This window comes from Tyto alba, unplaced genomic scaffold (assembly GCF_018691265.1).
Source record: "Tyto alba isolate M040663 unplaced genomic scaffold, T.alba_DEE_v4.0 Super-Scaffold_20, whole genome shotgun sequence".
In the NCBI taxonomy this organism is placed as follows: Eukaryota; Metazoa; Chordata; class Aves; order Strigiformes; family Tytonidae; genus Tyto; species Tyto alba.
The window spans coordinates 426496-496784 of NW_024881283.1; the positions used below are offsets into that span (position 1 = coordinate 426496).

At 50.9% G+C, this 70289-nt stretch overlaps 4 protein-coding genes across 4 annotated transcripts in view; 1 reads left to right on the plus strand and 3 right to left on the minus strand.

The window, feature by feature from the left end:
- The window catches only part of LOC122153506 (olfactory receptor 14A16-like), a 4241-nt gene extending 2304 nt beyond the window's left edge, over window positions 1-1937 (minus strand). The window contains exon 1 of the mRNA XM_042793538.1: window positions 1850-1937. Coding sequence (XP_042649472.1) covers window positions 1850-1937 — 88 coding nt within the window. The remainder of the gene's footprint in view (window positions 1-1849) is intronic.
- Window positions 1938-14843: 12906 nt separating this feature from the next.
- Window positions 14844-28593, minus strand: LOC122153507 (olfactory receptor 14C36-like). The gene is made up of 2 exons (XM_042793539.1): window positions 28362-28593; window positions 14844-15784 (listed from the first exon to the last, which is right to left on the minus strand). Exons 1-2 carry the CDS (start codon window positions 28591-28593, stop codon window positions 14844-14846), a joined length of 1173 nt encoding a protein of 390 aa, XP_042649473.1.
- A 28515-nt stretch (window positions 28594-57108) lies between these two features.
- Window positions 57109-57597, plus strand: LOC122153532 (olfactory receptor 14J1-like; the record flags this gene model as incomplete). Its single annotated transcript, XM_042793838.1, has 1 exon — window positions 57109-57597. A coding segment is annotated over one exon (489 nt), but the record flags the coding sequence as incomplete, so codon positions are not given.
- Window positions 57598-69902: 12305 nt separating this feature from the next.
- Window positions 69903-70289, minus strand: part of LOC116961747 (mucin-1-like) — a 5880-nt gene continuing 5493 nt past the window's right edge. The window contains exon 4 of the mRNA XM_042793540.1: window positions 69903-69935. Within this exon, the coding sequence (XP_042649474.1) occupies window positions 69916-69935 (20 nt within the window). The 3' untranslated portion in view covers window positions 69903-69915. The remainder of the gene's footprint in view (window positions 69936-70289) is intronic.

Below are 70289 nucleotides of genomic sequence, written 5' to 3' on the forward strand. Positions count from 1 at the left end.
GTCTGCAGGGTCTCAGGAGCAGCTCAGAAAAGTGCTAATGAGAACTGGGATCTGAGTGCCTTCTCCACAATAAAGAAATAATCTAAGCATTCCACCCAGTCAAACAAGAAAAGAAATCTCAAAGAGTCGCTGCATTTCAAGTGCAGTCTTGACATCCTTCTTGAGAAGGACCATCTGCAAAAGCCCTCAGAGTGATCTGGATCTGTGAGCATCCCTGATCCACGCAGCAGCAGCTTCTGGAGAGCAGAAGGAGTCTGCTCTAGCGGGGGTCTCTCCTTCCCCCCACAGCTTCTCCCCACAGCGCTGTGGGGAGCTCCCCGGGCAGGCTGAGTGCTGACCCTGGCAGGCGGCAGAGTCCCTGCCCCAGCACACAGCCCCCTGGGGTGCAGGGACCCTGCTGGGAAGGACAGCCCTGGGCACCCCTGCCTGCACACCCGGCTGCACACCCCTGCAGCCGGCCCCGCCAGAAGGCAGCCCTCATGCCCTGGCCCTCGCAGGGGGTACCAGGGAAGCCCTGCTTGGGAGCAGCTACTCCTCCTCCTCCTCCTCCTCCTCCTCCTCCTCCTCTAGGCAGGAGGCAGATTCCTGGCGGCTCTGCCGCCTTCCCCAGATCCCTCCCCGAGCTGCAGCTGCATTGCCCTGCACCCCCAGACTTACTGTGGCCAGGGCCCTGACGCTTTCTCCTCCTCGGAGCTCTCAGCAGCCTCTCAGCCCAGGCTGCCTTGAAGCTGTGTGTGCCTCGCTGCTCTGCCCTGGGTGCCTGCAGGCAGTGCCCTCAGCCCTGCTGCGCTTTGCAGAGGAGCTGCTCCTGGGCAGAGCTGTCTCTCTGCAGCGCTGCCCACTTGCCAGGAGCTCCCTCCGGCCCAGGAGCCCGGCCCAGCTCAGCACCACAGCAACAGCCCAAGGCACTTTAATGACCCCTCAGGAGGGGTTGGTGCCAACTCCATGAACCTCAGGCACTGAGAAGAACCTGAAGAAACCTCTGAAGAAGTCAAAGTTATATTCAAACTCCAAAGTTTTCTGCACTGTTAATGGCTCCCACTGAGGACACTCTTGACAAAGCCTCCTCAGGGTCTTGTTAGAGCAGAAATCTGGAGGCAGTGATGACAAGTCGGAAACAAAAAGGGAAAGGTGGCTCTGATGCTGAGTAAACCTGGATGAGTTGCATTAAGCCAAAGGGCCAGGCCCTGTGCCCATTAAACAAATAGCCATGCCGTGATCCCCAGCCCCTGGGAAGGGAGATCCTGTCCCTCCCACATTCCTCAGGGCTCTTCCTGGGGTAGGGGCTATGGAGATGTGCACCTCCCAGGCTCCTGAGGATGCACAAGGAGTCCATGAGGCCCCTGTGCTGCAAGGGACTGTGCCTCCTCACAGGCATCAGTGGCAGAGACAACAGCCATAGCCAAAGTCGTGATGGGTTTGACTTTACTGGGGGCTTTCAGCTTTCCCACAGCCCTCTGTCATCTCCACCACAGGCTGTCCTATGGAGTTGCATCCCCTGTGCCTCTTTCCCTGCAGGCTGTCCTCATCCCCCCAGCTGTCTCACCTCGCTCCCACCTGAGCCTCTTCCTTCCTTTCCTGATCTCTCACCATCCTCCCTGGTTCTTTCTTGAAACACAAAGCCTTTGGCTGTTCCAGGATCCTTCTGAGCCATGCATTGCATTGCTCCTTGTGTCCACTCTGGCCTTCCCCAGCTGCACTTTGTGACATTATTTCTTTCTCATGCTGTTTTCCACGAAGAAGAAAAACTCCACCATCTCTGAATCCTCTCTTCAAGCACTGTCAGCCTACTCCTAGACTGTTCCAAGTCTCTGCTCCACTGATCCCAGTGTGTTCAACTTCTCTATACCTGTCATGTGCTTGAGGCCTCCAAACTCCATTTTGGGAGATGACTGGATTCTCTTAAAGGTGTTTGGAGATGAAAACATAGTGGTCATAGGCCAAGAAATTCCGAGTGAGACTTTTTACCATGACTTGCACTGACATGACTAGGGGCAATGTTTTTAGATTTATATTTGATATAAAGAAGAAATGGTGCATTATGAAGGAGTTGAGGCTGTGGAACAGGTTTCCTGGAGAAGTTCCTGGGAAGGGGCATCCACTACTTCTCTGGGCAACATGTTCCAGTGTCTCACCACACTCACAGTAAAGAACTTCTTCCTTATATCTAATCTAAATTTGGCCTCTGTCAGTTTAAAACCGTTACCCTCTTACCTATACCTACAGTCCCTGATAAAGAGCCCCTCCACATCGTTTCTGTAGGCCCCTTTGTACTGCAAGGCTTCTAGAAGGTATCCTTGGAACCGTCTCTCCTCTGCTCTGAAGAACCCCAACCCTCTAAGTCTGTCCTCACAAGGAAGGTGCTTCAGACCCCTGATGATCTTTGTGGCCTCCTCTGGATCTGCTCGAGAAGGTCCATGTCCTTCTCATATTGGGGGTCCCAGAGATGGACACAGCACTGCAGGTGGAGCCTCCCAAGAGCAGAGCAGAGAGGGAGAATCCCCTCCTGCCGAGCTGGGCGAGCCAAGGACCCAGGCCAAGGAGGAAGAACGCAGCCGACTCAGTATGAGTGATAAAGCATGCTTCAGTTTATTGATTTTTGTTACAGCTTTTTATAATCCTTCTACTAATTATGCCTACTAGTCACTAGCTGATTGGCTTAAGCTCTAAGGGTCGTACCCACACGGTCCACCTACTTGCAGTTAGCTTACAGCACAAGTTTCTCATAACACTAAGTTTCTCATGCTACTATTTCTAATTCCTCTTGACTTGTTTTCGATACACAGCAGTACCATAACACAATGTTTCTCAGACCACCGTTATCATAACACTAGGTTTCTCAGACCACTATTCCTAATTCCCCTTAACCTGTTTTCGACACACCACGGTACACAAGGCCGAAGCGTCCTTGACATTCCTCATGTATCAGCAGCTGCGAGCAGCTGCAGGCAAACCCTAGTGAGGCTCAGCATCAGCAGCTAGAGCAGGCTCTGATCATACAATTGCTCGGTGGGCTCAGGACCCTTGTCTTTGAGCCATTCTCCAACACCCTCCCTCAATATGCTGGCCTCACTTCTCCTGATGCAGCCCAGGACCCAGTTGGCTTTCCGGGCTGCAAGTGCACATTGCTGACTCACTGGCACTTTTCCACCCACCAAAACCCCCAAGTCCCTCTCCACAGGGCTGCTCTCCATCCACTGCTCGCCCAGCCTGGATTGGTCCTTGGGATTTCTCTGACCCATGGGTAGGACCTTGCACTTGGCTTTGTTGAACTTCAGGAGCTTTGCACAGGCCCACCTCCCCAGCCTGTCCAGATCCTTCTGGATGGCATCCCTTCCCTCCAGCGTGTCACTGCACCACACAGCTCGGTGTCATCGGTGAACTTGCTGAGGGTGCACTCGATCCCACTGTCCATGTCACTGACAAAGATATTGAGGAGCACTGTGTTCTACAATGAGCCCTGAAGAATGCCACTCATCACTGTTCTCCACTTGGACATCGAGACACTGACCGCAAATCTTAAGAGTGATAACATCCAGCCAATTCCTCACCCACCAAGTGGTCCATCCATGAAATCTCTGTCTCTCCAACTTAGAGACAAGAATGCTATGCGGGACAATGTCAAATGCTTTGCACAGGTCCAAGTAGATGACGTCACCTGCTCTTCCAACTGTTCTTTGGGACCCAGCAACTGACAAGAAAAGTGTGTGTGCATGTCACACTGGTGTGTATGTCAGTGGGTGTAACCATAAATGAACATCAAACCAGAGCAACCAGCAAGTAGAAGAGGCCTGGGGGCCTGATATTTTTGAGAGCCTAAGTCAGGACTGGAGAATAGAGAGCCCAGAGTGTCTGTAAGTAGCTACTGGAGGAGTAAGGTGGCCCAAACCACCTCCTGGAGTAACTGTGGGGTCTTGGGCATCTGGCACTGATAAGGCCATAGGTCTTGACCTGGAAGGAAAATTGTTCTTTCTGGAAGAGAGCCTCAGGAATGCATGGAGCTCTGTCTGGAGATGGACAAAGAGTCAGCTGAGAGCTGAGGAGTCGCCATAGGAGGGAAAACAACACGGGCACAACTGTGGTGGGTAGATGGATGGCTGCTGTGGACATCCTGATCAGGAAGAAGAAGTAGATGAGGCCTTCTTCTGACAACTGGAAGAAGCCTCATGTTTGCATGCCCTGGTCCTCATGGAGGACTTACACTATGACCACATATGCCGAAGGTGAAACAGACCAAGGTGTAAGGCCCACAGGCTGCTTCTGGAGCTTATTGAGTTATCCTGAGAAGGGTGACTGAGGAGGCAGAGAGGTGAGGTGCACTGTTGGGCTTCATAACTAGAAACAAGGAAGAGGTGGTCAGGGATGTAAAAGTCAGGGGTGAGAAGGTAGAGCTGAGGCTCCTGAAAGAAGGGAACAAGGCCAAGAGCAGGACTTGATGAAAGCAGGGTTTGTCCTGCTAAGGGATTTGATTGGAAGAATACCCTAGTATATGGCCCTACAGAGAAGAAGGGTGCAAGGAGCAACCCTTGAAGTTGAAGGGTTTCTTCCATTTCCATAACAGTCCACCCCAACATGCAGGAAGTTATGGAAAGGTGGAACTACTCTGGCACGGATGAGAAATGAGTTCCCGACTAAAATGAATCATGAAGAGGTAGCAAATGGAAGGTGGAATCTGGCTGCCTTCCAGCCTCAATGGTTGTGTAACTGTGCAGGAGAGAGGAATTTTTGTGTGTGTGTGTGTGTGTGTGTGAAGAGAGATGAGGGGATCCTGGGGCCAGGTTCTGGATGGAGAGAAGTTGTAAGACCAGCTCTTGGAGGTATGCATTATCTTTGCCTATATAGATATAGATCTTGCTGTAACAGAGTATAGCATACCAACAGCCCACCTTTTTTTCCATTTCTCCAGTGACCATGGTTTTGACTGGCCTAGACAGCTTGCACCACAGGTCTTCCATTGACGATAATGCATTTGTGCGGCAGAGAGTTTGCATCAGTACAGGGACAGGGCTGACTGACAGGGGCCATGAAGCAGCTGCCAGGAGGTGACAGCAAGGACAAGTTTCAAAGGCCAAATTTATATGTCTTAACTTTACTCTCCTTAGGAAGGAAGAGCTTGCCAGGAACCAGTGGTTGCAAGGAAATGCAAGAGCAAAAGGAAGAGCTTCAGATCCTCATTAGAGACCAAGGCTGAAAAAGGAACATGCAGGGCTTCCGCTGAATGGAAAGGCTGATTTAATAACAGCAGAGGCAGGTGGGGCTGGGGCACTCAAAGCCCTCTTTGCCTGAGTCTTTTCTGAAAAGTTCTCCAGGCCTCTGTGCTGAGGGAAAGGGCTCAACAAGCAGGAGAGCATGCATTGGCAGGAATCTCCTGATCTCCTGATCAAGTCTAAATATGAAGGGAAGTCAAGACCCTGTATGTCAGACACTCTCTGGACTGTGTTTGTCCCTACCTCCAGCCCCACATGTCTCTCACCAGCCCCCTGCGACTTATAGCACCTTTGTTCCAATCTGAGATTTTTCCAGGATGGTCTGTAGCTGCACATTTCAGCGCATTCACACCAACTCCTACCTGCCGTATTTGGGAAATGAGCTGCACACAGAGACAGAAAAATGTTTCTTACTTGCCAAAAAAAAAAACAAAAAAACAAAAAAAAAACAAAAAAAAAAAAAATAAAACCAAACAAACAAAAAAAAAAAACCAAGATGGTCCGGTTTAATAATTAAAAAAAAAAAAAAAAGAAACCCAGAACTCCTCTTCTGCATATGAAGTCCACCTAAACTGCTCTGAAGTCAAGTGTCTATAGTGGAGATGCCCTTACACCAAAGGAAAACATATTTTTTGTCAAGCAGGGATCCCAAGATCCCTCAGAGTACCCCCTACCCCAGACTCTGTCTGTAATCACTCATGGTCACTCACACCTGAAGTTATACACTCCCTAAATTCACAGAGGGATGCAAAGAGTCAAAAGAAAGGAAATACCTTCTTTTGAATAGCCATATCTGCACTCATCCCACTGTATGTGGGCTACAAGTACGTCTTCCAGTAGGCTCTGCAGCATCTGGACCCACTCATTTCTCATTTGCCTCCAACATGGGGCAGCTTGGGTGCAAGTGTCCAGGCTTCCTCATCTACTCAAGGGACAGAAATGAGCTGTCTCGACTGAGATGCTTTGGCTCACCCTGCCTGTCCACCAGCTCCTGCTCCAGAAAGTCTCCCACCAGCCTGGGGACACATTTCCCAGTCCCATGCCATGGCCTCATCTACCCTTGTGTATCTTGCGGGCAGTGGTCACCACTTTGTGGGCAACTGAATCAACCCTTGAATGAAGATATTTGGCACAAGTTGAACCATTTGCAGTGTTGACCTTGGTGTAATCCATATGAAAGAAGATTTCATTGCCAGAACTTTGACACTGTTCTGTACATTCTCATTCATTCTTTCACAGGCCATGGACAAAGACCAGTAAGCTGATAACGCTTTGTCTCTCCCTATGTAAAGAGAGTTGGATACATCTGGTTCCTTTTGACAGGTAACGTTCATATTTTTTCATATAGCCCCTGATTCGATTCTTCTCCACCATCGGCGGTTTTCCTCTGGAGTCCTGCCTTGAGGCACAATGGCTTAGGAGAACCTCTTGGTGAAATATGAGGCAAAGAGAACTTAAAGTATCTCTGCTCTATCGCCACCAATCTTAAAAAATTTAGTTGCGACCAAGCATTATTCCTGTTTCTTCTTGCTACTGTTCCTGAAGTAGTAAAATCTTATGATGCAGCCCTTGAATTCCCATTCAAGTTTCAATTGAGTTTTGATACAGAAGACTGCGGTGCTTGGAGGATGCTGTCTTTGAAAACTAGGTACACTTGGCTTTGCTGCCCATTGGTGCTGCTGACCATGAGATCCCGGCTAAAACTCCCCATAATCAGCCAGATCTGCTTCACTGAGGACCAACATTTGCAGTCCTCTATTCCCCTTCCTCACTGCCCTCAGGAGCTCAGACTCCGTTATCACTGTCCCAACAACCAGTCTTCACACCCCTGCTCAGCTCTTCCTTGCTTGCAGTTATCAGCTCCAGGTTTGCATTGCCCTTGTTGGCCCATCTGGTAGCTGTGAAAACAAGCTGTCCCCAAACTGCCTGGACTGTTTGCATGCTGCTGTGTTCCTCTTCCAGAAAATTCTGGGGCCATTAATGTCCCCAGTGAGGCCCAGGCTTCTCCAGCCAGAAACTTCCTTGGGGGACTTTGGAAAGATTATGGCAGTTTCTCCATTCATGTTAAAACCCAGAGGCCCCCTCTTGTCCCGGCTGAGGCCATCAGTGCACATTTGGGTCGTAGCACCTCAGGGGTAGCACCAGGCCAAGCTCTGACTTGTCTCAGGGAAACCTGGTACCAAGTGTCCAAGACCCCATGCGTGCAAAGGCTTTTCTTCAGAGCAGAGATGGGCCAGAGCGGACGGTAATGGAAACATAAAGCCAAAACTGGAAGCCAAGAGAGTGAGCAAACCCTCCTGTCCCCAAGGCCAGAGAGAAACTGGGCTGGGAAGCACAGGCCTGGATAGAAAACGGTTTAAGGATTTCCCCTGGTTACATCCGGTTCAGTATATGGCTGGGTTTTTTTCATCATGCTCTCTTATCTGCAGATCTTCAGGGCCGTGCTGAGGATCACCTCTGAGCAGGGACAGCACAAAGCCTTCTCCATGTGCCTCCTTCACCTGGCCATGTTCTCGCTGTTCATCCACACTGCCATGTTTGCCTACCTGAAGGCCTCCTCTATGTTCTCCCCATCTCTGTCTCTGGTAGTGTCATTTCTGTAATTGGTGATGCTTTCAGCACTGAACCCCCTCTTCTATAGCATAAGGAACCAGGAGATCAAGGATGCCCTGAGGAAACTTATTGGAGGTTTTTCAGCAGCCATAGACTCTCAGAATTTCTCTGCAGATGATCCCTACTATATGTCATGACAGCCCAAGAATACCTTTCTTTCTTTATACGTTTTGGTCCTCATTTTTCCAGTTGTGATGATGTGTTCTTCAAAGAAATAGCATTATTCTTTCTCTCTTACTTCAGATTTTAACCATCTTGTGCAACCCAGAGGCTTGTTCTCAATAAGGAGCTCTCTGTGTATTTAAGCAGAATAAATGAACTGACAACTTCTTTGTCTTAGATCCATCCTGATTGGGGCAGGAATGAATGGGGAATGAAAACACCTTTCTGGGTGCACCAGCTCAGGGCAGGCCTCTCTGTCAGCGTGGCAGCAGAAGCTGCCTGAGAACCTCCAGGGCCGGGGCTCTTGTGCAGGTCACGGGAGAGGGGATGGCACGGAGGGGCTGCATGGCCATCAGGATGTGCTGGAGAGGAGAGCAGGGGATGCAGGATGCCACTGACCTCCTTCTCCTTGTGCCATTGATTCATCCCATCTCTGGGGCTGACCCCTCCCTGACCCCGAGGAGCTGCTCTGCCTTTCAGAGGGGCTAAGGCCGTGGTGGGAGTGCCAGGAACCTGCTTTGGGACTAACCCAGACTGGGCTTTGCTGGGGAGGGAGGTGGAGGAGGGCAGGGGAGGGGGAAATCTTGGAGAAGTTGGGCTTGACTAGAAAGTACCAGGAAGAGAAAAAACAGAGTATAAGTCGTACTGCATGACCACGCAGGGAGAAGACACACCAGGGGATTTGTGATGCAGAGCCAGGGCTTGTGGAAGGGATTGAAGGCATGCAGGTGCAGGAGAGAAGAGGCTGCTCTGTGCTCTTGTTGGCATGAACAGACCAGGAAGGTGGACCAGGGCCTTCATCTCCCTCCAGCCTCTCTCACTGGTTATTTCCAGCACTGGCTGCTCACCCAAGCTTATGAGTGAGTCTTTCTGTGAGACCATCTCCATCCTCCTGCTGGTCTCAGGGTCTGTATGGGGGGACTGGCCAGCCCTGCCTGGCCTCTCTCCTGGCCCAGACCCCAACAGACCCTGGAGCAGGGCTGTCTGTAAAGACCAGCATGGGACACAGCTGGGTCTGGGCAGGGGTCAGATGCTGGGGGAGCCTCCAAACCACCATGGACTTGGGAGAAGGGGCAATGAAAACTGTATTGGGGATTGATCCAGAGAACCTTTCAACTATCACAAACCAAATGAAGGAGGTGATTGGTGAAATACAGCACAGATTGCTCAAGGGCAAATCATGACAATATAACATCATCAGCTTTTTAACAAATAACATCTTCTAGTGACATGGGGAGATCAGTGGATGTTGTTGTCCTGGACTTCAGCAAAGCATTCAACACCTTTTCCTACATCCTTCTCCTGGACAAAGTGGCAAGAGAGAGATTGAGGGGTTGGTGTGTGAGATGGGTAGGAAATTGTCTCACAGGCTGCACTCAGAGGGTGGCGATCAATGCTTTTACTTAGGCTGGAAGCCTGTAGCATGTTGGATCCCCCAGGAATTGGTACTGGGTCCCATGCTGTTCAACATCTTCATAAAAGATCTGGATGTTGGGATTGAAAACACCCTCAGCAAGTTTGCTAATGACGTTAAGCTGGGTGGTGAGGTGGACATGCCAGAAGGGACAGTCATCTTACAGAGAGACCTGCGCAGGCTGGACAAAAGGGCCAGCAAGAACAATATGAACCACGAGACAAAGACAAGTCAAAAGTCCTGCACCTGAATCAGAGCAACCAGAGAGCCCAGTAGAGGCCAGCAGGTGTGTGGCTGGGGAGCAGCCCTGCTGAGAGGGACCTAGGGGTTCCTGGTGGACAGCAAGCTGAAGAGGCTCTGGCAGTGCCCCGCTGCAGCAACAATGGCAAATAGGCTCCTGGGCTGCATCCACAGGGGTGTTACGAGCAGACACAGGGACATGATCATCCCACTCTGCTCAGGCTTTGTCAGGCTACAGCTGGAGTGCTGTGTCCAGTTCTGGTCCCCACAATGGAAGAAATCCACAGGCAGACTGGAGACAGTCCAAAGGGCTAAGGACAGTCATTCACTGGAAGGAACTCCCCAAGGATGTGGTGGAGTCCCCACCACTGCAGGTTCTCAAGAAGCAATTGGACAGGGTGCTAGGTAGTCTCATGTAGGCTCCCTTTCTCAGAAAAGGTTGGACCTTTCCAAGCTGGGCTGCTCTATGATACAATGATTCTATGAATATCTCTTTGATCAGTTGAGGTCAGCTCTCCTGGCTGTGTCCCATCTACTCCTAACTTCTTGCCCACCTGCAGCTATTCGCAGGAAAGAAAGAGTGAGAAATAGAAAACACCTTGATGCTGCACAACAATTGCTCCGCAATGACAACAACACTGCTGTGTTATCAATGCTGATTTAGACTCCAGTGAAAAACAAGCCACTATAACAGCTGCAACAATGAAAGTTAACCCCATCCCAGCCAGTACCAGCACACTTAAACCAAAATAGATACAACAGTGTACAGGCTGTCTGGCGAGTGATGAGTGGGGGGTAAATCACTCTCTTCACTCTTCTGGCAGGGCTCCTCTTTAAACACTCCAGGACACTGCTGGCTGCCTTTGCAACCAGGTCATGCTGGATTGGGCTGATCGCTGCTGGATCATGTTTTGCTTTCTATTCCTGAGCACAACCAAAGACTTGTGCACAGAGCTGCTCCTCATCCAGGCAGACCCCTTCTGCTGTCACTACAGGCTGTCATTCTCTCCTAGTGCCTAGACCTGGATGTTTTCCTTCTGTCTTGTGAAATTCCTGACAGGACAGTCCTCTCATCTGCCAGGTTTCATCAGAATGGCATCCCTAGGGCACAGGAATGGTCCTCTCAATTTACTGTCATTGACAAACACTGTCAGAATTGCCTCCTCTGGGTCATGGATAGAGTTGTTAAATTGCCCAGGTCCCAGGAGATTTCCCTGTGCTTCCCCACATAGCCCCAGTATCTCCCACTGCACTCCAGGTAGAGTATGACCCCTTCACCACAGCTCTCTGAGCCTGAGCCTCCAACTGGTGTTTCACCTCTCTGTCTGTCGACCCACCCAGACTGTAATGGCCTAACGTGGGTACGAGAATATTGAGGGAGATCATGGCCAATGTCTTGCAGCATTGGAGGTACCTGACATCCACTGTTCTTATGTCACACACAAAAACAGTTACTTCATCCTGTGGGCAATCAGGTTGGCGGGGCATGATTTATCCTTGGACAGTCCCTGCCGACTGCATTTGGACATTTTCTTTTCTTTAAGGTGCCCAGGAGCATCACCCAAGAGGACTCTAACTGACGGCACACTCCTCACCAAAGAGAGCTTGTACAGCCTGTGGTTCCCTGGGTGGCCCTTGTGGGCTCTTTCAAAGATGGCTGCAACATTGGCTTGTCCTCTCCCACAAGAACCCTCTACCAATCCCGTGACCTCTTAAAAGCCATATGCCAAAGAAATATCCATATTCCAGTCTAACTTCATTGCCACTATCCTGCCTGGTTTACCACATACTCAATTTCTCTAATCTTTCATGAATTTGCACCTGGCCAGGATACAATGAACATTTCTCACCTCACCTTTTCAGATGCAGACTGAGGAGGCAACGGACATTTCCATTATTCTCCAGCTTTTTCTTTCATTATTGTTTGTACCTTCAGATAACTCTCACCTATGTTGCTCTTTTGAACTTTAGGGAGTAAAAACTTTCAACAGCTTCATTGTTTCCTTAGTCAACCCTTCAATTGTGTTTATACCTATCTTTGTGGATTTACCTACCTAAGTTATTTCTCCTGACAGTAGCCCTCCCAGAAGGCAATGTCATTAGAGTTATCTTGTACTTAGCATATATTTCTGGATCACTAATTTATTGGTCATGAAAATATATCACACTTCTAATTTCTTACTTTCCAAGGAACAGAAACCCTTCTGTGCCTGTGGGCAGCCAGTTCTCTAAGGGCAGCAGTGGGAGCTGGTGTAAAGGACCTGTAAGATCCAGCTGCAGAGATCAGTGGAGAAGGCTGATGTAAGGAGAAGTGATGCAAGTCCCAGGGGGCCAATGTGAGAAATGGTGAGACTGGGCAATGAGGATCCAGGTTGTCCATACTGTGTTGGACCCCAAGGGACTGTCCAGACCTCCCAAGGAGACACTGTGCATCAATATCAGAGACAGAATGTTGTTATCACCTCTTCTCTAAACAGAAATTAATATAAAATGCTCTTTATAATGAAGAATCATTTTTATTAGATATATTTGGAAATGTTCCTCCTTAACTACATTCCAAAATTTATTCAATTATCTGTACGAGTCTTCAAGACTTAAAGGAAAATGCATGGCTTGTTAGGACATTCTGTATTTTAATGAGCCCCATGGTGTGTTTGGCCCTGAGTCCATGAACCTCAGATACTGAGAGGAGACTGAGCAAAATACTCAAGAAGTCAAAGTCAGAAGAAAACCCAAAGTACCTTGAAGCATTGATTGGCCCCACTGAGGGCCATTACTGAAAAAGCCTCCCCATGGACTCGTTAGAGCAGATAATTGGAAGCTGTGGTTGCAGGTAGGCAAAGGCACTGTGCAGGTGGCTGTAAGGCTGCAAAACACACTCGTTTGTTTTATGAAGCATAAAGGCCAAGCCCTGACCCCCCCCAGGCCATACGAAGGCAGGTCCTGTCCCTCATGTGTGGGTCAGGACTCTTTCTGGGGGCAGTGGGGTGTGAGGGTGAGCAATGCCACATGTAGGGAAGCTGCACAACACCTCCCAGCTTCCCCAAGAAGGGACAAGGAGGAAATAAATTCCAGAGCCTCAAAATAAGTTTTACCCTGGTAGGTCTCAGTGACAGAGGCAACTGCCATAATCAAGGGGACAAAGAGCTTGTTCTTGTGTGGCCTTTCAGCCCTCCCAGAGCCCTTGGTCACCACTACTGCAGGCTTCCTTCTACTGTGCTCTTTATGCACCTTTTTCCCTTCAGGATTTTGACATCCATCTTGCTTTCCCACCGAGCTGTCACCCCAGCATTTCTGTACCTTCACTGACATCTCTCCACCCTCGCTGGCTGCTCCTTGAAAAACAATGTTGTGGGCTTTTTGAGAGTCCTTCTGGGCACCTGCTATGCCACAACGCAAACCTTGTAGTGAGATTTCCTTCTCTCACATCCAGACTGAAGTTTCCAAGCTGCACTTTGTGGAGCTTTCCTCCTCCTCCCACTTCCAAGAAAAGCTCCATCTTCTCTGAAACCATCCTTCAAGCTGCAGACATCTGCTACAGTGCCCTGAGCCTCCACTTTACCAGGCTAAAGAAGCCCAAGTCCCTCAGCCTACCCTCAGAGGAAGGTGAGGACTGGATCTCAGAAGAAGGCTGTGACAGCACACAGCAGGACTGTCATGGTTTCACTGCAGGAGAGCTCCAGCGAAATCACAGAAGATGTGGCCCGCTCCACTGGGGACACAACACTGTATCTGGGACAGGAATGAGATGATGACCGTAGATGACATCAATACCCCTAGCCAGGGTGCAACTGCTTTCTCAGCACAGACCTGCCAGTTTGGGAATCTTGCAGAGAGAAGTGGGTGGCACACAGCCCGGTACTGACCTTAGGATGTGGCCACCAGCGGGAAACACTCAGCACGTGCAAAAGGTGCCAAAACCAGCACCGACACTGCTGTGAGCAGAGGTGGTACCTACGAGGAAGAACTTTTGTTTCTGTGTTAGTTGCTTCAATCAATTGTAAAGGAAGTTGGAAGAGGTGAAAGATGAAGGTATGTGTGCCTCTAAGTGCATTCACACTCCCTAGACATGCTCTGTGCCTTCTGAAAGGTGAGAAATGCCTTCTTCTGAAGGGCAGCGTCGCTCATGCTTGCAGAACCCCTTCTGAGTGCTCAGGTGAGATGCTCCCCAGGGCAGCTCCTTTCATTCTGTGCATTTGAAGGCAGGGGCCAGACAGCCAAGGAAGGGTGATGGAGCAGAGAGACAATGCAAATTTGGACTTCTGACCTAATCCTTCTGTGTCCCTCTGAAGACAGATAAACAGCCTTTCTGAGCTGGGGTGAGAGGACCATGCTGGAAATGGTGGTTGCTATGTGCTGGTCTGTGGTGATTGCCCTGGGGCAGCTTCCCCGGGGTGCCCAGCGCACATGGGCACAGCCCAGCCCCTGCTCTGCTGGGCCTTCAGGTTTCTCACAGGAGCCTGAATGTGTGAGGACACTGCTGTGTGCCCCCACCCTGCACATTCACATATTTCCAGTCTTCACTGGTGGTTTCTCTTCTGGGCAATTTCCTGGGTATGCTCTTGAGAGCAACTCTGGAAGAAGACCTAAACCTTCCTGCATTGCCCTGAGGAGATCCCCTTGTCTGATGGAAACACTGTCCTGAAGGCCAGCTCTGTCACAGAAGTGCCCACTGCCTGTCCCTGCCTGTGGTCACAGAACTGCCACATCGTGGGACTGTGATCACGGCACAGAAGCACTCAGATCATAGGCCAATAAAAGGGCTCAGGAGCAGAAAGGGGAAGTTTAAAACCAGCAGCTTAGGAAAGATCAAGTGCATTTGCTTCCTGGAAGCACTGTTCTGCCAAGATGTTTTTCCCCTCCACCTCTGCACACAAGCACTGTCCCAGTAGATCCAGAGAACAGCTTGGAGGAAGGAACTTAGAGAAATATATTGCTGCAGTATCTTTTATATTGTTTAAACACAAAGAGAGAATGGGTCCTCATTTACAAAGTCTCTCAGTCACACAAATCTTGATAGATGCCAAATTAGAAAAGCTAAAAAGAATCACACTTCTTTGTAGAGAATATTATTTAAAGTAAAACAAACAAACAAAAAAAAAACCAACTCCCAAAACCCCAACAGAACCTACATACTGTGCCCTCCTTTGTAATGAGTTACATTTCAAGTTATTCACAAAATACAGGTAATTTATTGTTTCAGAAATTCATGCTGTTATCAGTTCCCTCAGGGCATCTTTGATCTCTTGATTCCTCATGCTGTAGATGAGGGGGTTCACTGCTGGAGGCATCACTGAGTACAGAAATGACACCGCCAGGTCCAGAGATGGGGAGGAGATGGAGGGGGGCTTCAGGTAGGCAAAGATGGCAGTGCTGACAAACGGGGAGACCACGGCCAGGTGAGGGAGGCATGTGGAAAAGGCTTTGTGCCGTCCCTGCTCAGAGGGGATCCTCAGCACGGCCCTGAAGATCTGCACATAGGAAAAAAGAATGAAAACAAAACACCCAAATGCTAAACAGACACTAACCACAAGGAGCCCAACTTCCCTGAGGTAGGAATCTGAGCAGGAGAGCTTGAGGATCTGGGGGATTTCACAGAAGAACTGGTCCACAACATTGCCTTGGCAGAGTGGTAGGGAAAATGTGTTGGCAGTGTGCAGGAGAGAATAGAGCAGCCCAGTGCCCCAGGCAGCTGCTGCCATGTGGACACAAGCTCTGCTGCCCAGGAGGGTCCCGTAGTGCAGGGGTTGGCAGATGGCAACGTAGCGGTCATAGGCCATGATGGTGAGAAGAGAAAACTCTGCTGAAATGAAGAAAATAAAGAAAAAGATCTGGGCAGCACATCCCAAGTAGGAGATGTCCCTGGTGTCCCAGAGTGTGTTGGCCATGGATTTGGGGAGAGTGGTGGAGATGGAGCCCAGGTCAAGGAGGGAGAGGTTGAGGAGGAAGAAGTACATGGGGGTGTGGAGGTGGTGGTCGCAGGTGATGGCGGTGATGATGAGGCCGTTGCCCAGGAGGGCAGCCAGGTAGATGCCCAGGAAGAGCCAGAAGTATAAGAGCTGCAGCTCCCGTCTGTCTGCAAATGCCAGGAGGAGGAACTGGGTGATGGAGCTGCTGTTGAAAAATTGCTTCCACTGGTCATTGGGCACTGTCCACAGAGGAAAAGACATTGAAATGTTAGTGTAGACTTGTCTGAGATAAAACCTACTTCATATCTCTCAGTGACTGCCTCCCCCTTATAACCAAGTCCTCTGGCTCTGCTGTGAGCTCTGGAGGAGTCAGTCCTGCCAGACAGCCATAGATAAATCAGAACATGGGTGATCACAGATTAAATCCACTCATGTTCAGCATTTTTGCTCCCAATTCACCTTACTGCAAGGCATAGCTGTGGGGATATTGGATTTTTTAAACCATTTTTGTTGCACTACTACACATGAGGAGTGGTTTTAAGGCAGAAATTTATGGCATTTCTGCTGAACTCCTACTGAAACATTGTATGTTTTGAGAGACCAAGGGGCTGTCCTGAAATTCAGAGTGAGGAGAGTTGCTCTGTCCATCAGCCCTGCTCTCATCTGCCCTTTGCTGACACCGTTTGAGCTGGATGATGGAAACAGGGCACAGCTGGAACGAGAGGAATCCAGTCTCCAAGCACAGCTCTCCAAAGCCCTCAGCCCCTCTCATCACACCTGAGGAGGATCTCAGCTCTCCCCTCCCAGCCAGGGACACAGAGGGCTCATTGCAGCTGCCTGTGTGCAGACGCCCAGCAGCATTTCCATGGCCTTAACACTGAGGTGTTTCCTCCCTGGGGCTGCTGGATAACACAGAGATGTCCTGGGAAAGCTCTGCCCACCTGGAGAGAAACCTGCAGCCCAGCATGAGCCCCTCAGAGAGAGTTGAGTGTCCTAAAATGAAGGTGTCCTGAAGAGAGAATTAGGTCCTTTATTTTCCCCTGATCCCACAGATTATGAGGAGACTTTACTCCCATGGACACATCTGCACAGCAGGACCCACAGGGTTGGGCTCTGAAATGCAGCTGAACCATGTACCCCTATCCCAGTAAGTCCACGGATGACAGTAAGAGGAGTAGATACAGGAAAACAAAAATGGAGAAAATCCCCAATGCTGGAGCTGCTAGAGGGAGAAAGGGACAGGCAGTTAGGTATTGAGTAAGTTTTCCTCTTCAAGGGTGAGGCTGCTGAAAAGGTGCCCCATGGCCTTTAGGGTAGAGGCTGTGTTGAGTGGGAGAGGAGAGCAGGGGTTTGCTCAATGGAAGGCATCTGAACTGAAGGACTTGGCAGGGAGGAACTCAAATCCCCCCCACCCATGGTGTTCTGGGAGCAAGCCTTTCTGCCTCCCTGTCCATGTCTCTGATACCTGGGGTTGTCTGTGCTGGGACCTGCTTTTGTGTTTCCTTATCTCCTCCCTTTCAGTGCTGCCATCCCCCGTCCCACCTTCTGTGTGCTCAGCTCTGCCCTGCAGACCCCTCCTGGCAGCAGGACACTTCCCAGGGCAGCTCTGTCTGCAGAGTCTCAGGAGCAGCTCAGAAAAGTGCTAATGAGAACTGGGATCTGAGTGCCCTCTCCACAATAAAGAAATAATCTAAGCATTCCACCCAGTCAAACAAGAAAAGAAATCTCAAAGAGTCGCTGCTTTTCAAGTGCAGTCTTGACATCCTTCTTGAGAAGGACCATCTGCAAAAGCCCTCAGAGTGATCTGGATCTGTGAGCATCCCTGATCCACACAGCAGCAGCTTCTGGAGAGCAGAAGGAGCCTGCCCTGGTGGGGGTCTCTCCTTCCCCCCACAGCTTCTCCCCACAGCGCTGTGGGGAGCTCCCCGGGCAGGCTGAGTGCTGACCCTGGCAGGCGGCAGAGTCCCTGCCCCAGCACACAGCCCCCTGGGGTGCAGGGACCCTGCTGGGAAGGACAGCCCTGGGCACCCCTGCCTGCACACCCGGCTGCACACCCCTGCAGCCGGCCCCGCCAGAAGGCAGCCCTCATGCCCTGGCCCTCGCAGGGGCACAAGGGAAGCCCTGCTCGGGAGCACCTCCTCCTCCTCCTCGTCCTCCTCTAGGCAGGAGGCAGATTCCTGGCGGCTCTGCCGCCTTCCCCAGATCCCTCCCGGAGCTGCAGCTGCATTGCCCTGCACTCCCAGACTTACTGTGGCCAGGGCCCTGACGCTTTCTCCTCCTCGGAGCTCTCAGCAGCCTCCCAGCCCAGGCTGCCTTGAAGCTGTGTGTGCCTCGCTGGTCTGCCCTGGGTGCCTGCAGGCAGTGCCCTCAGCCCTGCTGCGCTTTGCAGAGGAGCTGCTCCTGGGCAGAGCTGTCTCTCTGCAGCGCTGCCCACTTGCCAGGAGCTCCCTCCGGCCCAGGAACCTGGCCCAGCTCAGCACCACAGCAACAGCCCAAGGCACTTTAATGACCCCTCAGGAGGGTTTTGTGCCAACTCCATGGAAATCAGGCACAGAGAAGCTGAAGAAACCTCTGAAGAATTCAAAGTTATATTCAGACTCCAAAGTTTCCTGCACTGTTAATAGCTCCCACTGAGGATGCTATTGACAAAGCCACCTCAGGGTCCAGTTAGAGCAGAAATCTGGAGGCAGTGCTGACAAGTCAAAAACTAAAAGGGAAAGGTGGCTCTGATGCTGAGTAAACCTGAATGTGTTGCATTAAGCCAAAGTTCCAAGCTCAAAGCCCATTAACCAAATGGCCAAGCCACGACCCCCAGCCCCTGGGAAGGGAGATCCTGTCCCTCCCACATTCCTCAGGGCTCTTCCTGGGTAAGGGGTATGGAGATGTGCACCTCCCAGGCTCCTGAGGATGCACAAGGAGGCCATGAGGCCCCTGTGCTGCAAGGGACTGTGCCTCCTCACAGGCATCAGTGGCAGAGACACCAGCCATAGCCAAAATCGTGATGGGGTTGACTTTACTGGGGGCTTTCAGCTTTCCCACAGCCCTCTGTCATCTCCACCACAGGCTGTCCTATGGGGTTGCATGCCCTGCGCCTCTTTTCCTTCAGGCTGTCCTCATCCCCCCAGCTGTCTCACCTCGCTCCCCCTGAGCATCTTCCTTTCTTTCCTGACATTTCACCATTCTCCCTGGCTCTTCCTTGAAACACAAAGCCTTGGGCTGATCTCAACTCCTTCTGAGTGATGCGTTGCATCGCAACACTGCCCTTGCAGTGAAATTGTTTTCTCCTTGCGCCCAGTCTGGCCTTCCCCATCTGCACTTTATGGCATTATTTCTTTCTCACCCTGTTTTCCACTATGAAAAAAGCTCCACCTTCTCTGAAACCTCTCTTGCAGCTATGTTGGGCTACTCCTAAACTGTCCCAAGTCTTCACACCACTAAGCCCATGGCATTCACACTCTTTATTTGTCATGTGTTTGAGTCCTCCAGACCCATCTTGGGAGATGTCTGGGTACTCTCCAAGGTGTTTGCAGATTAAAATATAGAGGTCAAAGTCCAAAAAAGGTGGAGTGAGACATTTTATCAGGGCCAGTAGTGACAGGAGAAAGGTCAATTATTTTAGATATAGATTTGATATAAAAATTAAATGTTTTACCATGAGAGTGTGGAGACACTGGAACAGCTTGCATGGGGAATTTCCAGGGACAGTGAATCCAGCATTTCTCTGGGCAACTTTTCCAGTGTATCACCACCATCACAGTAAAAAATTATTTATCTTATATCTAGTCTAAATCTACCTTCTCTCAGTTTAAAACCATTGCACATCATCTTATCCCTATAATCTCTTAACAAGAGTCTCTACATATCTTTCCTGTAGCTCTGCTGAAGTACTGGAGTGCCGCTAAAATTTCCCCCTTGGAGCCTTCTCTTCTTCAGGTTGAACAAAACCAACTCTCTCAGCCTGTCCTCACAAGGGAGGTGCTCCATCCCCCTGATCATCCTTGTGGCCTCCTCTGGACCCGCTCAAGCAGATCCATGTCCTTCTTATGCTGGAGACTGCAGAGCTGGGCATAGCACTGAAGGCGGGGTCACATAAGAGTGGAGTAGAGGGGGAAGAACACCTCGCTCAACCTGTTGGCCACATTTCTCTTGATGCAGCCCAGGATACAGTTGGCTTTTTGGGCTGCAAGGGCACATTGGTGGCTCACAGTCAGTTTTCCATCCATTAATACCCCCAAGTTCTTCTCCGCAAGGCTGTTCTCAATCCACTCCTCGTGCAGCCTCTATATGTGCTTGGGATTGCCCTGACCCACCTTCAGGACCTTGCACTTGGCCTTGCTGAACTTCATGACGTTTGCATGGGCTCACTTCTCAGCCACTGGGCTCACTTCTCCAGCCTGTCCAGGTCCCTCTGGATGGCAGCCCTTCCCTCCAGCATGTCACTGCACCACACAGCTCGGTGTCATCGGTGAACTTGCTGAGGGTGCACTTTATCCCACTGTTCAAGTCGACAACAAAGATCTTTAAGAGCACCAGTCCCAACACCACATCCTAAGGAAAACCACTCGTCACTGATCTCTACTTGGACATCAAGGCATTGACCGCAGCTCTCTCAGTGCAAATTATCCAGCCAATTCCTTTTCCACTGAGTGCTCCATCCATCAAATCCACGTCTCTCCAACTTAGAGACAAGGATGTCAAGTGCTTTGCACAAGTCCAGGTAGATGGTGTCAGTTGCTCTTCCAACTGCTCTTTTGTGGGGCCAGCAACTGGCAAGATCAGTGTGTGTGCTTGTCACATCGGTGTGTATGTCAGCGGGTGTAACCATGAGCGAACATCAAACCAGATGATCCAGTGAGTATAAGGGGCACTTCTTGGCATTATTTCTTTCTCATGTTGTTTTCCACTATGAAGAAAATCTCCACCATCTCTGAAACCACCCTACAAAGGCACTTGGGCTTCTCCTAGACTGACCCAATTCTCCACACCACTTAGCCCATGACGTTCATAACCTGTGTATTGAGCATGTCCTTGTGGTTTCCAGACCCCATCTTAGGGGGATGTCTGGTCACGCTTCAATCTGTTTGGAGATGGAAAAAACCTTGGTCACAGGTCAAGAAAGATGGAGTGAGACATTTTACAAGGGCCTGTAGTGGCAGGACAAGCGGCAATGGTGGTAAACTGAAAGAGGGTAGATTTAGTTTTGATAAAATGAGGAAATGCTTTATGATGAGGGTGTTGAGATACTGTAACAGGTTGCCTAGAGAAGTTCTAGGGAGGGGGAATTCACCACTTCCCTGGTCAACCTGTTCCAGTGCCTCACCACGTGTGTATATCACGTTTATGAGTATGTATGTCAGTGGGTGTAACCACTAGCAAACACCAAACCAGAGCAACAGTGAGTAGAAGAGGACTGGGAGCCTGGAATTTTTGACAGCTTAAATCTGTGCTGGACAACAGAGAGACCAGAATTTATGTAAGTAGCTCCTGGAGGAGTAAGGTGGCTCAAACCACCTCCTGGAGATGCTGTGGGTGCTTGGGCATCTGGTACTGATTATGCCATAGGTCTTTACCTGAAGGGGAACTTGTCCTTTTTGGAAGAGGGCATCAGGAATGCATGGAGCTCTGTCTGGGGATGGATGAGGAGTCAGCTGATGCATAATGACTGCAACAAAGCCTGTGCTGAGATCAGAGTCTGTGCTGTGCAACACACCCCATCAAGAAATGATGCTGTTAAACAGTAGATTTGCAGTGGTGGCAACCATGCTGTTTTTGCAAGGGGGGCTTCTGTCCAATTACTAATAGGATGTGCTACTACCAAGATGCATTTGGTGTTTCAAGCTGTCACTGGCAGAGGTCCCACGAAATCAGTCTGTAGTTGTGCCCGTGAGTCTTCACTCTGTTGGTGCTGGACTGGGGCTTTAACTCCAGTGTAATCTGCACTGGTCATGGCAGGAGAAAGACAGCTCCTACACCAGAGATCTACATCCTTCTTCCTGTTAGGCCAGCACTCACTGTCCTTCACTCTGCTCAGAGGGTTTGCCTTAGCTCATGGATGAGCTTAATTAGATTCTACCTGAACATTCTTAGTTACTTTAACTATGGGTCATCCCCAAGAATGTGCTGGCAAGGGTACCAGGATCCATGGTGGCAGCCCACAGGAACCTGGGCCTTCCCGGAAGAACCTGTGGAACTTGAAGAAGACTGACGCTTGAATGCCCAGACTCCAGTGAAGGCATTGCATTTATTGCCACTTATGTGAGTGAAAATGTGTTCCTCTGCTAGAAACCGAGATGCTGTTCCATCTTTCTCTAGCTCATTTTCAAAAATCTTTTGTTCTTTTTCTAAATCTTGTGGTTGGCCAATATCTAGCTGCAGTTATTTAATTTGTAACCAGAGTCTGTGTCTGTGGACCCTAAGATCTTATGTTGTTTTGATTAAGACAATTTTCTTAAATTGGGAAATTCCTCGTCCTTCAATTTCTGGATGGCTTTTTGCATTTTCTTTACCTTTTCACCTGTTCCGCTCAGGACAAACCTCTTTCTGAATGCACCAGATTGTATCAAGTTTCTCTATTGCTGGGGCAATGGGAGAAGCCTGAGGAGCCCCTGGGCCAGGAGTCTTTTCCTGGGAGAGGGGCTGGCCCAGAGGGGCTTGCTGGCAGGGGACAATAAGGATGCCTGGGAGACCGGAGCAAGGGACACAGGGAGACACCCGCCTCCATCTCCTCATGCCATGGCTGGCCCTCAGCCCTGGGGCTGATGGGGAGGCTGAGACACCTCTCCTTCCTTCCTTCACTCCCCACACTTGGATGGGCCTCAGGAAACATCCAGGAGCCTGGAGGATGCACAAACCTCCTGGGCTGAGGTCCCATTGCTGCAGGGGAAGAGGAACGGTGTGTGAGACAGATGGGAGTGCAGGGAGAGAGTGTGGGGGGGTGTGGCAGTGTGTGTGTAACAGAAAGGAAGAAGTGAGGTGTGTGGCAGAGGGAGGTGTGGGAGTGTATCGTAGAGAAGTGAAAGAGGTAGAGTTTTTATTTGGAAGCATCAGAAGAAGGTGGGTGTGCAGTTCAGTGTTGTGACATGGAGCTATATAGAAGATTGAAGTGAGGCTGGGTTCAGGGATAACTTTGACAATTGAGGAGCAATAGTAGGCCTTTGGAAGAAGTTCCACAGGCTATGGGGAACTCACAGCCATTTGCAAAAGAAAAGAACATGACAGTTTTGTGTCTGAATAAATAGTGAGTGAGGACAGAGAGTCATCAGTAGAGGTTGGGACAGCATGGGATCAGAGTGAAGTGGGGAAGCAGGGGTGGTGGTTAAAATCTGCACAGAAACAGGCACAGGTATAGGCAAGTGTAGGACAGCCTGTGGTGGGAAAGGCTCCTTGGCTGAGATTGGGACCCCCCAACACAACTGAAACCTTTGTCCTTCTGACTGTGGCTGCTGTCTCTTCCACTGAGGTCCCTGAGAGCACACCAGTTCCTTACAGCCACAGCGCTTTTCTGCCTCCTCCTCTACCCTCCTCACAGCCTGGGAGGAGACCTCCCGCTGTCCTGAACTCGGCATCACACACCCCCCTACATCTCACTGCCCCCAGGGAGAACCCTCAGCATCCCTGAGGGGAAGGATCCCCATTCCCAGGCTATGGGGGTCAGGGCTTGAACAGCCTGCATGAGGAAACACATGAAGGGCTTTCACAGTCACCTGAACGTTTGATTTTCAGGCTGGCAGCAGTGCCTCTGCCTTCCTGCTTCACCACCCCCAGGGACAGGGACCTTGTCTCCTCATTCCCTCCATGGGCTCTTCAGTGATGGCCCTCGGTGGCCATCACTGACACCCTCAGGAACTTGGAAGGTTCCTGCTGACTCCGACTTCTCTAGAGGCCAGTTCAATCCCTTTCCAGGATCTGCAGTTCAGCAACTTGACACCAGAGGGCTCAGAAGCAGCTAAAACGTCCTCAATAGCCAAGTCTCTGAGTATCACTGAATTCCGCAGTTCCTATGTAGTGTATTTGAGTGGTTTCAGGAGTGTAGTCAAAGTGAAAAGCTTTCAGTATTAAATGTTAATAAGAAACAATCTCTTCTTTTTCCACTAGTTCTTATTTTCCTGCTTACACACTAAGGGACATCACCTAACTGCAATTGATACTGATTCTAGAGCATCTCCTGATTAAGTCTGAATATGGAGGGAAGTCAAGACCCTGTATGTCAGACACTCTCTGGACAGTGTTTGTCCCTACCTCCAACCCCACATGTCTCTCACCAGCCCCCTGCGACTTACAGCACCTTTGTTCCAATCTGAGCTTTCTCCAGGATGGTCTGTAGCTGCACGTTTCAGCCCATTCACACCAACTCCTACCTGCCGTACCTGGGAAATGAGCTGCACACAGACACAGAAGAATGTTTCTTACTTGCCAAAACAAACAAAAAAAAAAAGAAATTATGGTCCAGTTCAACAATTAAAAAAAAAAAAAAAAAAAAGATACCCAGAACTCCTCTTCTGCATATGAAGTCCACCTAAACTGCTCTGAAGTCCAATTTCTATAGTGGAGATGCCCTTAAACCGAAGGAAAACATATTTTTTGTCAAGCAGAGAGCCCAAGAGACCCCAGTGTACCCCCTGCCCCAGAATCTGTCTGTAATCACTCATGGTCACTCACACCTTGTAGGAGGGACCCCGGAGAGAAGACCTGAATAACGACTTCACAACGAAGCGATGAAATTCGTTCTCATTTATTTGCCCGAATAGCTCCAAGATATACAGAGCCAGACAGTCACGTGCTCTATGCTTTACAATCTATTGGCTAAAGGCACTTATCACGCCCCTGGGAGTGCTGTGATAGGTCTGCATTGTTAGTACACGTGTACAAACTAAAGCCACTTTGCGGTTAGTGCATCCGGGCATTCAAACAGGAAGGAAGCACTCATTTGACTTCCTCATTCTTGCCCTTCCAGGTGACCTCAAGGGCAAGATTATCTCGTGGCAGTTTTCTGCTCAGAGACCCAGCGTGGATTGTCCAAACCCTGTAGGATCAGTGCATGTCCCTGATCCCCAAGAAATCCTACCACAACACCCTGATGTTATAAGCTTCTTAAATTCACAGAGGGATGCAAAGAGTCAAAAGAAAGGAAATGCCCTCTTTTGAATAGCCATAGCTGCACTCATCCCACTGTATGTGGGCTATGAGTACATCTTCAAGTAGGCTCTGCAGCATCTGGACCCTCTCATTTCTCATTCGCCTCCAACACGGGGCAGCTTGGGTGTAATTGTCCAGTCTGCCTCATCTACTCAAGGGACAGAAATGAGCTGTCTTGACTGAGATGTTTTGGCTCACCCTGCCTGTCCACCAGCTCCTGCTCCAGAAAGTCTCCCACCAGCCTGGGGACACATTTCCCAGTCCCATGCCATGGCCTCATCTACCCTTGTGTATCTTGCGGGCAGTGGTCACCACTTTGTGGGCAACTGGATCAACCCTTGAATGAAGATATTTGGCAGAAGTTGAACCATTTTCAGTGTTGACCTTGGTGTAATCCATATGAAAGAAGATTTCATTGCCAGAACTTTGACACTGTTCTGTACATTCTCATTCATTTTTTCACAGGCCATGGACAAAGACCAGTAAGCTGATAATGCTTTGTCTCCCCCTATGTAAAGAGAGTTGGATACATCTGGTTCCTTTTGACAGGTAACATTTGCATTTTTTCATGTAGCCCCTGATTTTTTCCCCTCCATTATTGGCTGTTTTCATCTAGAGTCCTGCCTCGAGGCACAATGGCTTAGGAGTACTTGTTGGTGAAATACGAGGTAAAGAGGACATGATTTATCTCAGCTCTATCGCCACCAATCTTACTAAATTTAGCTGTGACCACACATTATACTTCTTTCTTCTTGCTACTCTTCCTGAAGTAGTAAAATATTATGATGAAGCCCATGAATTCCCTTTCAAATTTCAACTGAATTTTGATATAGAAGATTGCAGTGCTTGGAGAATGCTGTCCTTGAAGATGACGTATACTTGGCTTTGCTGCCCATCAGTGCTGCAGACCTTGAGATCCCGGCTAAAACTCCCCACAGTCGGCCAGATCTGCTCCACTGAGGGCTGACATTTGCAGTTTTCTATTCCCCTTCCTCACTGTCCTCTTGAGCTCAGACTCCGTTATCACTGTCCCAACAGTCAGTCTTCACACCCCTGACCAGCTCTTCCTTGCTTGCAGTTATCAGCTCCAGGTTTGTGTTGCCCTTGTTGGCCCATCTGGCAGCTGTGAAAACAAGCTGTCCCCAAACTGCCTGGATTGTTTGCATGCTGCTGTGTTCCTCTTCTAGAAAATGCCAGAGCCATTAAAGTCCCCAGTGAGGCCCAGGCTTGTCCAGACAGAGATTTCCTTGGGGTGCTTTGAAGAGACTATGGCAGTTTCTCCATTCATGTTAAAACCCACAGGCTCCCTCTTGTCCCGGCTGAAGACCTCAGTGCACATTTGGGTCGTAGCACCTCAGGGGTAGCACCAGGCTGTGGAGCCGCAGACGAACGACACGCCAAGATGGGTTCAGTGTGGAAGACAGAGCATCAATCAACGTGTCTCTTTATTGGACCAGGGTACATATATTTATACAGACAATGATAATTATTATGCCTACTAGTCACTAGCTGATTGGCTTAAGCTCTAAAGGTCGTGTTCACACGGTCCACCTACTTGCAGTTAGCTAACAACACAAGCTTCTCATAACACTAAGTTTCTCATGCTACTATTTCTGATTCCTCTTGACTTGTTTTCGATACACAACAGTACCATAACACAATGTTTCTCAGACCACCATTACTATAACACTAGGTTTCTCAGACCACTACTCCTAATTCCCCTTAAACTGTTTTTGACACACCACGGTACACAGGGCTGAAGCGTCCTTGACATTCTTCATGTATCAGCAGCTGCGAGCAGCTGCAGGCAAACCCTAGTGAGGCCCAGCATCAGCAGCTAGAGCAGGCTCAGATCTTACAATTGCTCGGTGGGCTCAGGACCCTTGTCTCTGAGCCATTCTCCAACAATTCCCCCTTTTTCTTTTTGTATGAGCAGAGCCTGCACTAACGTTCATTCAAAGATTTCCTTAATACATGACAAGGCACAACTTAAGCATACAAGCTTACAATCTATTGGCTAAAGGCACTTATCACGCACCCAGAAGTGCTGTGATAGGTCTGCATCGTTAGCACGCGTGAACAAACTAAATCTACTTTGCGGTTAGTGTATCCAGGCATTCAAACAGGGAGGAAGCACTAGATTGACTTCCTCATTCTTGCCCTTCCAGGTGACCTCAAGGGCAAGATTACCACGTGGCAGTTTTCTGATCAGAGACCCAGCCTGTATTGTCCAAACCCTGTAGGATCAGTGCATGACCCTGATCCCCCCCCCCAAAAAAAAAATTCCTACCAGGTTTTCCCCCTTTTTCTTTTTTGGACAATCCAGACTCCTTTTAACGTTTGAATCATAGCATTCATAAAGCATTTCCACACAGACCCCAATACCATCATGACAATCATAATGACAATCAGCATTACCAGTCCATGCATCAACAAAGCTTTCAGACAGCCAGTAATTTCCAAGTTTTGTAGATTTTCAACCATCATCCGTCCATTTTCCAAATTCCCAAGTCTCGTAACCAGTCTGTCAGTCCATGTTCCAATCTTATGCAGTCTTATGTAGCAGGAAAACCACCCTTACAGTTCAAAAAGTGTCAGCAATTGTAACCACAGAGTATGCAATACAGAATTTCGTACAGGTTTCACCATGCTATGTTCTAAACATTGCACTGAACCCAAAACATACAATTAATCTGATACTACATGAACAAGTTCTTGATACCAGTGTTGATGTTGAAACACCCAGATGACAGTTCAGAGTTCTAAAGTTTGTAAGGAGTCTCCAGACCCCCCGAGGAGAATCTTGTGGGGTTGTGTTCCCGGGTGTCCCCCATCCGTTGTCACTACCGGGCAGGCCAACGCCCCAGCAGCATGCCAGTCCCCTTCTAACAAGGCACCCCGAATCACCCCACTCCATCGGGGCTGAGCTAAAAGCGGAGCTGGTTCTGGTGAGGGTAACGGGAGTGGGTGTGGTGGGGCTGCCGGCAGCACTTCCTCTTCTTGTCATTGTAAATGCAGAGTTCTGCTCTGTAGCTCAACTTCTGTAATTTTCTGTCAAGCTCCCGGACTCTGTCCCTGTCCCTTACCGGTGTGTGACCCTGGTGCTTTAATTCGGACACAGCCGCCGCTTTTCTCTCCGACTCAGACGCTGACGCGCCGTCAGGGGCGGAACCATCCGAAGGGCGGGGGGGGGGGGGGCAGAGGTTCGGGCGGCAGCCGCTCCCCCCTGTCCCCCCGCGCCGCCTGATTTCTCTGCCGCTTCTTGCGCGGTGGAGCAAACAGGAACACTTGGTGCCGTGCCCTTAATAGAGCGGAGCTGCTGATTAACCCCGAAGAAGGTGGCTGATCGGGACGGGCGGTTGGTTTCGGCAGGGACCGGCGGGGATGGTACAGCGCCGACAGCCGCCATAGCAGCAGCAGCTACTTTCTGTTCTGCTGGCATCTCCCCCAGGGCTTTTACGGGCGTTCGCCAGACCAGCCCTTGCTGTCGTGCTTCACTGCCTTTATTGCCTCCAGTGATGGTCTCGTCCCACAATAAATCACCTACTTCGTGCCACTCCTGTTGGCTAAATATTAGCGAGGGGCCATCGTCCCTCTGCTCCTTTGCCTCTGAGGTGGGGGGGTGTGGGGGGGCATGACTGTAAGGGCACTGGGGGGGGCTGGCCTCCGGACTGCCCCTACTTGTGTTAACTGAAACCAGCACTGCTGTGGATGGTGCAGGAATACGATCACTGTCAAAGAGCATAGGTCCGGATGCATCACTTTCTGGGGCAACAGTGGAACTTTCTCCCCCCAACTTTGTGGTTACCACAGCTGCAAGGTTCTTTTCAAGCTGATACCGCTTAATATTATTCACCACGTCCTGCCACGGTTTCATCATTTTCCTTGTAGCTTTATCCTCGTCAATTACCATATCCCATAAAATATCACCTAATCGTCTCCACTCCTCGACATCAAAAAGAGAATTAGGATCTTGAAAACATTCTTTGACCCGTCCTAATGTTACTAAACCCACGAGTCATTTTATACAATCCACTCCCCGCTTTTCTAAAAAGTGCTGTAATAAAGCCAGGGCTACCTCCTGTTCCATCTCGTCAACCTGGTGCTCCTTGGTTAAGGCACCTCCGGTCCTGTGCTCCTTGGATAAGGCACAGTACCGTTACTGCCGACCCACCCCTGATTAAGGCACCATCGGCCCTTTGCTCCTTGACTAAGGCACAAAAATACTCCCACCAGCCTGTGCCCCTTGTTTAAGGCACAAAAATACTCCCGCCAGTCTGTGCTCCTTGACTAAGGCACAAAAATACTCCTGCCGGCCTGTGCTCCTTGTTTAAGGCACAGAAATACTCCCGCCGGCCTGTGCTCCCTGATTAAGGCACAAAAATACTCCCGCCGGCCTGTGCTCCTTGATTAAGGCACAAAAATACCCCCTTACTTTGATATCTTGCTGATGCTCTGTGATTAAGGCACCAGTTGCAGCTCTTGCCAGCAGCCCTTGCGGAGAGCGACCCTCTATCTCGGTTCAGATCCTTGGAACGACCCGTCGGAGGCCCACTGTCTGATCGTTCTTGATCGGCTAGGCGCTGCTGTCTCTGATGTTTCCCCGCGTTCGTTTCTGCTGCTGCTGTATGCTGCGCCTTTCCGCGTCATCTTCCAGCGCCCCTCTGTGTCAGTTTCGGCACCTCCCCGCTTCCGCTTCAGGGGGCCACTCTGCATTCGCTTCGCGTCCGCCCCTGGGGCTGCCGCAGTCGGCTCCTTACCGCTTCAGTTCCGGTGCCGCTCCGCGCCCGCTCTCGGGGCCGCTCCTTGCCTGCTTCCGGGACCACTCTGCTTCCGCTCTCGGGGCCGCTCTGTGCCCACTCTCGGGGCCGCTCCGCCTCCGCTCTCGGGGCTGCTCCGCTGGCTCTCGGGGCCGCTCCAGCCGGTTTCTCTCCGCGTACTCTCCCGGGGCTGCCGGGGCCGGCGCCTCTCCGTCTCAGCTCGTGGACCCCGGACACTGCTGTATTTGGTGTTTCTCTGGGTCCGTTCTCGAATTCCTCAGTGTTTGCTGTTTTCTCTGGGTCCGCCGCTCCGTCCGTGTTATTCTTCTATGCAGGTCCCTGTTCAGGCGCCAGCTTGCGGAGCCGCGGACGAACGACACGCCGAGACGGGTTCAGTGTGGGAGATAGAGCATCAATCTACATGTGTCTTTATTGGTCCAGGGTACATATATTTATACAGACAATGATAATTATTATGCCTACTAGTCACTAGCTGATTGACTTAAGCTCTAAAGGTCATATTCACACGGTCCACCTACTTGCAGTTAGCTTACAGCACAAGCTTCTCATAACACTAAGTTTCTCATGTTACTATTTCTAATTCCTCTTGACTTGTTTTCGACACACAACAGTACCATAACACAATGTTTCTCAGACCACCGTTACCATAACACTGGGTTTCTCAGACCACTATTCCCAATTCCTCTCAACCTGTTTTCGACACACCACGGTACACAAGGCCGAAGCGTCCTTGACATTCTTCATGTCCCAGCAGCTGCGAGCAGCTGCGGGCAAACCCTAGTGAGGCCCAGCATCAGCGAGGCAGCATCAGCCCCTAGAACAGGCTCTGATCGTACAACTGCTCGGTGGGCTCAGGACCCTTGTCTCTGAGCCATTCTCCAACAGATGTCCACATCTGAGCTGGCCTCATGTGCTCTTCATGCCCACAGGGGTGTTCAGAGGCACGAGTCCTTCCCTTGCACTCGCAGAGGCAGTGCACTCTCACAACTGTAGTGTCTCTCTGGCCTCCAGTTGCCGCTCCCAGAGGTTGGCAGGCACCTCAGCCTCGCAGTGTACCACCCTGCTCTGCACTCCTCTGAGGTGCCCCGAGGCATGAGGAATGGACATGGGGACCTCAGCTCAAGGAAGCACATCCCAGTGCTGCATTCTGGTGGGTTCTCAGGGGACAGTACGCTCAAAGTGAAGTGACTGTGAGACACTGTCTGTCCCACAGATGTTCATGGGATACCCAGGAATAGCTGAGGGCATCTGTGCTCATTCAGGTTCATCTCCCCACGTGCACACAATTTGCATACTCACGACTCATCTGTACAATGCAAACATGGACTCCTGACCTGGTCACTCAGTGTCCCTCCATGGAGGGATAAACAACCTCTCTGAGCTGGGGTGAGAGGCCCATGCTGGAAATGGTGGTTGTTACTGGCTGGTATGTGATGATTGCCCTGGGGCAGCTTCCCCCGGGTGTCCAGCACACACCAGCAGAGAGCAGGTCCTGCTCTGATGGTCCTTAATGTGTCTCCCAGGAGAGGCCTGGCTGTGGGAGGACACAGCTGTGTGCTCTGACCTTGCACACTCACACATGTTAGGGGTACAGCAGTGTTTTACTTTGCCCAGCACTTCCAAGCCCAGACATCCCAGCCTTTCCAGCTCTCCCCACTCCCCAGCCTTCTCCCCAGCCGAGCAGAGCAGCCCAGTCTGGTCTGGCCCCACAGCAAGGAGGAGATGGAGGTCAGTGGCAGTGTCTCTCCTGCTGTCGTGGACTGGAGATCCCCTCCCAGGAGCCTGCAGCCCCGGGCCAGCCCCACTCCCCAGGACAGCGCAGAGTCCTTGCCCTGGGATTCCTCAGGTAGCTCCCACTGCCCCAGCCACAGGGCACCCTGCCCTCAGCTGGCACCCACAGCAAAGAATTTCTCTTTCCACGTCTCCCCTCCATGCACACGGTTTCCTGCTCTTCTCCCAGGACATTCCGCCTCTCCACAGGACCTTTCCTCAAGGTGGGCACATCTGTGCTGGCCTGGACAGCCAGTTCTGCACCCGCTTTCCATGCTCTCCACAGCCCCTGAGCTGCTGGTGCTGCTCTGCAGAGCAAGTGGGCTTGCCTGGGGTCACAGGGTGACTTTGTAGGGCTATTCTGGTCATGCTGGGAGGCAGACCCAGCTCAGGGACATCACTGCCACCGACTGCCTCCCACAGAAGCTCTTATGTGGCCATGGAGGGTGCTCAGAGGTACCCTGCCTTATTGCCAACACCACAAGATGTATTTGGGTGCTGCACTGGATTCAGGCTACAAGAGTCCACTGATGGTGGAACAAATCACTCACCAGGCTCCTTTCCCTGTGCCTGCTGTGTCCCTTGGGGGTGCAGAGCCCTCATTCAGCACTTCACACCCAGATTTAGCACTTTAGTCCTGGGCCCCCCCACCTTGAACACGTTTATGCTCAGTCACTGCTGACCTCCTGGCACATGCTGATCCTGCAGGTCCCCTGCACTCTACTGGCAGCTCCTGATTCCTTCCAGAAAAAAAACCCTCATCTGCCATCAGCCCTATTACATGCTGTAAAGCCCCAGGCAAGTTAACTGGAGATTGTTCATCATCTATGTGGGTACTGTCCACCAACAGGTAGCACCTGAGCAAAGAAACAGTCTATTCCTTGGGCATGTTCTTCAGAACAACTTTGGAAGAAGACTCATAATCATAGCTCTCAGCATCCTCCTACTCCACGCTGCCTGGAACCTCTCCCTGCCTTGCTGCTCTGCCCTGGGTGCCTGCAGGCAGTGCCCCCAGCCCTGCTGCGCTTTGCAGAGGAGCTGCTCCTGGGCAGAGCTGTCTCTCTGCAGCGCTGCCCACTTGCCAGGAGCTCCCTCCAGCCCAGGAGCCCGGCCCAGCTCAGCAGCAGGGGACCAGCCCAAGGTGGCACTTTCTCTGTCCCCTCTGGGTTCCCTCCGGGTGTCCCTGGGGCTCCAGGGGAATCTACTTTGAAGCAGACTGAAGTAAACTCTGATGTTCCCCTTAGATGGGGAGAGAAACTTATTTTCAGCGGTGTCATTTCTTTTATCAGGAAAAGACTTAAGTATAAAAACCATCTTTTATTGTCTTAGTAACAGACAGGGCTTCCAGACAGTGACAGGGAGGGATATCTTTTACCTGTGTTGAGGAAGTTATTGAAGGCTCAGAGCTCTTCTCAGGGCAGTGTTTTGTGGGGATGTGCAATGCCAAGGGCAGGATTATGGTTGTATACCTGCCAGGCTCTTGGGTGGAGACAAGGGGGCCATGAGGCCCCAGTGCTGTAAGGATTAGGTGTCTCCTGGTAGGCCTTGGTGACACAGCCAACAGCCAGAGCCAACAGGAGGAAGAGCTCAGCTCTTCTGGGGGCTTTCAACCTTGTCAGCTCCCTTGGCCATCTCCACCACAGGCTCTCCTATGGTGGCCTACGCCTGCACTTGTTTTCTTGAAGTCTGGGGACATCCACCATGCTTACCAGCCTTGCTCTCACTTGACCATCTTCCTACCCTTACTGATATCTCTCCATCCTCACGGGCTGTTGGTTGGAATGCAAAGCTTTGGCTAATCCAGACTCTTTCTGGGTGGCCTATTGTACTGCACTTGGAGAGACTCTTGATGTAACTCAACATAACACAAAATCCTCACGTCCAGTCTCAACTTCCAAAGCTTCACTTTGTGCCATTCTTCCTTTCTCATGTTGTTTCTCAATTTTGGGAAAAACCTCCACCATCTCTGAAACCACACTTCATCCAGTCTCAGGATAGTCTGGGTGGCCATGCTCATCCTGGTGCAGACCTGTATGCAGGTGGCCTTGTTTGTGGCCAGCATGCACTGCTATCTTGTATGGTGTCCTCGTAGTGCCCAGGCTCTTCTCCTCAGGGTCCCTGCTCAGCTACTCAGGTACAAGCCTGCCCTGAGAAATGAGGAGATTATTCTTCCTCCTAATGCAGGACTGGACACTTCTCCTTGTAAACTTCAAGAGGTTTCTGTTGGCCAGAATCCCAGAGTTTCTCAGGTTTCCCTGGGCTGAAGCTCCATTTGGTCAGCTGTTAGTGCCTCTGTGCAGATAGCTCACCTTGATGGTGGTGGTGTCTCTCATGTAATAACAGCCTGAGGAGTTGCAGTTGTATAGAGATTGAAACAATAAGGATCTCTCCAGAAGCTGGTTTTAGGTTCTCCAGCTGTCTGGGACCTGGATCCCCCCAGTTCCTCCACGCACAGACAAGCACGTGCACACGCAAATGTCTCTCTCCAGCACAACATCACAGAACCGCTGAGCCTGAAATGCAGTCAGCTTCCACCTCCTCTGTCCTTCTTCTTCATGCTTGGTTTCTGTTAGGAGCTCCTTTTTCATCCATGCCATCCTCCTGACACCTTTTCTTGACTTCCAGCATGTCTGTGTGGACTGTTCTGGAGTGCAAAGAGGAGATCATTAACCATCAAACAGTTCTCTGCGCCCTTTCCTCTTCAGAGCTGTATCCCATGGGATTCTTCCAAGCAGGTCCTTCAGCAGGTCAAAGCCTGCTCTCCTGACGTCCTGCCCCTTGCTTTCTTCCCTTCTCTCAGCATCCTACGCTCCACTTTCTCACCCTTGATTGTTACAGCCCTGAGAAGCTCTTCCTTGTTTGCAAGTATCAAGTCCTGCTGCAGGGCACCTCACCTCACTGGCTCCTCAGTCACCCTTGTCAGGAAGATGTCACCAGTGAGATCCAAAATCCTCCTGGGTGGCTTGCACTTCTTTAGCAGAGGCAGTTGGGACAGTTTCAGTCTGCCATGAGGTCCAGGGCCTGCAGACATGAAGCTCCTTCCAATTGTCTGAAGAAGGCCTCATCTACCTGATCAAGAGGTCTGGAGCAGAAATCCACCCATCCTCCCACAATGCTGCCCATGTTGTTCTGCCCTCTGATCCTGGCCTATCAGCTCTCATCTAACTCACTGTTAGTCCCCAGGAAGAGCTCCATGCATTCCTGCTGCTCTCTCACACCAAGGGCAACCTCCCTCCAGATCCAGACCTGTGGCCTTATCAGTACCTGACTGCAAGACCCCACATTTTCTCCAGGTGCTGCTTTGGGCCACTTTCTCCCTTGAGCAACCAACTCACAGATCCTCTGGGCTCACCAGGGTCTAGTCCAGACATAGGGTCTCAAAATACCTGGCTCCCAGGACTCTCCTACTTGCTGGTTAAGCTGGTTTGTTGTACACTAGTGGTTCCACCCACTGACATACCCACCAACATGACACATGCACACAGCCTGATCTCTCCAGTTGCTGGCCCTGAAGGTGCCTGAGCCCCTTTGACTCGTGCTTCCCACTCCAGGGATGGGCCCTTGGACCTCTATCTGTACCAAGAGCAGACATCTCCTCACCCCAGAAAGTTGTGGTGGATGGAATTTCATAAGAAGACAGGACAGACTGGAGTCATCAGTTCCATGGTACGCCTAAACCAGTATACTGACCAGCCACATGTGACCAGCTCCTTTCATCTCCATTTCCCCCTGTTTTCCGATGCTTCTTTCTCCCCAAACCACCTTGGTCCTTCCCTTTCCCTGCCTTTGGTTCTTTCCTAGGCATGCCACAGCAAGCCTGGCACAATCCCCAGTGCTCTCTCTGGCATCCCATAAAGACTCTCAGACCCCCAGAGGCAGAAACCCCCACCCTCAGTCGGCAAGGTCACCCTGGGAGGCTCCTCCGATTGACCCACTTGTTAAATGTCACACCCAGATATTTTGGACCTCTCTGTGAACAAGTATTTTTCACTTTGGGTTTTAAATTGTTTCTCTGAAAACAGGGTGATTCTGGTCCTAAGAAATGGAAATTATTTTCGTTTGTGGAATTGTTGGAGATTAGGTCAGATAAACATGTCCATGTGGGGTATATGTGAAAAGGAGCACAGTTTGTCTGACCATGACCCAGTCCTGATGACATCAACTCCACGAGGCATTTACTGGCACTGATGACACATGATAAGGACCGTAACACGCATCTACCCTGATCACCTGGTAAGTCCTCTTCCATCCCGTCCACCTCCGTTTCTGTTATCCCTTCCTCAAAGGCTGTGTCACGTACACAAGACCTAATGAAAAAGATTTTAAAGAGTCGGAAGTGCAAGCCAGGCCGACAATAACCATTTTTCAGTGGTTAAAACACACTCAATATGTCAAGCAGCAGTCATACCCTGAGATTAAAGACACCCTGGAGTATTTGAGGGCACATCATAGGAAGGATGACCAGGCACCTGTATTTGGTTTACATGGCAAGGTTTTTTGTTAGCAGCAGGGAGAGGGGCATGCAGGGGTGACTTCTGTGAGAAGATGCCAGAAGCTGCCCCATCCTGTCAGATGTGGGGTGCATGGGGTGAGCTGAGTCCTGCTTGAGCCCAAGGGCTTCCAGCTCTGGATGAGATGCCCACATTGCCTCAACCAAATTCCTGCCCTGCACAGGGGAAACAAATTCCTTCTTTATCCCTCCCTATGCATCCTTTTTTTGGTTTCGGACAGGAAAATTCCATTTTCCAGACAGACGCATTGACAGCTTTATCAGGCCAGACCATGTTGGAATCAGTCTCTCTCCACTGTTGGGAGAGGTACATTGGTGATTACTTCAGCTGACTTCAGAGAACATTCCCCAGGGGTAGCCCCGCTGCCTTTCGGGAGCTGTCAGCCCTCGAGCACCAGGGATCTTCGAGGGACAGCAGCGGGGTAGAGAAAGTGGTGCCTTGGGCTGGGCCGGGCTCCAGGGCAGGAGGAGCTGATGGCAAGCGGGAAGCACTGGAGAGAGACAGCTCTGCCCGGGAGCAGCATCTCTGCGGAGCACGGCAGGGCTGAGGGCACTGCCCACGGGTGACAAGGGGAGAGGAGAGAAGTGAGAGGGATGTAAGACAGTGTGGAGTGGGAGGATGCTGAGAGTTCACTGGGGGACAAATCATCACAGCTCCTAACACGGTAAGTCTCTGGCTGCAGGTGGGTACTGGTAGAGTCTCTGGGAGGGTCCTTCTAGAGCTGGCACATGCCAGGGCTGATGCTCTCTGGAGCAGTGATTATCTGCCGAACGGTCGGGGGGACGGGGCATGTCATCTCCCTTTTCCTGGGCACGGCTGCAGGAGCGTGAAGCTGGGTGTGCAGCCAGGGGCACCCCGGGCTGTCCTTCATCACAATCACCCCTGGTAGGGCAGGGTCATTGTGCTGTTGGGGGTGAGGCGTGGGTCAGGGCTGCCCACAGCTCCTGCTGACAGCCTGGACAGCTCTGGAGGGGAATCTTGTAAGACAGAAAAAAAGGGAGGCTTCAGCTGCAAGGGAAGGAGCCTGTGCTTTCAGTTTGCTACTCTGGGTTGGCTGGGTGAGCAGTGAGAAGCTGGAATGACTCTCACTGGTTTGGAGAAGGTACTGACAATGCAGATCTGTTTCACTGAGAGGTGAATGAGTCTGGGAGCATCAGAGCAATCCCCCACGGCTTACAGATCACCAGCATCACCAGCAGCAGGCGGCAGGTTTTCTCTGCCATTCCTACCTGAATTAAGAAGCACAGAGAAGGTCCTGGTCAGTGCCCTGCCCCAAGAGGTGTCTGCAGGGCAGAGCTGAGCATGCAGCATCTGGGATGGGGTCTGTGAGTGCAGGAGATGGGAACTGAGAAACCAGGCTGCCAGCAGGCACAGCTCCAGGCAGCAGAGACGTGAGCAGGGAGTGACATTTTTATCAGAAATCCTGTTTCAGGGGATCTACCAGCACCTCCGGCCATGCCCTGCAGCACAGGTCCCTTCCCCTGATGTTGGAAAATGGGTGAAGAAAAAACAGTTGTTTAGGGTAACATAAGAACTTAAGCAATCAGTTGAACACCTGCAACACATTGTCTGCTGCACAGAGGTCCTTCAGCTAGGCAAGCGTGATAAACATCTCGTGGGGAATGCCTAAATGGAGAGGCTCTGTGTGTAAATTGGGAAACTCCTAATGAGAAGCCCTTGTCCTTGGAGATTAAGGTGCTCTGAAAAAGAATGAACTAGCTGAATCTAGTTTGGAGATAAGAAGTGCAGACATAAACCAATGAAGTCCAATTCTAATATGTAGGAAAAGTTCAAGAAGGGCTCCTCTCCAAACACCACCACAGACTGCTAGAGACCACCAATGACCCCCATGGAAGCCCCTCGGGGACCTAAACTGCATGCCTAATAGCTATGTATATATGATAATGAGTTTTAGGAAATGTGATGAATAGGTATGTAACAGAGGGATATAAGCTTTGGTACTGTAATGTACGGTGGACATGTCAGGTGGAATGATTCCCTCATGTCCCCAGCCACATAAAGTAATGCCTGCTCGTTAATGCTAAACCCAGCATGAAGGAGTTTTCATTCCCGATTTCTGTGACACTGACATCTCTCCCCTTCTCTCTCCCACCCAGCAGAGCCTCTGCCCTCACAGCCATGGAGTCCAGGCCACCAGCAGCCTCCTCGCCCCCCTGAGCGCCAAGAAGAGGTGAAGGGCATCTCTCCTGCCCCGTGCCCGTGCAGCAGGGCTGAGGGTGACTGCCCTGCGGTGTCACCGGCTGGGAGGTGGCGGGCAGAGCTGGGACAGGGGAAGGCTGTCCCGAGTGCCTGGCTGTCTCTCTGCTGGCCTCTCCCAGCTGGGCCATTCCAGCACGTCTGCTCGTCTCTCCTCACGCCTGTGCCGCTCCTGTTGTGGCTGTCAGGCACTCTGGGGGTGGGATGTTCAGCTGAAGGGTGAGTGCGGAGCTCGTGGGTCCTCCCACGCAGACGTGTCCGTGGGAACCCGGTGTCCCAGCTCTCCTCGAGCTGTGGGGCTCTGGGCCGTGCAGCCCTTGCGGGTGGGGACTGAGCTGACTTCAGGAGATGCCACCATGAGGACACTTGGTGACTCCTCGGGGTGTCCTTCCAAGCTGGGAGCCGCCCTGCAGATGGCAAATCTCTCCTGCATCATTTGTGTGTAAAACCCCTTGGAGAAGCCCTGAGATGCTACAAGCAGGATTATGTTAATTTGTTGGAAAAATGGACTCTGTGGCCTTGGCAAGGAGTGGGGTGCTGAGACCTTGTGAAGGTGCCTGGTGGCAGGGTGAAATACTTAGTGATCTGCAGTGGATCCCTCTGCTCTCAGCAGGGTCTGATTTCTTCTCCAGGTACCCCAGGAGTGCAATCCCCCTCCATTTCAAGGGGCAGACACAGGGCAGCCGGGAACAAGACAAAGGGACAGACCAGCTCGCCTGCCCCTGTGCTAAGCCACAGCAAACCCTTTTGCCTCCCAGGACTGGTGGCTGCTCAGCCTGAGCACAGCAGAGATGCTCAGCATTTCTGCCTTCAGAGAAGACTCCCTAAAGGAGATGGGGCTGGGGTGGGGGTGGTGGGGTGGTAGGGTAGAGCTTTCTGAAAGAAAAAACAGAAACAAAAGCCTGAACTCCTTGATGCAGTCAAATTTGCTTGGGATTGGGGGTGGAGATGCTGTCAAGCCCTTTGACGTCGAGAGGGAAGTCACCTGAGAAAATCTATCAGACCTGGTCCCTACGTACCCCCTGCTCCCAGGCAGAGCCTGGCCTAGAGCATGTCCAATACATCTGGGAGCCCACAGGCCCTGCTCTTCACAGCAACCCCAGCCAGCACAAACCAGAGCAACAGCCAGGGACATGCAGAAAGGTCCTGCCAAGCAGGAGAAAGGGAGGGGATCTGAGGTGGAGTCACGAATGTGTGAGAGATGTCTTTGGTTTTACCCAGAGAAGTCTGTCCTCACTTGTCACTGTCTTTTCCCTCTGGTACAGGCCCCTGGGTTCATATGGAGACCATGTCCAACAGCAGCTCCATCACCCAGTTCCTGCTCCTGGCATTTGCAGACAGACGGGAGCTGCAGCTCCTGCACTTCTGGCTCTTCCTGATTCAGTCAGTTTCCTCTCAGCAGCAATAAAATGTTTTTTTTTTTTTTTTCTTCAGAACTGTTTCAAATTCATCTCTGAATCCTACCGTACATTGATCATTTTATTTGTCTAAATCTTTTTTTTCTAGAAATATCTGCAGTCACAATTCTTCCTCAGAAACATGAACCAGCCTCTCTGACCCAGAGCCATTTATACATGTGTCTGGTAGGACAGTACAGATGGCCTCCCATGCCACATAACCATAATAAAAGGGGATTTTCTTAGTACTGATTCTGGAGGTTGGTTTCTTCTTCCAAAGCTGAGGTCAGGAACAGGCTGAAGGAATTGCCCCTCTGAGCGTGCTGCTGTGCTGGGGTTCTCCAGGGGTTCAGGGCAGGAGGGCATGGGGGGATGTGTTAGGGAATAGGCCTGTGCTGCCCCTTCACGTGGGGGTTCCCAGTGCAATGGCAATGATGGCTGATCCATGGGGATCTCCCTGGGACCATCTCCCCGTGGCTTTCAGCCACCACTGCCCTGCAGAGCAGCACCGCCAGCTCAGGGCCGTGCCTGAGGTGACATCCCGCGACAAGAGCAGACCTATTTCTGGAGGCACCAGTTTGGGCAGCTTTGCTCTCGCTGGCACAGCAGGAGCTGCCTGGGGAGCCCCCAGTGCAGGAGTCTTGTGCTGGGGAGAGGGACGGGCACAGAGGGGCTGCCAGCACTGGGCAATCAGGATCTCTTGGAGAGAAGAGCAGCAGAGAGAGGGAGACGCTGGCCTGTGTCTGCTCATGGCATGGCTGGCCCCAGCCCTGGGGCTGATGGGGAGGCTGAGAGCCCTCTGTGCCCCAGGAGCTGCTGTGACCTTCCGAGGGGCTGGGGCTGTGGGGTGAGTGCCCAGAGCTCTGCAGCACCCCCAGCCTATCTCGCTGGTCATTTCCAGCACTGGCTGCTCACCCAGGTTTATGGGTGAGCGTTGCTGCTAAACCATCTCCATCCTCCTGCTGGTCTCAGTGCCTGTATGGGGGCACCAGCCAGCCCTGCCTGGCCTCTTTTCTGGCCCAGACCCTCCAGACCCCAGAGAAGGGCTGTCTGTGTATGCCCACATGGGACACAGCTGGGGCTGGTAAAGTGTTGGATACTGGGGGAGCCTGCAAATAGTATATTATGAGATTATGTCTTGCTGGGGCTATGGGGAGGGACAATGAAATGATTGCTCTCACTGGCATCATAATGGGGGGAACTTACCCTGATAGCAGATAGGCTGGGGGTGTACAAGAAGCTGGGAGGGGACACAACTGGGACACCTGACCTCAGCTGACCAAAGGGACAGTCCATATTGTATGTCATTGTGCTCAGCAATAAAAAACTACAGGGAAGCAGGAAGGGGAGATGTTTGTAGTGACAGAGCTTGTCTTCCCCAATAACCACTGTGTATGATGAAGCCCTGCTTTCCTGGAGATGCCTGAACACCTGCATGCCCGTGAGAAGTAGTGAATGAATTTCTTTATTGTGCTTGTCACTTGTACACAGCTTTGTTTTATTTATTAAACTGTCTTTACCTCAACCCATGAATTTTCTCACTTTCACCCTTCCAATTTTCTCCCCCGTCTCACTGGGGAGGAGTGAGTGAGTGGCTGTGTGAGCCTAAGCAGTCTACTGTGATTAATCCACAACATCTCAGCCTCTCTAGATCTCCCTGGATGGCAACTCTGCCCTCCAGTGTACTGACCCTTACTTCCACAATTCAGTGGCATCTTCAGTCTTAGTGAGAGTGCACTCTTTCAGTTCTTCCATGTCCTTGGTAAAGATGTTTGCCAGGACAGATCCCAGGGTGAACACTTGCAGTACTCCATGTGTTACTGATCTGCCTGCAGAGAAAAATTCATTCACCATGAACTTCTGAACCCCACCATCAAACCAGCCATCCAGATGTAATGTCCTTACTTGGGCATTTCGCCATGTCCAAAGCGTGGTGGTGAACGGAGTTCAATCCAGCAGGCAGCTGGCCACAAGTGCTGTTCCCCAGGGATCAGTACTGGGGCCAGTTCTCATTAATATCTTTATCAGTGATCTGGATGAGGGGATCAAGTCCACCATCAGTAAGTTTGCAGGCAACACCAAGTGTGTGCTGGAGTGTTGATGTGCTGCAATCTAGGAAGGCTCTACAGAGGGGTCTGGACAGGCTGGAGTGATGGGCAAAGGCCAATTGTATGAGGTTCAAGAAAGCTCAGTTTTGGGGCGAGCACTTTGGGCACAAAAACCTGATGCAAATCTACAGGCTGGGGAAGAGTGGCTGGAAAGCTGCCCAGCAGAAAAGAACCTGGGTGTGTTGGTCAACAGCTGGTTGCAAATGAGCCAAGAGAGTGCCCAGGTGGTCAAGAAAGGCAATAGCACCCTGTCTTGTATCAGAAATGCTGTGGCCAGCAGGATTAGGGCAGTGATCATCCCTCTGTACTGGGCACTGTGAGGCTGCACCTTGAATAGCGGGATCAGTTTTGGGCCCCTCATTACAACAAAGACATTGAGTGGTGCAGCGTGTCTGAAGAAGTGTAATGAAGCTGGTGAAGGGTCTAGAGCACAAGTTTTATCAGGAGCAACTGTGAGAACTGGGGTGTTTAGAGTAGAGAAATGGAAGCTCAGGAGCGTCCTTATCGGTCTGTACAACTACCTGAAAGGAGGTTGCAGTGAGGTCTGGGCCAGTTTCTTTTCCCATGTAACAAGTGAAAGGACAGGAGGAAATGGCCTCAAGTTGCACCAGGGGAGGTTTAGATTGAATATGAGGAAACATTTCTTTACTGCAAGGGTTATAAAGCATTGGAAAAGGCTGCCCATGAAAGTAGTTGTGTCACCATTGTTGGAGGTACTTAAAAGACATATAGATGTGGCACATAGGGACCACATTTAGTAGTGGGCTTGGTAGTGTTAGTTTAATGGCTGGATTTGATGACCTTAAGAATATGTTCCGACGTAAATGATTCTATGATTCTGTGACTGACAGGGAAGATGTGGAGTGAGGCATGGCCTGTTTAATGTGGCTCACATATATGGAGCTCCTTTACAGGACAGGCAACACTTTAAATTCATGCTTGTCATAAAATCACAGAATCACAGAATGGTTTGGATTGGAAGGGACCTTTGCAGATCATCTAGTTCCAACCTCCCTGCTTTGATGATTAACTTCTATTAGTTCTTTTTCTCTTTTTTTTTTTTTTTTCTGATTCTTCATGTTTTTAAGACTTGTCAAAGAAAAACAGCAAGTACACCAAAAGAGATATTGAGTGAATTGCCAGTAAGAGCCAGTTGAGCTACCCCCATGCCTGTGTGTTCCTGGCAAGGAGTCTGTCCTGAGAAGGGGATCCAGCCTCTGCCACTCTCTGGAGAGGGAAATCAGCAGTGCCCATGCCTCCTGGGGACACAAAAGGAGACTTTTACAAGAGTTACCTTCATGTCAACTGCTTTGGAAGGGCTACTTGAAGATGGCTTACATTGTAAATACTGATTGAATTGACATTGCCCAGCATGTCTACGAAGCAAGCAGAGTGTTTCATTACACTAATTTACACTTAATTAATTCACTTTGCTTTGTTTCTTTGTTTCTTTCAGGTACTGCTACCCTTAGGGAAATCATACTAACATCTGAAGGATTCTTGACAGAAGCCTCACTGTGTTTACATCTCAAGGAATGAGATGCCAGAGGCCAAGGGAAGGACAGGTTGGACACTCATCAGGGATTTAGCAAACCAAAGCGTGCTCCCCTCTCCACAGTACCATACCCCCGTTATCGAGAGATGTGAGAAACTCTGCAAACTAGATCTGGACTTACAGTTGTGTAACTTATGCCTAGTTGAAAAAGGTGTTTTCATGCAAGATCACGTTTTGAGATTTCATTTGAGACCAAACCATTTAAATTCACACTACCTCCATCTTCATTCTGATGCTGTGTGATGTGTGACAGAGCTGTTCTGCATCTCCAGGCAGGATGGGGAAAAATTTGATGCCTGAACTGGAAATTGACCCCTTGCCAGCAATGTGAATGCAGCAGGCTGGAGCCAAGAGGCCCAAGAAACCAAATATCCCTAGGACCAGCTAATGAAACATCCCGTAGGCTGTTGGACTTCCTTTCTGTTGATAGAGAATTTGTAAATCCAGATGATACGGCTTCATCTATTTTTTGTTTCTCTTTGAAACTTGTCTCTCAGCACTGAGGTACTTAGCATGTATTGTTACTTTAAATGCCTGGTTTTGAAAAACTAGCCCAGCGTGTGGAGATTTTTAGTGTCTAATTCAAGGAGGTGATGGGGGTTATACTCTGGCTATCTCTTATCGGGTTCTGTCAGGAGTTTTGCTGAATCCTGAGATTTCCTTCCCTGAGTCTCCTTTCTAGAGAAGCCTCACCTGGAGTTCAAAGTACTCAGGGCTGTCAGGAAAGGCAGGCCTTGCCACAACAGATTCCAGCCTTTCCAGCAGTTCAGAAGTTGCAGCCTGATTTGAGAACTAGTTTAGCAATGCTCCCTGCAGTGCCTGGGGAGATGAGCTGTGCCTGGGTCACTGAAGGGATTGTTGGTGCTATAAACTGCAGGAGACAGTACAAAGCACGGGGAATTTTTTTTGTTCTTTTTTGCTGGTGCATTACTTATTGATCTTTGGGGAGAAAAGGTCAAGGGCAGAGCAGGGCATTAGGTCTGGGTCATGGATTGCAGAGAGATCACGGAAGGGAAGATGTGGTGGGGTAGAGGCAGCGAGTGAGGCCCCAGGTCTTTGTTCCCAGGCACCGTCAGCACAGAGGCCAACCCTTCATGCTGAGCATTGCAGGTGGGTGCTGGATGTCCCGAGTCAGGGAACTGCTGATTTTGCTGTGGGTGTTTGAGCAGTGAAAGTGTGTGAGTGAGAGCTGAGTCTCAGCCCTGTCTTGTGCTGCACATGTCCCCAGCCCAGCTCCCTCCTTCCCCAGATACCTGAGACCCAGTAACTTCCAGCAGAGATGCTGGGGAGGGGCTGGTGGTGCTGAGTTCCAGCTGGGCTGGGCTCTGTTGGAGCCAGCCCAGGAACTCACCCAACTCAGCTGGGGTTTGGGTAAAGTCAGAGCAGGGTCTTTGGGGCCAGATGGCCTGTACCCTTCTCCTCCCACAGGAGGAGTTTCTCCTTTTGACTCCTTCCCTCACCGTTCCACAAGCTCAGACCCTCAGCTTTCTGACATGGACTCTCACTCATCCAGTGGGGAGGGCTGGAGGCTTTACTCATCTTTGTCAGCTCTGCCAAAGCTGTTTGTCTTCCTCTCTTCCAGAAGCAAAACATTCCCTGCTGGGAGGTGGGTTGACAAGGCTGAGAGCACCATGTATTTCAAGGAGCACAGCTGGTGAGGCTGCTTCTCAAGCAGGCACTTTCCCTGGCTGTGCCCTGTTGTCATTTGAGCCTACTCAGCAGCTAAACACCACACAGCCGCTCACCCACCCTCCCCCCACTTGGGAATGGGGAGGGAATCGGAGGGGCAAAGGGTGACTCACGGGTTGAGATAAAAACAGTTTAATAATAGTAACAGAATAATATGCTGTCAGCAGTATCAGCAGGTGATGTACCGTACAGCTGCTCACCACCCGCCAACTGACCAACACCAGCCTGCTCCCAGCTGGTGAGCCCAAACACAAAGGCCCCACAGCCACACTCCCAGAAGTAGCAGCCCCCCCACCCTCTCCTGCCTTTATATAGTGAGCACAATGTCACATGACATGGAATATCAGCCAATCCGGGCCCAGCCCTCCAGCTGTGCTCCCCCCGCCCCCGCACACAAGTGAGGGCACTGGGACCTGGGGAGCCCCTGGGGTCTCTTTGCTGCAGCACTCCTCCAGCTACTGAAACCAACAGGAACTCTAGTCCAGCCTGAACCAGGACAGTATCCACCCCTTATTCCATATCATTTACGTTACGCTCACATTCCATATTTCTAATACATTATTGTTATTTCCTATCCTCTTCCTTGGTCAAAGACATATGCACACAGATGTCATTCTCTCAGTCCATGGGCCATCATTGCAGGATGTATCATGAGTTGACTTGGTCCATAGCTTCAGGTTCCATCTGTCATAACAGCCCCTTCAGGCAGGAGGAGGGATGCTCAGTCAGTAGGGCAGAGGTGTCCTTGGACCTGGCAGGAGGATGGCATGCAGTCTCTGTTGCAGTTGGAGCTGGTGGCTGATGCATCTGATGGTGTCTGTATTCACAGTCTGCGGCAGTCGCTGGGCATCAGTTGTTGAAACCAGTACTAACTTCATCCAAGTTCATGTTTGCCATAACAAAGCATTGGTAGGGTGGTGTGGTGACGAATCTAATACAGTTTACTGCCTATTTTCACCTAACATTAAATCCCCTTGAGGTACACATCGGACTTCCCCGTCCTTCTGCATTACCCACCAAGTGCACCCAGGTCCTTGGGCAAAGGAAATCCCACGTATGGGCTTACCTTTACCTGAAGGAGGTATAACCCAGACGGTCTTCCCCAGCATGTTTTTAGGGTGCACTACCGGGACTCTGTCTCCATCTACAGTATGTAGAATGTTTGACTGGGCAGGGCCAGCCTGGTTGGCAGATCCTCTAGTATTGACTAACCAGGTGGCCTTTGCTAAATGTCTGTCCCAATGCTTAAAAGTCCCACCTCCCATTGCTCTCAGCATGGTCTTTAGTAACCCATTATACCGCTCAATTTTCCCGGAGGTGGTGCGTGATAGGGAATGTGATATATCCACTCAATGCCATGTTCTTTTGCCCAGGTGTTTATAAGATTATTTCGAAAATGAGTGCCATTATCTGACTCAATTCTATCTGGGGTGCCATGCCGCCACAGGACTTGTTTTTCAAGGCCCAGAATAGTGTTCCGAGCAGTGGCATGGGGCACAGCATATGTTTCCAGCCATCCGGTAGTTGCTTCTACCATTGTGAGCACATAACGCTTACCATGCCGAGTTTGTGGAAGTGTGATGTAATCAATCTGCCAGGCCACCCCATATCTATACTTTAACCATCTCCCTCCATACCAAAGAGGTTTTAACCTCTTGGCCTTCCTGATTGCAGCACATGTCTCACATTCATGGATAACCTGTGATATAATGTCCATAGTTAAGTCCACCTCTCGGTCACGAGCCCATCTATATGTTGATGTCTCTTCCTTGATGGCCCGAGGAGTCATGGGCACAGCGAGCCATAAACTTTTTGCCCTTATGCTGCCAGTCCAGATCTACTTGGGCCACTTTAATCTTTGCAGCTTGGTCCACCTGGTGGTTGTTTTGATGTTCTTCCATTGCTCAATTTTTGGATGAGCATCTACGTGGCGTACTTTCACAACCAAGTTCTCTATTCGAACAGCAATATCTTGCCACAGATCAGCAGCCCAGATGGGTTTGCCTCTACGCTGCCAGCCACTCTGTTTCCACTGCTGCAGCCACCCCCACAGAGCATTTGCCACCATCCATGGGTCAGTGTAGAGGTAAAGGACTGGCCATTTTTCTCGCTCGGCGATACTTAAGGCCAGCTGGATGGCTTTCACCTCTGCAAATTGACTGGATTCACCCTCTCCTTCAACAGCTTCTGCGACCCGACGTGTGCGGCTCCACACAGCAGCCTTCCACTTCCCATGTTTCCCTACAATGCGACAGGACCCATCGGTAAACAAGGCATAGCGCTTCTCATTATCTGGTAGCTCATTATATGGTGGTGCCTCTTCAGCTCGGGTCACCTCTTCCTCTGGTGACACTCCAAAGTCTTTGTTCTCTGGCCAGTTTGTGATTACTTCTAGTATTCCTGGGTGGCTGGGGCTTCCTATTCGAGCCCGCTGTGTGATGAGCGTGACCCACTTACTCCACGTAGCATCAGTTGCATGATGTGTTGAGGGGACCCTCCCTTTGAACATCCAACCCAGTACCGGCAGTTGGGGTGCCAAGAGGAGCTGTGCTTCTGTACCAATCACTTCTGAAGCAGCTCGGACCCCTTCGTATGCTGCCAGTATCTCTTTTTCAGTTGGAGTATAATGGTCTTCAGATCCTCTATATCCTCGACTCCAGAATCCCAGGGGTCGACCCCGGGTCTCCCCTGGTGCCCTCTGCCAAAGACTCCAGGTAGGGCCATTCTCCCCAGCTGCAGTGTAGAGCACATTTTTAACATCATGTCCTTCCCGAACTGGCCCAAGGGCTACAGCATGAACAATTTCTTGTTTAATTTGTTCAAAAGCTTGCTTTTGCTCAGGGCCCCATAAAACGTCATTTTTCTTCCGGGTCACTTGATAAAGATGGCTTACAATTTGATGGTAATTTGGAATATGCATTCTCCACAAGCCTATCACACCTAAGAAAGCTTGTACTTCCTTTCTGCTGGTTGGTGGAGACATAGCCTTTATTTTATTAATCACATCCATTGGAATCTGACAACGTCCATCTTGCCATTTGATTCCTAAAAACTGATTCTCCTGTGTAGGGCCCTTGACTTTACCCCATTTTATGGCGAAGCCAGCTCTCAAAAGAATTTGCACCACTTTTCTCCCTTCTCAAAAACTTCTTCTGCTGTATTTCCCCATACAATGATGTCATCGATGTATTGTAGGTGTTCCGGAGCTTCACCCTGTTCCAGGTGGAAGAGGAAGCATGCAAACAGTTGAGGTGGTTTCGGGACAGCTTGTTTTCACAGCTGCCAGATGGGCCAACAAGGGCAACGCAAACCTGGAGGTGACAGTTGCAAGCAAGGAAGAGCTGGTCAGGGTGTGAAGACTGGCTGTTGGGACAGTGATAGTAGAGTCTGAGCGCCTAAGGGCAGTGAGGAAGAATAGAAGACTGCAGATGCTGATCCTCAGCAGAGCAGATTTGGCAGTTTCTGAGGATGCCGTGATCAGCAGCACTGATGGGCAACAAAGCCAAGTATACGTGATCTTCAAGGACAGCATCCTCCAAGCACAGCAATCTTCTGTGTCAAAACTGACTTGAAACTTCAAAGGGAATTCACGGGCAACAAGATAAGATTTTACTACTTTAGGAACAGTCCAAGAAGAAATACAGATAGTGTGTCGTCACACCTGCATCTAGTATGAGTCAGTGGCGATTGATCTGAGATACTTCATGTCCTCTTTGCCCATATTTCACCATCAGGTTCTCCTAAACCATAGTGCCTCAAGGCAGGACTCTAGACTGAAATAGCCAATGGTGGAGAGGAAAAAATCAGGTCTACTTGAGCAAACTCAAATGATACCAGTGAAAAAGAACAAGATGTGTCAATCTCTATATAGTGGGAGAGAAAGTGTCATCAGCTTGCTGATTCTTCTCCATGTCCTATCCAGAAATGTATGAGAATGTACATAACAGTGTCAACGTTCTAAAAATGAAATCCCCTTATACACGGATTACACCAAGGTCTTTTCTGTAAATGTTTCAATCTTTGCCTAACATCTTCATTCCAGAGTTGACGCAGTTACTCACAAATTGGTGGCCACCACCTCCAAGATACATGGGGGTAGCTGAAGCCCTGACATGGGACTGGGAAATGTGACCCTGAGCTGATGGGAGACTTTCTGGAGGGGGAGCTGGTGGACAGGCAGGGTGAGCCAAAGCATTTCAGTCGAGACAACTCATTTCTCTCCCTTGAGTAGAAGAGGAAGCCTGGACAATTGCACCCAGGCTGTCGCGTGTTGGACGAGAAAGAGAAATGAGTGGATCTAGATATTGCATGGCATACTTGAAGATGCATCTGTAACCCGGATACACTAATATGAGTGCAGATTTGGCTATTCAAAAGAGGGAATTAATTTCTTCTGTCTCTTGAGGAGAGTGACTTGAGGGTGTGAGTGACCGTGAGTGATTACAGACAGATTCGGGGGCAGGGGGTACACTGGGGGTTATTGGGATCTCTGCTTGACAGGAAATGTGATTTCATTTGGTATAAGGCCATCTCTGCTGTGGAAAGTGGACTTCAGACGAGGGAAGTTGGGCTTCATATACAGCAGAAATGTGTTTTATGTTTTATTGAACCCTGCTTTCATTTGGTTTTGGTTTTTGGCAGTTAATAAATATCCTTCTGTGTCTACATGCAGCTTGATTCCCAAATACGGCAGTGAGAGTTGGTCACAATGTCCTGAAACGTGCAGTTACAGCCTGTCGTGGAGAAATCTCAGATGTGAACAAAGGTGCTGTAAGTCCCATGGGGCTGCTGAGAGAAATGTGGGGGTTGGAAGTAGGGACAAACATTGTCCAGAGAGTGTCTGACATACAGGGTCTTGACTTCCCTCCATATTCAGACACTATGAGGAAATTCTCAGGATCAATAGCAATTGGAGTTGGCTGATGTATTTTAATATATAAGCAGAAAAAATAAGACTAGTGGAAAAAGAAGAGATTGTTTCTTACTGACATTTAGTACAGAAAGATTTTAACTGTGACTACACTCCTGAAACCTCTCAGGTTCATGACATAATAACTGAGGAATTCAGTTATGCACGGAGACCTGGCTTGTTAGGGCATTTTTAATGTTAATGAGCCCTCTGGTGTCAACTTGCTGAACTGCAGATCCTGGAAAGGGATTGAACTGGCCTCTAGAGAAGTCGGAGTCAGCAGGAACCCTCCAAGTTCCTGAGGGTGTCAGTGATCGCCACCGAGGGCCATCACTGGAGAGCCCATGGAGGGAATGAGGAGACAAGGTTCCTGTCCTTGGGGGTGGTGAAGAAGGAAGGCAGAGGCACTGCTGCCAGGCTGAAAATCAAATGTTCAGGTGACTGTGAAAGCCCGTGATGTGTTTCCTCACGCAGGATGATCAAGCCCTGACGCCCATAGCCTGGGAATGGGGATCCTTCCCCTCAGGGGATGCTGCAGAATCTTCACACAGACACCTCACATCTTCTTCATGTCTTTCACACACACACTGTCACACATAACCCCACTCCCTTGGACCAGGAGGTTTGTGCATCCTCCAGGCTCCTGGATGTTTCCTGAGGCCCATCCAAGTGTGGGGAGTGAAGGAAGGAAAGAGAAGTGTCTCAGCCTCCCCATCAGCCCCAGGGCTGAGGGCCAGCCATGGCATGAGGAGACGGAGGCCAGTGTCTCCCTGTGTCCCTTGCTGCGGTCTCCCAGGCATCCTTATTGTCCCCTGCCAGCAAGCCGCTCTGTGCCAGCCCCTCTCCCAGGAAAAGACTCCTGGCCCAGGGGCTCCTCAAACTTCTCCACTTGCCCCAGCAATAGAGCATTTTGCCCTGAGCTGGTGCATTCAGAAATAGATTTCTCCTGAAAGGAACTGATGATAAAGAACTTGCAAAAAGACATCTAGAAATTGAAGGAGGAACTTCGCAAAGTAAGGGAGCAGTCTTAATCACAAATGAGGATGATCTTATGGTCCACAGACACAGACTCTGGTTACATATTAAATAACTGCAGTTAGGTATTGGCCAGGTGCAAGATTTAGAAAGAGGACTAAAGATTTTAGAAAATGAGCTAGAGAAGTTTGGAACAGAAGCTCAATTTCTAGCAGAGAAACATACAGTCACAAGCTTAAGTCACAATAAATTCACAGCCAAAACACACCACGTCCCAGGCTGGTTCTGTCCAGCTGTGGGGCAGGGGACAGGGAAAGGCCAGGAAAGGGGCTGGGTTTGGCTGTTGAACGTGGGCTGCACCAGAGATGAAGAGTCAAGGGAGTGGATGGGGAGAGATGAGCAAAGGCAACATCAATTGTGATGTTGATTGTGAGGCCACGACTGTTACAGGAACCTGATTGACCAGCAGCTGGCCCCAGCAATTTGGGGCCAACACGTGCATCACAAAACCACTCATCCCATCAGAGACAAGCTAGGAACAGAGAGGCAGGGGAGAGACAGACCAAGGGCAGATGGCAGGAATGGTGATGATGATGAGGTGGCTTCCACTGCAGCAGCCTGACTGGCCCTCAGGAGACATGCTGGCCAGCAGGCATTCTGAGGTCATCCAGTGCATCTGAGAAGCCACCCAACAGAAATGACCTCCTTGAGGGGGGAAGGGCTGAGGCAGGTGGAAGAGGCCCACCTGCATTCTGATTCTGGGGGCACCTCTGTTCTTGTGACCTGAGCAGCCATGGCAGACAGGAGGGCACGCAGGGCTCATGGCCACCCTGCTCAGGACGAGCCCTGAGACTGCTGGAAAATCTTTTCCTTATCTCCAGGGTGAACATCCCCTGTTCCACCCAACCCTCCTCTTTCACCCTCTTAACATGCTCCGTGGTGGAGAACCCCATTCTGTGCTTTTCAAGACCTCCTCATAGGTGTGGAGAGGCTGCAGGGAGGTGCCCCTCAGCCTTCCCTTCTCCAGGCTGCACAAGCCCAGCTCCCTCAGCCTCTCCTCACAGGCAAAGTGTTCCAGCCCCGGCCTGTCTTGGGGGCCATTCACTGAACCCCCTCCAGCTTGCCAACATCCTTCCTGTACTGGGGATCTGCAATCCGGACGCAGTAACCCAGACAAGCCCCTCTCTTGATCTCCTGGCCGTCCTGCTGGCCACAAAGGCCTGGGTGCAGCTGGCCTCCCTTGCTGCCAGGGCACACGGCTGCCTCCTCTCCAACCCACCCAGACCTTTCCCACAGGGCTTCTCCCAGCCAGGCAGCTCCCAGCCTGTGCCATTGCCAGGGGGATGTCCTGCAGGGTCACACACGGGCACTTGGCCTTGCTGGGTTGCCTGAGGTTCCTGTCAATGTGTGCTCTCCTGCTCGTTGAGCCCTTTCCCTCAGCAGAGAGGCCTGGAGACCTTTTCAGTACAGAATTAAACAAAGATGGCATTGAGTGCCCCTTCCACCTGTCTCTGCTGTTATTAAATCACCCTCACCCTTCATCAGCAGCCCTGTATTTTCCTTCTTAACCTTGGTCTCTAATGTGTAATTGAAACTCTTCCTTTTACTCTTGACTTTTCCTTTCAACCACCAGCTCCAGGCAAGCGTTGCCTTCCTAAAAACAATGAGGTCTATACATATAAATTTGTCCTTTGTAAACTGTCCTTGCTGTCACCTCCCAGCAGCTGCTTCATGGTCCCTGTCAGAGCCAGACCTGTCCCTGCACTGACACAAACTCCCTGCCCCATAAATGCATTATTGTCAAGGAAAGACCCGTGGTGCAAGGCAAGGTGTCTAGGCCAATCCAAGCCATGGGCAGTGGAGGAAGGGAACAAGGGTGGGCTGTTGCTATGCTAGGCTAGTGTACTGCAACATCTGTACCTAAATAGATAGACAAAATGGATCCCTCCAAGAGTTGGACTTGAACCTTCCATTTATCCAGAACCTGGCCCTGGGATCCTCTCATTCCCCTGCTCCACCATGCACAAATGCTGGGCCCGTGCAAAGCTCATGAATTCCAACAAGGCCAGGTTCAAGGTCCTGGCCATGCATCGGGGCAATCCTAAGCACAGGTACAGGCTGGGCAAAGAGTGGATTGAGAGCAGCCCTGCAGAAAAAGACTTGGGGGTAGGAGTGGATGTAAAACTGACTATGAGCCAGCAACGTGAGCTCACAGCCCAGAAAGCCAACCGTGTCCTGGGCTGCATGAAGAGAAGAGTGGCCAGCAGGTTGAGAGAAGTTTTTCTCCCCCTCTCTGCTCTTATGAGACTCTACCTGCAGTGCTGTGTCCAGATGTGGGACCACCAGCATAAGAAGGACACGGACCTGCTTGAGCTGGGCCAGAGGAAGCCATGAAGATGATCAGGGGGCTGGAGCACCTTCCCTGTGAGGACAAGCTGAGAGAGCTAGGGGTGTTCAGCCTCAATAAGAGAAGGCTCCAGGGAGACCATCTTGATGTTTTCCAGTAATTAAAGGGATCCTGCAGGAAACGTGGCAGGAGACTCTTGATCAGGGATTGTAGGGAGAGGTCAAACGTTAAGGTTTAATACTAGAAGAGGTTAGATTGAGATCTAAGGAAGCTATTCTTTACTGTGAGGGTGATGAGACACTGGAACAGGTTGCCCAAATTGGTGATGGTTGTGTCCTCCCTCGAACTTCTCTAGGCAACCTGTTCCACTGTCTCCACAGTCTCATGGTAAAACATTTTTTCTCTAAATCAAATCTAAATCTAAAATCATTGTCCCTTTTCCTGCCAATACAGGCCCTGATAAAAACCCTCACTTGGTCTTTCTTGGCCTATGACCACTCTATTTTAATACAAACAACTTGGCAAGTGCCCAGACATCTCCCAAGATGGGGTTCGTATGCCTCAAGTGCATGAGCAGTATAGGGAGATTGAATGTCGTAGGAGAGTGGAGTGAAGACTTGGGACAGTCTAGGAGTAGACTGACAGTGCTTGAGGAGAGGTTTCAGAGATGTTGATTTCCTTCATAGTGGAAAACAGCATGAGAAAGAAATAATGCCACAAAGTGCAGCTGGGGAAGGCCAGAGTGGAGACAAGCAGCAAAGCAACGCATCACTCAGAAGGATTCTGGATCAGCCCAAGGCTTTGCGTTTCAAGAAGAGCCAGGGAGGATGGTGAGAGATCAGGAAAGGAAGGAAGAGGCTCAGGTGGGAACGAGGTGAGACAGCTGGGGGGATGAGGACAGCCTGCAGGGAAAGAGGCGCAGGGGGTGCAACCCCATAGGACAGCCTGTGGTGGAGATGACAGAGGGCTGTGGGAAAGCTGAAAGCCCCCAGTAATGTCAACCCCATCACGACTTTGGCTATGGCTGTTGTCTCTGCCACTGATGCCTGTGAGGAGGCACAGTCCCTTGCAGCACAGGGGCCTCATGGCCTCCTTGTGCATCCTCAGGAGCCTGGGAGGTGCACATCTCCATAGCCCCTACCCCAGGAAGAGCCCTGAGGAATGTGGGAGGGACAGGATCTCCCTTCCCAGGGGCTGGGGATCACGGCATGGCTATTTGTTTAATTGGCATGGGTACTGGCCCTTTGTCTTAATGCAACACATTCAGGTTTACTCAGCATCAGAGCCACCTTTCCCTTTTTGTTTCACTGCCTCCAGATTTCTGCTCTAACAGGAACCTGAGGAGGCTTTGTCAACAGTGTCCCTCAGTGGGAGCCATTAACACTCCAGGAAACTTTGGAGTTTGAATATAACTCTGACTTCTTCAGAGGTTTCTTCAGGTTCTTCTCAGTGCCTGAGGTTCATGGAGTTGGCACCAAACCCTCCTGAGGGGTCATTAAACTGCCTTAGGCTGTTGCTGTGGTGCTGAGCTGGGCCGGGCTCCTGGGCCGGAGGGAGCTCCTGGCAAGTGGGCAGCGCTGCAGAGAGACAGCTCTGCCCAGGAGCAGCTCCTCTGCAAAGCGCAGCAGGGCTGGGGGCACTGCCTGCAGGCACCCAGGGCAGAGCAGCGAGGCACACACAGCTTCAAGGCAGCCTGGGCTGGGAGGCTGCTGAGAGCTCCGAGGAGGAGAAAGCGTCAGGGCCCTGGCCACAGTAAGTCTGGGGGTGCAGGGCAATGCAGCTGCAGCTCGGGGAGGGATCTGGGGAAGGCGCAGAGCTGCCAAGAATCTGCCTCCTGCCTAAAGGAGGAGGAGGAGGATCTGCTCCGAGCAGGGCTTCCCTGGTGCCCCCTGCGAGGGCCAGGGCATGAGGGCTGCCTTCTGGCGGGGCCGGCTGCAGGGGTGTGCAGCCGGGTGTGCAGGCAGGGGTGCCCAGGGCTGTCCTTCCCAGCAGGGTCCCTGCACCCCAGGGGCTGTGTGCTGGGGCAGGGACTCTGCCGCCTGCCAGGGTCAGCACTCAGCCTGCCCGGGGAGCTCCCCACGGCGCTGTGGGGAGAAGCTGTGGGGGGAAGGAGAGACCCCCGCCAGGGCAGGCTCCTTCTGCTCTCCAGAGGCTGCTGCCTGGATCAGGGGTGCTCACAGCTCCAGATCTTCCCCAGCTCATTTCCCACTCAACTTTTCACAAGTACTTTCCTCTCTGGGATTTTCTTTTTGTGTCTGTGCTGTCTGGACTCTCTGCTTCTACTTTTCTGTGGCTTCCGTCTTTCTATCAGCTTTGCTGATGAGAGCAGGGGCTGAGATTCTTAAGCTGTAACAGTGAGGATTACCGGGAACCTCAGAATGTGCCTTCTCGCCCCACCAGCTAACAAAACACACCATCATCACCTTTCCATTTTCATCAGGGTTTGGGTGGGCTGTGCTTTAAGCCCTGCACACACAGAGAGGCTGCAGGGCAGAGCTGTGCTCACAGGGGCTGGGTTGGGGACTGTGAGCACTGGCAGGGAGGAAACATGGGCTCAAAGACAGAACTGCCAGCCTGGGCAGCTCAAGGCAGAGGAGATGTGGGCAGGGAGGGAGGGAAATGCTAAGGGAAACCCTGCTGCAGGGCAGACTCCTTCCCTGAGCAACACTCCTCTTGTCTCCTCTGCCACCCAGCACAGCCCTTAGCCCGTGGCTCCTGGCCGTAGTCACCTCCTGGCCCAGCAGCCCAGCAGAAGGGATGAAGTGCATCTCTGCTGCCAGGGGCCCAGTTCCCGCTGAGCAGGGCCTGAGGCGACTGTCCTGCATTGCTGCTGTCTGGGAGGGGCTGTGCAGAGCTGCCGAAGGGAAAGGCTTTCCTGAGAGCCCCTGTCCCTCTCCTTGCCTTGCTCAGATGCCCTTGGTGTTGTTGACAGGCTCTCTGGGAAGGGGGTTTCAGCTGCAGAGTCAGGCACAGAGCTTGGGAGCCCTCCTCTGCAGATGTGCCCCCAGCAATGAGGTGTCCCAGCTTTCCTCTAAGCCGTGAAGCTCTGGGCAACGCAGTCTGTGAGGCTGGGCCAGGAGCTGGCTCTCCCTTAAGAAGTTGCCATGGTTGGGACCCTTGGCTCTCTCCTTGGGGTGTCCATCGCAGCTGTCTGCTGCTTCCAGGGGACTCTGTGAGCCGTGGGTGACATTGGCTAAAGTGGGGTGCTGACACTTGGAAAAAGGGTGAGTCGTCTGGTGCTCTGCAGTGGATCCCTCTGCTCTCAGCACTGTCTTGCTGGTTTTCAGGGTAACACGGGAGTGTAATCACCCTCAGTCTTAGAAAGGTGCAAGTCCAGGGCAGATGGGAACAAGACAGGACAGACCTGCTGCTCTCACTCTGCACTAAGGCACAGCCAATCGTCTTGCCTCACAGGACTCACTCTGCTCTCCCTGAGTGCAGTAGAAAACCCTCTCAACCTGCCTTTTGTTCTCTCTGTTCCTTAGCACCGGCAGAACAGAGACTGACAAGCCCTTCAGGGTTAGGAGTAGGATTTTCTGACAAATCACTGAAAGATCTGACTCCTCAGTAGAAAGCAGGCAGAAACTGTTCACACCATGGCATGTATATCCAGCAGCAATCAGAGCTCCAGCCACAGAGCTGAAGAAAGTTCTCAGGAAAGGAAAACACAGTGATGTGTAGCAGCAGGGATGTTACTAGAGAAAGGAGATAGATTTTTCTCAGAGAAGTCTCTCCTGACTTGTCACTGTTTTTCCTCCTTGAACAGCCTTCCATGTTCAGAGGAAGCAAATGTCCAACAGCAGCTCCATCACTGAGTTCCTGCTCCTGGCATTTGCAGACAGACGGGAGCTGCAGCTCCTGCACTTCTGGCTCTTCCTGGGCATCTACCTGGCTGCCCTCCTGGGCAACGGCCTCATCATCACCGCCATCGCCTGCGACCACCACCTCCACACCCCCATGTACTTCTTCCTCCTCAACCTCTCCCTCTCGACCTGGGCTCCATCTCCACCACTCTCCCCAAAGCCATGGCCAATGCCCTCTGGGACACCAGGGACATCTCCTACTTGGGATGTGCTGCACAGGTATTTTTTTTCTTTTTCTTTGCTACAGCAGAGTTTTCTCTTCTCACCATCATGGCCTATGACCGGTATGTTGCCATCTGCCAACCCCTGCACTACGGGAACCTCCTGGGCAGCAGAGCTTGTGTCCACATGGCAGCAGCTGCCTGGGGCACTGCGTTGCTCTATTCTCTCCTGCACACTGCCAACACTTTTTCCCTACCCCTCTGCCAGGGGAATGCTGTGGACCAGTTCTTCTGTGAAGTCCCTCAGATCCTCAAGCTCTCCTGCTCTTACTCCTACCTCAGGGAAGTTGGGCTCCTTGTTGTTAGTGCCAGTTTAGTTTTTGGGTGTTTTGCTTTCATTCCTTTTTCCTATGTCCAGATCTTCCGTGTGGTGCTGAGGATCCCCTCTGAGCAGGGACAGCACAAAGCCTTTTCCACGTGTCTCCCTCACCTTGTCGTGGTCTCCCTGTTTATCAGCACTGCCATGTTTGCCCACTTGAAGCCCCCATCCATCTCCTCCCCATCTCTGGACCTGGTGGTGTCATTTCTGTACTCGGTGGTGCCCCCAGCAGTGAACCCCTCATCTACAGCATGAGGAACCAGGAGATCAAGGACGCACTGAAGAAGCTGATTCATTCAGTTGTCTCTCAGTAGGAATAAGCTGCCCATGTCTCTTCAAAAGTAATTTCTAATTTATCTCTGAATCTTTCTGTGCAGTAAGCATTTTATTTGTGACAATCTTATTTGTTCCAAAAAGTCTGCATCCACTCTTCTTCCTCAGAGACATGAGCCAGCCTCTGACCCAGAGCCCTTTGTGCGTGTATTTAATAGGACAGTACAGCTGGCCTCCATATATCCAAATATATCCATAATAAAAGAGGATTTTTTCAGTGTCAGTGTCTGGAGGTTGGTCTGTTCTTCCAAAGCTGAGGTCAGGAACAGGATGAAGGAATTGCCCCTCTGAGCATGCTGCTGTGCTGGGGTTCTCCAGGGGTTCAGGGCAGGAGGGCATGGGGGGATGTGTTAGGGAATAGGCCTGTGCTGCCCCTTCACGTGGGGGTGCCCAGTGCAATGGCAATGATGGCTGATCCATGGGGATCTCCCTGGGACCATCTCCCCGTGGCTTTCAGCCACCACTGCCCTGCAGAGCAGCACCGCCAGCTCAGGGCCGTGCCTGAGGTGACATCCCGCGACAAGAGCAGACCTATTTCTGGAGGCACAGTTTGGGCAGCTTTTCTCGCTGGCACAGCAGGAGCTGCCTGGGGAGCCCCCAGTGCAGGAGTCTTGTGCTGGGGAGAGGGACGGGCACAGAGGGGCTGCCAGCACTGGGCAATCTTGGAGAGAAGAGCAGCAGAGAGAGGGAGACGCTGGCCTGCGCTGCTCATGGCATGGCTGGCCCCAGCCCTGGGGCTGATGGGGAGGCTGAGAGCCCTCTGTGCCCCAGGAGCTGCTGTGACCTTCCGAGGGGCTGTGGCTGTGGGGTGAGTGCCCAGAGCTCTGCAGCACCCCCCAGCCTATCTCGCTGGTCATTTCCAGCACTGGCTGCTCACCCAGGTTTATGGGTGAGCGTTGCTGCTAAACCATCTCCATCCCCTGCTGGTCTCAGTGCCTGTATGGGGGGACCAGCCAGCCCTGCCCGGCCTCTCTCCTGGTGCAGACCCTGGCAGACTGAAGAGAAGGGCGGTCCCCACATGGGACACAGCTGGGGTATGGAAAGGGTTGGATAATGGGGGAGTCTGCAAAATGTGCCTTATGAGGTTATGTCCTGCCAGGGCTATGGGGGGGACGATGAACTGATTGCTCTCATGGACAACGTAATGGGGGGAACTTCAGAAACACCTGAATACACCAACAAGCCCATGACTCTTTCATTCCCTCTTCAAAAATATAGACTTATACATCCATTTCTAAAACACATTTCTTCTTTATATTTTGAATGGAGAAACTGTTTCCAAGACATATTTCTATTAAGACATTTAATGTCTCCATTGCATCTAAACAGAGCTGAGAGCAATGGAGGTTGAAGAGGTTACATAGAGCCCACTAGTGTTTCCTTGCTATCAAGCAAAGAAAGCATTTGTAGCATTTCCCTCATATGTCCCCTGGGTTTGAGCTGGCCAAATCTGTACGGGGTGGAAAATTGCACAACATCACGGCCCTCCAAGTGCCAGACCCCAACATATACACAGAGGCCCCAGGCACAGCCAACAAAAGGAAATGTCCTTCCTATCTGATAACCTGATAAACTTCTCCAGTGACTGACTGGCTTGGTAGAGGAGTACAAATTGTCCACCTGGACTTCAGGGAGGCTTTTGGCAGTGTCTCCCAGAGAATCCTCATCGATGAGCTGGTGAAGCAGAGGCTGGAGAAGCAGACAGTGAGGTGGTTGAAACCTGGCTGAATGGCCAAGCCCAGAGAATGGTGGTCAGTGGCATCAGGTCTCGATGGAGGCCGGTCACCAGTGGGGCACTACAGGGGTCAATACTGGGTCCAGTCCTGTCCCTCCAAACCTCAACTTTACTGTGATTTGATGGTCCTGTGACATCCTTTCTGGGAAATCAGTGCTGCCGGGCACCTCTCTGAAGTGCCAGTGCACTGATGTGCGGGGCGTGCAGAAGGAGGAATTAGTTCCAGTGGGCTACAGGCTCATGTGGAGAGCAGCGTGGGTGTGAGATAGCACACAACAGGAGCGCAGGCAGGGACGGACAGGCCTGTAAGGCAAGGAGGGGCAGTCACCCTTTACGACAGAGCCAGTGGCGGGAATGGCTGGAGCTCTGCCTTGGGACAAGTGATGGGCCTCTGCGAGCTCATGGGTCAGGGTGAGCAAGCAGAGCAACACTGTCCCGAGTGACCACCAGAACAGAGAGAACCCAGGTCATGGACTAAAAGAACTCAGTGGACATTCTGTGGACGCTTCACAGGGGTGGTCCATGGACTAAGGGGTTGATATCTGTGTTCAAATCAAAGGAGGGGAAGGAGGATGATGGTTAATGAGGATGGACGGATAGTGTGAGACCTGAGCATGCTAGAAATAGCACGGAATGTGGGCTGGAGGTTGTCCAGGGTTTTGCTGGGATGTAGGTAATATAGATTAGATATAGTCCCCAGGTTGGAATTCTTGCACAGGATTCCACACCACCACCCTCCAGAGTCTAACTAAAGTTTTTCCAAAGGAAAGCCAGTAATTATACACTTGTTTTCTTGTTACATGCATATTTGGATTGGGTTTCAGCGTCTCTTATGGTTTTCCATAAAGTAATTCTTAGGGGCTGGCTGACAACTCACTCCTCAGTTGTATTCTAATATGCAGTAATGCCAGTGGGAGTGCTCGAGGCCATTTCAAGTTAGCCTCTTGACTTCTTTTGCTAATTTGTCTCTTTAAAGTCTAATTAATTCTTTCTACTTTTCCACTGGATTGTGGTCTCCAGGGAGCATGCAAGACCCAGGTCATCCCTAGAGCTTTGCTCATGTCCCGAACCACAGTTCCTATAAAATGCCGATTCCTATCTGACGATATTCCAATGGGCACCCCAAATTTTGGGGTTATTTCTTATAAAAGCCACTTAACTGTTTCTTTAGCTTGATTTGTGTGACTGGGAAGGGCTTCCGGCCATCCATAAAAAAGTGTCAATCCTAGAGATAACATACTGATAAACTTTGCATTTGGGTAATTCTGTAAAATCAATCTGCCAATAGTCACCAGGTTCTACTCCTGTTTTTGATTTACCCATTTGAACCCTTTTTTGTACCACCGGATAATTCTTTAAACATAGTTTGCAGTTTGCAGCAACTGATTTAGCCATTTCTAACATTCTTCCTGCTACTATGTGCCTCTTCAGGAATGTCACCAGGGCTTCTACACCCCAAAGGCATTCCTGATGTTTTACCTGTTAGTATTGCCCTCATAATTAATGGGGGCACAACCACCTGACCTTCAGAGGTTGTCCACCATCCCTCTGGATTTTCTCTGCACTTAGGAATTGAGCTAATTTCTCATCTTCTTTTGAATGTGTTGGTGGTTCCTTAGGGACAATTACAGTTCGAGTAGGAATTACTGCCATTTGTAACCCTCATTGTTGAGCTGCATTCTTAGCAGCTGGGTCTGCCAATCTATTTCCTTCTGCTACTATTGTATTTCTGGATTGATGTACTTTACAGTGCATGATTGCTATTTGGGCCAGTTCTTGAACCACCAGTAACAATTGTAAGATATCCTTTTGATGCTTAATATTTGCCCCCTGGGAGGACAATAGTCCTCGTTCTTTCCATAGAGCTCCATGGACATGGACTACTCCAAAAGCATATTTTGAATCTGTCCATATGTTCACTAAAGAAAGCAAGAAAGAAAGCAAGAAAGAAAGCAAGGAAAAAACAAGAAAGCAAGAAAAAAAGAAAAAAAGCAAAATAGAAAGCAAGAAAGCAAGAAAGGGAGAAAGGGAGAAAGAAAGAAAGAAAGGGAGAAGAAAGCAAGAAAGAAATTAAGACAGGAAGAAGCAAGCAAGCAAGCAGAGAGAAAGAGAGAAAAGGAGAAAGGGAGAAAGGGAGAAAGGGAGAAAGAAAAAGCAAGAAAGCAAGAAAGCAAGCAAGCAAGAAAGAAAGGAAATAAAGGAAGAAAAGGAAAGAAAGCAAGAAAGCAAGCAAGAAAGCAAGAAAGCAAGAAAGCAAGAAAGAAAGCAAGAAAGCAAGAAAGAAAGCAAGAAAGCAAGAAAGAAAGCAAGAAAGAAAGCAAGAAAGCAAGAAAGAAAGCAAGAAAGCAAGAAAGAAAGCAAGAAAGAAAGCAAGAAAGCAAGAAAAAAGCAAGAAAGAAGAAGAAAGCAAGAAAGAAAGCAAGAAAGCAAGCAAAAGCAAGAAAAGCAAGCAAGAAAGCAAGAAAGCAAGCAAGAAAGCAAGCAAGAAAGCAAGAAAGCAAGAAAGCAGCAAGAAAGCAAGCAAGAAAGCAAGAAAGAGAAAAAGCAAAAAGAGAAGAAAGCAAGAAAGAAGCAAGAAAGAAGCAAGAAAGAAGCAAGAAGAAGCAGAAGAAAGAAAGAAAGAAGAAAGAAAAAAGCAAGAAAGAAAGAAAGAAAAAGAAGAAGCAGAAGAAAGAAAGAAAGAAAGCAAAGAAAGAAAGAAGAAGAAGAAAGAAGAAAGAAAAAGAGAAAGAAAGAAGAAGAAAGAAAGAAAGAAAGAAAGAAAGAGAAAGAAAGAAGAAAGAAAGAAAGAAAGAAGAAAGAAAGAAGAAAGAAAGAAAGAAAGAAAGAAAGAAGAGAAGAAAGAAAGAAAGAAAGAAGAAAGAAAGAAAGAAGAAAAAAAAAGAAGAAAGAAGAAAGAAGAAAGAAAGAAAGAAAAAAAGAAAGAAAGAAAGAAGAAAGAAAGAAGAAGAAAGAAAGAAAGAAGAAAGAAAGAAAGAAAGAAAGAGAAAGAAGAAGAAAGAAAGAAAGAAGAAGAAGAAAGAAAGAAAGAAAGAAGAAAGAAAGAGAAAGAAGAAAGAAAGAAAAAAGAAAGAAAGAAAAAGAGAAAGAAAGAAGAAGAAGAAAGAAAAGAAAGAAAGAAGAAAGAAAGAAGAAAGAAAGAAAGAAAGAAAGAAAGAAAGAAAAAAGAAAAAAAGAAGAAGAAAGAAAGAAAGAAAGAAAGAAGAAAGAAAGAAAGAAAGAAAGAAAGAAAGAAAGAAAGAAAGAAGAAAGAAAAAAGAAAGAAAGAAGAAAGAAAGAAAAGAAAGAAAAGAAAGAAAGAAAGAAAGAAAGAAGAAAGAAAGAAGAAGAAGAAAAGAAAGAAAGAAAGAAGAAAGAAAGAAAGAAAGAAAGAAAGAGAAAGAAGAAAGGAAGAGAAGAAGGAAAGAAGGAAAGAAGAAAGAGAATTAACCTGACCAAGTGTAAATTAGTGCAAGGTAGCACTCTGCTTGTGTTGTAGACATGGTGGTCAATGTCAATTCAATCAGTATTTGCAATGTAAGCCATCCTCAAGTCGCCCTTCCAAAGCAGTTCACATGAAGGCTGCTCTTGTAAAAGTCTCCTTTTGTGTCCCCAGGAGCCATGGGCACTGTTGATTTCCCTCTCCAGAGAGTGGCAGAGGCTGGATCCCCTTCTCAGGACAGACTCCTTGCCAGGGAGTCACAGGCATGGGGGTAGCTCACCTGATTTTCACTGGTAATTCACACAGCATCTCTTTTGGTGTACTTGCTATTTTTCTGTGACCACTCTGAAAAACACTGAAGAATCAGAAAAAAAAAAAAAAAAAAAAAAAAAACAAAAAACCCAAAAACAAATAAACAAACAAACTGATAGAAATTAATCATCAAGACAGGGAGTTGGAAACCAGATGATCTGCAAAGGTCCCTTCCAATCCAAACCATTCTGTGATTCTGTGATTTTATGACAAGCACCAACCTGAAGTGTCCCATAGAGGAGCTCCATGTATGTGAGCCACATTAAACAGGCCATGCCTCACTCCCCATCTTCCCTGGCAGTCACAGAATCATAGAATCATTTAGGTACAAAAACACACTTCAGTTCATCATATCCAGCCATTATCACATTGCCAAGCCCACCACTAAATGTGGTCCCTCTGTGCCACATCTACATGTCTTTGAAATACCTCCAGGATGGTGACTCAACCACTTTCCTGGGCAGCCTGTTCCAACATTTGAAAACTCTTCAAGTGAAGAAATGTTTCCTCATATCCAATCTATACTTGCCCTGAATCAACTTGAGGCCATTTCCTCCTGTCCTTTCACTTGTTACATGGGAAAAGAAACTGACCCAGACCTCACTACAACCTCCTTTCAGGTAGTTCTAGAGAGCGATAAGGTCTCTCCTGAGCCTCCTTTTCTCTAGGCTAAACGCCCCAGTTCTCACAGCTGCTCCTCATAGGACTTCAGCACCTTCAATATGCTTCTGCGGACACGCAGCAGCACCTCAATGTCTTTCTTGTAATGAGGGGCCCAAAACTGATCCCACTATTCAAGGTGCAGCCTCACAGTGCCCAATACAGAGGGATGATCACTGCCCTAATCCTGCTGGCCACAGAAATTCTAATATAAGGCAGGATGCTATTGGTTTTCTTGACCACCTGGGCACTCTGTTGTCTCATTTTAAACCAATTGTTAACCAACATCCCCAGGTCCTTTTCTGATGGGCACCTTTTCAGCAACTCTTGCATAAGCCTGTAGCCTTGCATGGGGTGGATGTGCCCAGAGTGCAGGATCTGACAATGAGCCTTCTTTAATCTCATAAAATCGGCCTTTCCCATCACTCCAGCCTGTCCAGACCCATCTGTAGAGCCTTCCTAGATTGCAGCACATCAACACTCCAGCACAACTTTGTGTTGTCTGCAAACTTACTGATGGTGGACTTGATCCCCTCATCCAGATCACTGATAAAGATATTAATGAGAGCTGGCCCCAATACTGATCCCTGGGGAACAGCACTTGTGACCGGCCACCAGCTTGATTGAACTCCATTCACCACCACTCTTTGGGCCTGGCCAGATGCCCAAGTAAGGACATTACAGTCTGGATGGCTGGTTTGATGGTGGGGTTCAGAAGTTCATGGTGAATGAATTTTTCTCTGCAGGCAGATCAGTAACACATGGAGTACTGCAAGTGTTCACCCTGGGATCTGTCCTGGCAAACATCCTTACCAAGGACATGGAAGAACTGAAAGAGTGCACTCTCACTAAGATTGAAGATGCCACTGAATTGTGGAAGTAAGGGTCAATATGCTGGAGTGCAGAGTTGCCATCCAGGGAGATCTAGAGAGGCTGAGATGTTGTGGACTAATCACAGTAGACTGCTTAGGCTCACACAGCCACTCACTCACTCCTCCCCAGTGGGGGGGGAGAAAATTGGAAGGGTGAAAGTGAGAAAACTCATGGGTTGAGGTAAAGACAGTTTAATAAATAAAACAAAGCTGTGTACAAGTGTCAAGCACAATAAAGAAATTCATTCACTACTTCTCACAGGCAGGCAGGTGTTCAGCCATCTCCAGGAAAACAGGGCTTCATCATGCACAGAGGTTATTTGGGAAGACAAGCTCTGTCACTACAAATATCTTCCCTTATGCTTTACCTGTATTTTTATTACTGAGCACACTGTCATACAGTATGGACCATCCTTTGGTCAGCTGAGGTCAGCTGTCCCAGTTGTGTCCCCTCCCAGCTTCTTAAACACCCCCAGCCTACTTGTTGTCAGGGTAAGTTTTCCCCATTATGATGCCAGTGAGAGCAATCAGTTCATTGTCCCCCCCGTAGATCCAGCAAGACATAACCTCATAACATACTATTTGCAGGCTCCCTCAGTATCCAACACTCTCCCAGCCCCAGCTGTGTCCCATGTGGGCATTCACAGACCTCCCTTCTCTTCAGTCTGCCAGGGTCTGCACCAGGAGAGAGGCCGGGCAGGGCTGGCTGGTCCCCCCATACAGGCACTGAGACCAGCAGGAGGATGGAGATGGTTTAGCAGCAACGCTCACCCATAAACCTGGGTGAGCAGCCAGTGCTGTAAATGACCAGCTAGATAGGCTGGGGGTGATGAATGTCCTGGGCCACCTTTCCAGTCTGGCCATGCCACCAAGAGCACAAAGTGGCACCCTCTCTCCTCTGCCTTCATATCTTTGATCCCTGTCATGAGACCTGGCTCCGCACCACAAATCCCCTGGTGTGAGTGCTCACCCTGCATCTTCACACAAATAAGATGTACACTGGTGTTTTTCTCTCCAAGGCACTTTCCACACCAGCCCAGCACCTCCCCAGCACTCCCCATGCCCACCACACTCTCCCCAGACCATCCCAGCCCAGTACAACATCCCAGTCTTGGCTGGCCCCAGGGCATTGCCCAGCGCAGGGTGCTGCAGAGCTCTGGACTCACCCCACAGCCCCAGCCCCTCAGAAGGTCACAGCAGCTCCTGGGGCACAGAGGGCTCTCAGCCTCCCCATCAGCCCCAGGGCTGGGGCCAGCCATGCCATGAGCAGACGCAGGCCAGCGTCTCCCTCTCTCTGCTGCTCTTCTCTCCAAGAGATCCTGATTGCCCAGTGCTGGCAGCCCCTCTGTGCCCGTCCCTCTCCCCAGCACAAGACTCCTGCACTGGGGGATCCCCAGGCAGCTCCTGCTGTGCCAGCGAGAGAAAAGCTGCCCAAACTGGTGCCTCCAGAAATAGGTCTGCTCTTGTCGCGGGATGTCACCTCAGGCACGGCCCTGAGCTGGCGGTGCTGCTCTGCAGGGCAGTGGTGGCTGAAAGCCACGGGGAGATGGTCCCAGGGAGATCCCCATGGATCAGCCATCATTGCCATTGCACTGGGCACCCCACGTGAAGGGGCAGCACAGGCCTATTCCCTAACACATCCCCCCATGCCCTCCTGCCCTGAACCCCTGGAGAACCCCAGCAGCAGCACGCTCAGAGGGGCAATTCCTTCAGCCTGTTCCTGACCTCAGCTTGGGAGGAAGAGACCACCTCCAGATATCGGCACTGAAAAATTGTTTTATTACAGATATGTGACTAGGAAGGCCAGCTGTACTGTCCTACCAGACACATGCACAAATCCTCTGTCAGAGAGCTGGTTCATGTCTCTGAGGAAGAGGAGTGGATACAGACATTTTAGGAACAAACAAGAGTTTCACAAATAAAATGCTTACTGCACAGAAGGTTTCAGATAAGAATTAGAAATGACTTCTGAAGAGACACGGGCGGCTTATCCCTGTTGAGAGTCAGCTGAGTGAATCAGCTTCTTCAGTGCGCCTTCATCTCCTGGTTCCTCATGCTGTAGATGAGGGGGTTCACTGCTGGAGGCACCACCGAGTACAGAACTGACACCACCAGGTCCAGAGATGGGGAGGAGATGGAGGGGCTTCAGGTAGGCAAAGATGGCAGTGCTGATTGAAATGGGATATTAACCAAAATTGGTATTATGCTTGCACGAGATAGATATTGCTATGTTTGTATTGCTCAGCCGCTATCTCCTGTTTAGTACAAAGCCTCCCCTCCACCCCTAAGTAAGTGGGTGTCAGCAGAAGATTACCCCACAACCAGCACAAACCAGCTCTGCGGTTTAGCCCGGGTCCAGGAGGCGACAGAGACTGCGCAGGAATTCAGGATGAAAAGTTCAGCAGTGAGGAAGAGGAGATACTTCCTCCCACGACCACCACCCAGCCCTTCACGACCCCTGCCCAGGACCAAAGGAACTCACTGCGCAGCCGCAAGGAGGAGGAGACCTAATTATAATAAGAAGGGAGGGTAGGCGGGGATAGGTTGTGAATATGTATAAGCGTCTCATGAATATGCAACACTTTGTAACATATAAGTAAGGCGGGAGCGGTGGGGGGCGCAGGCTTGTTGTGGCGGAGCGATTCCCATGTGCCCGGCGCCGAATAAACATACCTGCTTTACAACCCTTAGTGTGAAGTCTTTCATCCGTAAATCAGGGTGGTTTGTGATAAATAACGGAATTATTCTGCTTTTGCTAAAAGTAATTAAACAATTACTTTTATTGAGTCAGGCTAAAGCTGTTATTAAAATTAGTGTTGCTAAAATTATAACAGTCAAGCAAGGCTTTTTTGGTCACAAGTTAGGCATGTGGTTGGGCATGGTGGGGAGTTGGGCAAGGAGGAGGATGGGGTGGTCTGTGGTTAGGTGTCATGTAAGGGGAACTTGGGGGGGGGGGGCTGGGGAGGAATGGAAGCCAGCAGAAAAGGGTTAAGCGAAGAACTCCTGATGGAGAGAGACCTGACTTCGTGCGTCCCCGCGCCCCTCCCCCGCCCCCCCCCCCCCCCCCCCCCCCCCCCCCCCCCCCCCCCCCCCCCCAGAAAAAGGAGCTCTGCAGGTGTGAAGAGGTGAAAACCCGCCATTTTCGCTCAACTAATGATATCTCCTGGTTGCTCTATGAAAATAATCCCCTGTTGGGGCAGGGGGTGCCCCATTGCCCCCAGCGCTGTGTTCTTTGCTCCGCTGACTCTGTCCCCAATAAAACATGTTTTTGCTAGACGTGAGCTTGTTTCTCACAGGTAAACGTAGCAGACCGGCGGAGAGGTGGAGGCTTCTCGGAAAAGCCGGGACTATTCCTGCCTTGCAGGCACCCAGAGCCCGGGCTTCTGTCCCGGGGCATGCCCGCGGGGCGCAGGGACCCCCCCCCCGCGCTGGGGCACAGAGAATGCCTGCCTCTGGGGGCTCCCCTGGGCTCAGGGGGTTCATTCCCGGTTTGGGGGACAGCGGGAGGAGCCCGGCCCGGCTGCGCCCGGCAGCCAGCGAGGGCGGGCGAAGGCAAACGGCCCCGGCCCGCTCTGGCCAGGCCCGGCCCGACCCAGCGCTCCCCTGGGGCCCACGGGGAGCGGCTGGGGAGGGCGGCCCCGCCCCCGCGCTGCTCCTCAGGCCCCGCCCCCGGCCGGCCGGGACTGCCGGGCCGCCTCCGGCCCCGCCCATTGGCTCAGCCGTGGCCAATGGCGTGGCTGTTGCCGGGCAGGGCAGCCCGGGCCCCTCCTCCCAGCGCCGCCCCGCGCCCCTCCCCAGCGCGCGGGGCCTGAGCGGGCCGGGCTCGGGGCGGTTTGTCCGTCCCTCAGAAAGGGAGCGGGAACAAACCCCGCCGGCAGCCGCTTCCCCAGCGCCGCTGTGCCCGGGCTCAGCCGCGCTCCTCCCTGCCCGGCTCCTCGGCCGCCTCTCCCCCTCGAGCGAGCGCCGCAGCGGGACGGGGCACGGGGCTGCGGGCGCCTCGTCTCTGCCGCCCCTTCCTCCTCAGGCCGTTTCCCTGCTCCCGCCTGGGCCCCGCAGGCCCCAGCTGCGGCCAGAGAACCTGCTGCTGCCTGGGCTCCTCTCCAGGGGCCGCAGCTCCTGCCAGGGTCCCGCTCGGGCCTGGGCTCTCCGCGGGCTGCAGCTTCCTGCTGGCGCTGGCCGCCCGAGGGGGACGGCGTTGGTGGCTGCGTCCTCTTCTCGGCAGCCATTTCCCAGCAGCGCAGGCTCCGTGAGGCTGGCCGGGAGAGCCCCCGGGGGGGGCACTCACCCGGGCCGAGCCCTGCTCCAGCCCGCCACCCGGCCCATGAATTAAGGAAGGTGGCAAAGAGTCCTGGGCCCAGCCCTGACCGCTGGATGCCACCGCTGGTTCCTGGCCTCCAACTACGCCCGGTGCCACTGAGCAGCACCCTCGGCCCGGCCGTCCAGCCTGTTGCAGTCCCGCTCGGTGCTGGCTCATGCAGACCATTTCCGTTCCAGTGACTAGAACTGGAACTTTAAGAGAATGCAAGGTGGGCACATGCAAGCCCACAGCTTTCAAAACCCCATACCAAAAACTTGTAGTACTGGCTATTTCCACCAACTGCCTCAAATCCTACAGAGAAGGAAGGAAACACCCCGTAAATTACACATGCAAGGGCAACAAGTTTTTTTAACTCTGGCTTTGGCTTTTCTGACTGCTCGTTCCCAATGAGTGCTGGTTTTGCAAGGTGATCCCAAAAGCGGAACACGGGTTAAAACTCTTTCTCGAGGGACCTTTGGGCAGGGGGGCCAGCCAGCAGAGCTGCCCGAGTCTCTGGAAAGTCTCTCTGAGCTCCTCCTGGGCAGAGGCAGCACTGGGAGGAAGCCCCAGGAGCTGTGGGAGGGAACAGCCAAGGGCCTCCAAAGGCTCTCCTGGAGGGCTGCAAAGGCAGAAGGGCCAAAGGTGGAGAAAATGGACAGATCTAAGTGGGGTGCTTGGAGAGGGAGCGGTGCTGCAACTGCGAAGAAAGCTGCAGCTTGTGGGAGGGAAAAGAGACCCAGAAATAAGTCCACTTCCATCTGGTGCCCTGGCCACCTCCCCAGAGCTGCCTTGGTCAGGCAAGGCAGACCCTGTGGTCCCACAGAACCCACCTGCTCGCTGCCGGCCGCCCACTGACTGAGGAAGGAACGGGCGTAGGACAGTGCCGGTGGGGAATAAGCCCTTTCTCCAGGCTGCAAATCCGAGCACCTCCTCTGGGGTTCAGTCATTTTCTTGGAGCCGTTTCTACAACAGACAGAAGACATAACCAAGATGACAATGGGAAACTTGACTGGTGTCAAAACAAGACCTTGTCTTTATGCCCCTGACATCCTCCATTTCAGAGAAACATAGAATCATAAAATGGTTGGAAGGGAAATTAAAGACTGTCTAGTTCCAACCCCCTCCCATGGGCAGGGGCATCTTCCATCAGACCAGGTTGCTCAAGGCCTTGTCCAACCTGGCTTTGAACACTTCCAGGGAGGGGGCAGCCACAACTTCACTGGGCAACCTCTTCCAGTGAAGGGGTAAATGTTGGAGAATGGCTCAGAGACAAGGGTCCTGAGCCCACCGAGCAATTGTATGATCAGAGCCTGCTCT

Bases quoted from the DNA above. Each gene is read 5' to 3' on its own strand.
- LOC122153507 (XM_042793539.1), bottom strand. From the start codon at position 28,593: ATGGTAATTGACGAGGATAAAGCTACAAGGAAAATGATGAAACCGTGG. The intron at 15,785-28,361 runs GTAGGGGCAGTC...CTCTGTGGACAG, and splicing joins GCTGGTTTCAGTTAACACAA to TGCCCAATGACCAGTGGAAG.